At 43.7% G+C, this 52,247-nt stretch overlaps 1 protein-coding gene across 6 annotated transcripts; it reads right to left on the reverse strand.

The window, feature by feature from the left end:
* Positions 1-1,382: 1,382 nt before the first annotated feature.
* Positions 1,383-46,111, reverse strand: LOC118922103 (procathepsin L-like). Of its 6 annotated transcripts, XR_008996457.1 has the most exons (6): positions 45,873-46,111; positions 45,574-45,699; positions 19,857-19,979; positions 18,162-18,283; positions 10,250-10,391; positions 1,383-9,841 (listed from the first exon to the last, which is right to left on the reverse strand). XR_008996457.1 is itself a non-coding variant. In XM_057498470.1 (3 exons), the coding sequence occupies exons 1-3, from the start codon at positions 20,503-20,505 to the stop codon at positions 19,672-19,674; spliced, it is 333 nt and encodes a 110-aa protein (XP_057354453.1). In that variant the 5' UTR covers positions 20,506-20,522; the 3' UTR covers positions 19,515-19,671. The 6 variants fall into 6 exon arrangements, 1 of the variants encoding a protein (XP_057354453.1); XR_008996460.1 differs by lacking the exon at positions 45,574-45,699 and having other exon boundaries at positions 1,383-9,356; positions 45,873-46,107; XR_008996458.1 differs by lacking the exon at positions 45,574-45,699 and having other exon boundaries at positions 1,383-9,612; positions 45,873-46,105.
* Positions 46,112-52,247: the final 6,136 nt, after the last annotated feature.

A 52,247-nucleotide genomic window follows, 5' to 3' on the forward strand; every position in this document is an offset into this window, starting at 1 on the left:
GGGGTGGGGAAATTGGTAAGGGCCTGGCAACACCTGTTTTGAGTTTTTTTAAACCTACCAATAAGAATAAGACATGTAAAGGAAAGCTATAACGAGCTTAGGCACCTCGGGGGAAGACTGTGAACCCTGTAGTACTCAGCCAATGAGGAACCAGGGGAGGGACTCGCGCACTAGGAGATAAATTATTAGCACCAAACTCCCCAGGTGTGCCTGCCCACCAGACACCCGATCTTGCAAGGTTGTCATTAAAGCCTCGCTCCGCTGTTCTTTGTCTCTGTGTCCACTTATTGAATCTGGACCAGTGAGTGTGTTTCTCACAGTTTCAATCTATTTCATGGATTCATCTTTTAACAATCTGAAATTTCGTGACCAGTGCTAATGAGGCGATGAGCATGATAAAAACCTGCCATTCCTTTTCCACCAAAAACATGTCCTCGCCTGAAACCCCTCCTTTCTTTTGTTAATAACTTCACATCCCATCGTCCTTCCTAAAAAACCTTCTATTTTGTACAACTCCTCAGAGCTCCCCTCTACTTGCAAGATGGGGTGCTGCCCAATTAATGAACCACTTAATAAAGCCAATTAGATCTTCACATTTACTTGAATTTTTTTTAGTCTTAGGTAATTTATATTCTCTCTTTTGTAATTATCATAGTCTTCCATGCTTTGTTGATAGGTTGATTTTGATCATGGAATCTCAAATGAATCTACAGCATGTTTGTTTGCTTTTTAACCACAGGTGCAGGTGGCATGATTCAATTTTGATGAAAACAAGTCACGTGTGAATATACCTAAGCTTCCAAAAATCCAGGTTCTGAGAAGATAATTATGTATGTCCTTTCCATTAATTGTTTGGAATCATGTCATTTTAAAATAACATACCATCAATTCTAAAATACACTTCTGAAAAGGGATACAACTTACAATAGATATCATTTCAAATTCATAAAAATATGGTAGTTTTCCTCAGATTTTAGTACATAAAAGGTACATTATTTCTTACTCGCCAGAATTACCTTTATTTTGAATTATTAAAAAGAAATATAACACATCTCTCATCACATCACCAAGAAAACCTAATTCTTCTTATTCTCCTTGATAAAAGATTAATTCGGGACAGATAGCTTGCTAGGCTGGCTGCCAGCTGTCAGCATTAATTCCTTGGAAGTTCCAACTTGGATCTAATGACTGTCTCTTTCATTGTTTTTTTTTTTTCCTTTATTTTTTTCACTCTGTGTGATACTTTATTTTCCTGTATACTTAAATGTCTCAAGAAGGTTTCAATTCCTTTAGTGCTGCATTGATATTTTAGTTAACTTTATAGTTGTAAAATGATTTATCCTGTTTTGTAACATCCTGATGAAATGATGAAACGTCAGATCATCCTTTAAAGAAAAATTTATTTTGATTGACATCTGGATTTTCAACAGCAATATTGGAGATAAGAATACAAGGCAATGACATGTTTAAAAAAATTGAAACAAGTTTTAAGTCTTTACATTCAGCCGAGGTCTTTTAAACATTAGGACATGCAAAAACATGTTATCAGAAAATAAGGCCTCCAAAGTATTATCTCACAGAAATCTGTTGAGAATTTCTTACAAGAAATATTCCAATAGGAAAAAAATAAACTTAAGAATATGCTATTACGTTTGTGGACATAAGGACTGATGTAAGTGTTGTTTATTGTATAACAAAAAAATACATGAAAATGTAGCATATCCAAAATAACCCAGAAGTACAGCTTCAGGAAATATCCCCTTGAAATAAGGGCCATGATGATGGAAAAAGCAAAATCAGAGGAGGTGAGAATGCTTGCTTGGTTTGCTGAGATGATGCTAAACTTGACACATGTAAGAAACTGAGGAGGAAATTCACATAATAATAATATAAAACCATTACAATGCTAAAAATCTCCAAATTCAAACAGAAAAATACTTGATCTATAAAATGGAAGATGCAAAAGGTGCAGAAAAAAAGAATAAAGTATGGGAAATAAAGCATCAAATAAGGTGATAGAAATAAATCATAATAGAACAAGTTAAAGTGAAAGATGGCTGGGTAAGATTTTTAAGTGGCATAAAAAAGTAGATAAAATATACTGAAAATAGAGTTATGGAAAAAATAAAAGAGGTCAAATATGGATAGAAAAAAGACCTAAGTCCAAATTTTGATAAAAGATTAAATTCAGGATGAGAACAGCATCAAGGAGGAAATGATATACAGGCCACAGAAGCAATAGTAGGTGCAGAATGTGCTTAAGAATGTGCACATTCATGACAATAAAACCAAATAAACTCGAATGCCATTCCCACCAGACCTGTAGAAAGACATTACGACCACTTTGCTGGGGATACACATTAAGTCCACATGGAGCATCAAGACACGTTCACCACGTGAATCCTGACTTACTGCCGCAGAGAGGACGTACGATGGTATCATAAGCGAATACATAGATGACTCGAAGCTCCCTCTCTCTGTGGTTCAGGCTGGCCTTGAGGTTCCAGTGGTATGGAGGGGAGGGGAAGGGGAAGCAAGGCTCACGCAGAAAAAACTATGCACCCTAGGGATGACTGATGAGACTGCTCTAGACCTGACTCAGCCCCAAGGTTTGACACCTAGTCTCATCCCCTACCCTGCAGACCTTAAGGGTCAGTGCTTACCCAGTACCCTTAGCTCACTCTCACCCATTCCTGGTTTCTGGGTGCAGCACATGTGCGTGTCTGAATGTCTGTGCCCTCCCAGGATTCACAGGTTGGAATCCTAACTCCTCAAGATGTTAAGATGTGGGACCATAGGCAGGTGATTCTCAGCCCTTATTCAGGGGATGAGGGCCTTATAAAAGAGGCTCCAGGAGGTCCCTAACCCCCTCCCACAGGGAACACAATGAGAAGCCTCTGGGAGGAGGCTATCACTCTGGGAGGAGGACCAGGAAGAGGGCCATCACTAGACGTGGCCATACCGGCGCCTTGATCTTGGACTTTCCTGCCTCCAGAGCTGTGAGAAGTACATTTCTGTTGTTTTTAATCTATCCGGTCTGTGGCATGTTGTGATGGCAGCCCCACTGGGCTAAGACAACATGCTTCAAACTTATACAGAAAGTGAGGACTATCTTTTGGCGGAAGCGCACAAATCTAAATAAATGTAAAATAAATTTAAGTTCTGTGCCTTGGTTTATACGAGGCATAAACATTATGTGGGGAAGGTGAACAGAGAAATCCTGAGCAAAAATCCTTGGGAAATAGCTAAAATTCCTGGCTCAACTTAATAATTTCAAGGTTTATGAAATTGGTGGGCCTCTAGTCAAGATCTCTAAAGGACCATGGGAACCAGATAATGTCAGGATGAATGGAAAAATCGTCTCTCTGGCAAGGTGAATAGGGTTGGAAAGAAGGACCCAGAAGGCCCAGGAAGGTGCAGAGCCCCGTGGGGCTGGGCAGTGGGGGAGGGGCTGTGGTCCCGCCTGCTCCTCCTCTGTCCCATCCCCCACACTCAGGAGCCCTTTGTGGCCAGGCCACCCTTTGTGATGCGGGCCTGCTGTGCTGTGCCCAAGCACAGGCCCAGAGGTCAGTTGAGTAAGGGCAGCAGTAAGATTCAAACTATGGAAGAGGATACTGTGGGACCCCTGCTTCCATTTTGTGTCCGCCATCTTGAATAGCTGTGTCCCCTACATGACCCCCTGCCTCCATTATGGCCCGACTTCGGTGTGGGATGGCCCCGAGAGGGATCTTTTGCCCTCTCTGTGATTCAGGCGGTTCAAGACAGAGTCATGGACCCAGGGCCCGGAGGCCACCCTGACCAGGCCCCCTACATACTCACCTGGCAGTACCTTGTTAAAACTACCCTCGCTGGCTAAAACCTTTACTCTTTCCACCCATTCCCACGGCACCTACCCCCCCGGGGCCGCCACCCCCAGCAGTCCAAGCCATGATAACAACCACCTCGGACAAGAAGCCGGCAGGCTCCAAGATCCTCTCAGAGTCGGCCCCCTATCCTAGTGCTCTTGATTTGGAGGCCGAGGTGCCCCCAGCTGAGCCGGGAGCAGGCGCCGCGGCCCCTGCTCTGCCAAAGGCCCGCAGCTCGGAGGAGCTGCCCCGCTGCAGCCGCCCGCCTGCTCCCTCCAGCACCTGCGCCACAGCCTCCGCCACATCCTCCGCCGCGGCTCGGCCAGGGAGCTGCCCACTGCCGGGGCCGCGGGGGAGGCGCCGGACCGGCCCGGAGTCACCTGACCTGGAGGCTGGCATGGGAGCCGCCGCCCGAGGCCCTCAAGGAGGTGATGCTGCGCTACAGCCTGGCCGACGAGGCCTCCATGGACAGCGGTGCGCGCTGTCAGCGGGGCTGCTGGCACTGCGGGGCGTCCGGGGCCCCGAGGGCACGGCCCACATGCTGGAGCTCTTCGACCCGCCCAAGAGTTCAAAGCCCAAGTTACAAGCAGCCTGCTCTAGCATCCAGGAGGTCTGGTGATGCACACGCCTCGAGATGCCCGACAACTTGTACACCTTTGTGCTGAAAGTGAAGGATCGGACAGACATCATCTTTGAGGTGGGAGATGAGCAGCAGCTGAATTCATGGATGGCTGAGCTCCAGGAATATACAGGCCAAGGGCTGGAGAGCACAGACCCATAGTGGGACAAGAATGCCCACTCAGACACAAAAGAAAAGGGGGGAATGTGGGACCACTGACTCCATTTTGTGTCTGCCATCTTGAATACCTGTGTCCCCTACAACATGACCCCTGCCTCCATTTTGTGTCCGCCATCTTGAATAGCTGTGTCCCCTACATGACCCCTGCCTCCATTTTGTGTCTTCCATTTTGAATAACTATGTCCCTCCATCTTGGGTAAGGAGTTTCCCGCTCAAGCCAAGCCCATTCCCGCGGAAACCTTGCCCAGCAACCCTCCTCAGCCAATCAGCTAAGGTCACAATAAACCACCCCCCTTGGAAAGCCCCTACCTGTTTTTTGCTACAGTATAAAAGCAAAAAGGGAACTTTGTTCAGGGTCTCAGACCGAGTCTTGTGTTTTGACGGGCCACTGACACCCTAGTTCAAACTAGCAATAAAGACCTGTTTTGCTCTTACATCTCGCGACTGAGGCTGGTAACTGCGGCTCCACACGGGGGACTCAAGGAAACGGGGCACAACAATACTCTTCTAGAATATGTTTCAACTACTCAGCTGAGATGCAGCTCCACTCTCTGGGTTATTAACATCACCAATGTGTTAAACTTCCCTCAGGAGCCTCTCTAAGGTGGCCCTGCCCTATCCCCCACAAAGGGTGGTTCTGGGGGTGGCTGTGAGGGTCACAGAGGTTAAGGGATGTAGAAGTACCTTGGAAATGCTAAAGCGTTCCCCTTCATGAGTCTTGCTATTGCCGTCAGGGATCCTGCGGCCTTGGACACTGAGGCTTCGGCTCCAGACTCTAAGCTCGGAAAGTCTTGCCTAAAGCAACATGGCCCTCAGGCTCCTAAAAGACCCCTAGGTCCCTGCCTTCCCCACCATGACCATGTCTTCCACTTTCCAGGTTACAGACGTTGCCTGCGAAAACTGGAGGTGACAAGCAGCCTGATGTCACATCTAGAGATGTAATGAAGCTTAGCCTTCCCTCTCGGGTCCTTCCTCCCAGAGCCTGTAATGGGATTCCAGGGCTGCAGCGGCCTGGGGCTGACTTGGGAGAGGCAGCCACGGGGACAGGTGTGGGTACAGTCCTGGGGGGTGGGACAGCAGGAGCACCAGGAAGTCAGTGTGGGGGCTGTGAAGGGTCAGGGGACCCAGAAGCCCACCCCTGCTCGGCCGCCTTGGCCCTCCTGGCCATGTCACATCTGCTGCTGGCTGCAGCTTGTCGCCCCTGTCTTCAGCCACCTGAGCAGGATCCCCAACAAGGGCTGCTCTCATCATATATGTCAAGACCCCCCTGGTGAGGTATGCAAAGCACAGACTACTGGAGCCCATCAGCCACACAGGGAGCTTGTAGGCAGTGTTTCTCCTGCCATGTCCCCTTCAGCTTCCCAGACCCCCCTGCTGAAACAACCTCTGCCCCTGGCCTCCACTGCTTCACCAGGCCCACCGGCCTCCGCACTTTCTGTTCATGCACACCCCTCCCTGAGTGTCTCCCAACCACCAGAGCTCTTCCCTCCCCTGGACAGCCTTTCACCCCAGCCACTTGCTTCTTCCCCTTCACCCCCATGTCCCTGATTTAGAATCCCACCCTCCACCTCTGACAGACTCCTGTGCCTCCCCCGCCGCACCAGACTCCACTGCGACTCTTCCTCAGTGTGACCCAGTGGCACTCCACTGGGCCGTCCCATGAAGCCCATCTCTGCACAAGGCTTCGGCAGCTTCTCCCGCTCTAGTCATCTTGGGCCTTGGTCTGTCCATTGTGGACCTGTCCTGGTGGGATACAGCTGCCAAAGCCTGGAGCCTCTCCACCTCCTCAAAGTATGGGTCCCAAGCAGTGGCCTCATTCTGGGGAGACCCAGGCATACAGGTAGTGGCTGGTACCCCCTCTTTCTAAGCTGTGATGGCCAGAATCCCTAGGAAATAGAAATTACAAAGAGAGTCAAGATCAAGATTTGTAAGGAGAAAGAAAAGGACAGATCACGTCCGAAACAAATGGGTTCAGCCTACAACCTGAATTTTTAGGGGAGCTCATTGAAACCACTGGGTGCTGAGCAGGACACCACAAACCCCCAACTCTCCTGCAGTGCAAAAGGCAAACCAGAACAGCTGCCTGGTCCTCAGCAGCCCTCAGATCCCAAAGTCTTGGAGGACCACCTACAGCAGACATATGACCAGCTTTTCTGGGGTCTCCCTGCCCTACATAGCGAATCCCTTGGGGCCACTGCCTGCATCTCTCTGAGAGCCCTTCAGCACTACAGTCTACATATTTTTATTCAATGTAATCTCAAATTATTACCCAGTTCAAATGCAGGCTAAAATTTCTCCACCGTCTTTCCAGTCCCAGCCTCTGTCCCAACTGGAGTTCCAATATCAACCACTGACTCCAAGCATGCCTCAATTAGAGCCACCAGTTCTGTCTGGTTCATGTCCGTAGGCCAGCCTATCTCCAATCCCCTCTCCCAAACCTACCACCTTGTGCACACCAGATTAGGACCTGTGGAGTACCTTGCCCTACTTTCCAGATAAGCCACAATCTCTCATCCCAACTGAGGTTCATCATCTACAATGGCCCACATTGCAGAACCAAATAGAAAGTCAGCGGGCTCTATCCTCTGGGGTCAAAAGGCCTCCGGAAGTCTGTAGTGTCCGTACTTCCACCCATCCTGAGGACAGCAGGGTCGTTGCTATGCTTACTGAAAAATGGCCCAACAGCCCTGAGATCCAGAAGAAACTGGAGCAACACCTCCAAGAGCGGTTCATTCGCCACCAGTGGGAGCTGCCTGGCAAGATCCAGGAGAGTGTGGAACTAAAGCGGCTCCAGGGTGAGTTACCAGGCACTAGTCAGGCACGCGCAAGCACGGACCCTCACGGCCCATCACATACGCAGGTGAAAGCAGCAAGAATGCCGAGAAGGAGGGACTGCGGCTCGGGCAAGACCTGGGCACGGACCCGACAGGCTTCATGGGGCGGGTCCCAGAAGATCTCTCCAGTGGCTCAGAAAGCCCCCTAGTGAGGTTGCAAGGGGTGAGCTCAGAGGAGTCAGAAAGTGATTTGAGGCTCCCAAGGAGTGACTCGGGATGTGATTTACTGGGGGAATTAGACAAGAGTGTAGAAAACACCCTGAAAAGCCATGTAAGAAGGACGCTGGGGAAGACCGGTGAAGGTCGGAGCTCAGTGAGTATGCACGCATCCGGCTTGCTGTCAGGTGAGCTTTTCCCATGTTCGACAGTTACCAAGAAACCAGAAATCGAGGACTCTTAAAGGGCTGGAAACCCCGTGTAAACAGCTGCCACAGGACTCCCTTCCTTGAGCTAGGCCCTCAACAGATGCTAGAAGCACATACCACAAGGCTCCGGGTGAAGCACAGGTGGCGTGTACTCCTTAAGGTCCTTAAGGCCATAACTGTATTTAAACTGAAAAAGGCTCAACCCTTGCCCATTCTGCAGTCAACCTTACCCCCCACCCCAGGCACCTGTGTGTCTGGCATCCTCCTGATAGTTGTTTACTGACTTTGCGGGAATACCTCTTCAGGCCTTTCCAGGAGAGATGGTGGAAATAAAGGAGTCAGCTTTCACCACAGCGAGGCCCCCCCTCGCCCCCTCACATGTGTGTGCAGAAAAGGTCTGGGGAGGGATCCCATCGGGTGATGACCAGATACCCCAAATCCTGTCCGATTGGACAGGAGGGCCGGCCACCTTTTCAGCGCCGCACACTGAACGTCATGGGCAGAACCTGGCAGAATGGGAGTACGGAGCAGGCCCGGAGGGGCGGCCTGGAGCTGAGTTCCTGTTCAGCAATGGCCAGGGATGAGCTGAGAAAGGACAGTGGGGGTTGGGCCTCACAAGACTCCTGCAGTAAGGTAACAACGCTGGAGGTAAACTCAAGATCCCAGTCTTTGAGGGCCGAACAGCCTAGGGAGGCCAAGGAGTTCCCAGCTCTTCAGCCACCCACAGTCTCAGAGTCATTTTGGAAACAAAATGTCAGAAGTTAAATGTGCATACAGGGATTTCAGAAGCTCCAGGGACCAGCGAAAGTTCCCCACTCCATAGAAAGTCTGTTTTCCTGTACCCAGGAGAACTGTATCCCCAAATGGAGGCTGTTAGTGAGGTTAAGACCAAAGTGAAGGTAGTCAAAGAACCATCCTCAAGATTGTCCCACACACATGCCTCTCATCCAAGACAACTTGGCTTATTAGGTGCCCCAGTGCCATCCTGAGAGGGCCTATGGGAGAGCACAAACAGGGATCTGGAGCACTGGGCCCATATTGGAGAACAAGGACGCTGAGGCTCAGGTGCTAATGAGAGAGATCGGACAGATTGTAAAGGAGAAAGTGGCAGTTCTCCGAGGACATCACACCGCAAAGTTAAATAAACAGGAACAGAAATTCCAAGCCCCAGTACGTGGGTGTTACCACTCTCACGGGCAGCCTGGCTACTCAGAGCCAGGGAAAATGAGTCATGCACCCTGTGGCCAGCCAGCCACCCAGCAGGGCCAGACTTGTCCTGTCTAGGAAAGGCAAGTCAGACACCAAGAGTCCTTGGAAAGTGTCAGATCCAACAACGAGCAGCTGGACCTGAGGAGCTCCGTGTCCTGGTCCCAAAAGAAGACTGTGCCTTCTCCAGTCAGTCGCTGCCAGGGAGGACCAGCCATGCCACGCATCCCAGGCGAAAAGCCACACTGCCCACGGCACTGTCTTCTTTGCAGAGGTGTCTAGTCTGGGCAACCACAAAGTGCTCCAACTTTTCTTCGTTCATGTTTCCCAGAAAAATTCAGTACATGTAGAGAAAACTTTTTCTCATTAGCACATCCAACATATTTAACGCTCCCCAATAAACATGTTTTTTTCCCTCATAAAAAGGTAGTGTATTGGCTTCTGTCTGTGCTGCGCTCACAATGTGCTTTGTCTTCCAGAAGGGAGGGCGGGGAGGGAGGGAAGTGAGGCACTGCAGGACCGCCCCTTACCCAGGTCTCTTCCTTGCACCTGTTTTCATAGCACTGTCATTACACAAACAACAAAAAACTGAAAATGAGGAAAGTAACCTATGGAGGTCTCACTACCCCCCAGGGTCTATTTCTCCGCATTTTGTTTGCTTCCATGCCACTTGGAACTCCAGGCAGCTGTGGAGGGCAGGTGTGCAGAGGCATTACAAAGCTGGGCATTCCTCTCAGGTTCCAGGAAGCATCAGAGCCAAGACAGTGGAAGTCTGGGATGGGGTGCTGGGTCCTGAGGTCAGAAGCAGGAGAAATCTTGCACCTGGGTCTCTTGGTGGGGAACAGATGACACCTGCCCTCCAGTGCCCCTTTTCTCTCTGATGAAGGCTGGATTGGGAGGGGTCCTGTGAACCCGACCTAGTGCGCCTCAATGAAATGGACATGTACCCACCCCACCTGTCTTTCCCACACTGTGGAGCAGCATCAGCCAGGATGGCACCGGCAGCTGATGCATGGCGGGGGGTGATGAGTGGAGCATCAGGAAGGCTGCAGGGCCGTGGTCACCCCTGTCCCAAATGAACGAACGGCCGTGCTCAGGGGTCACCTACCTACCCGTTAGTCCTAGAAGAGTTCTCGAATGAATTAAAGTGGGGCTTGAGTGTGTGTGGGGTAAAATTGCAGTATTTCAAGAATCCCTCACCTGGCCTTGGTCTCTTTACATGCACCGCTGCAGCTTCTCGCAGACTCTGGGGCTAAGGCGTGGAGAGAGGCTGTTCTCTTCTCCTGTTGCGTAACTGGTCTGGCACCTGTCAGTTGCCAGGGATCCGTCCGCAGAGCTTCTCCTGAAAGGGGAGGGTGGAGAGGTGAGTGCACAGTGACCGCCCAGAGGAGGAGAGCGAGAGCGGCAGCCCGAGGGGACAAACGGAGCCGGGCCTCACTGTGAACAATGAGCGGGTTTCTCCCATTGATGGTGAGAGTCTAGCCTTCCTGTCACACTGGGTCATTCGTCCCAGCCCAGACTGCTTCCCCCTGGAGCTACAGCATGTAGTAGTTATCTGACAGCTGTACACTGTGAATCTCTGGGAGAGAAGATTTGAAAAGGTTGGATTTGAGGAAGGAGATGCCCATGAATGTGCAGAGAACACGGCGCCCCCTGGGGTCCCACTGCCATCTGCTGACCTAGAGGGAAGGAAAAGTTAAGACCTCAGTGGCTCATCTTGGCCCCACCCTCGGGTATCCACCCTGCTCCAGCTCTGAAATCACAGGCCTAGTGAAGCCACCATTAGGTCAAAGGCAGGGCCATACTTCAAGGAGGAAAGCTAATCAGAGCAAGTTAATCCCTTCACAGTGTATTCTAAGCTTGTCCATCAATTCTTGAATTCTCTTCATTCCAGAAAGGATGAGTTACACATAGGTGGGGGAACCAGGACTGAGAAACTCAGGATGGGACCCTTGTCTGTGACCTTCACTAAATGCACGGCACAGGGGCTATTCCCAAGGGAAAGGTGGGGACTTACAAAGCTGGGAGACCAGCCTACAGTTACAGTTACCTAGGCGGCTTGCCTGGCTCCCAGTCCTTGCTAATTCCAGCAGGACAGGCCATCAGATGGGATTTGTCACATGGTAGGGTGGGGGCAGGGGGCAGAAGTGACCTGACCAAAATGGGGTGTGTTGGGGGTGCAGGCCAAGAGGGGCCCTCTGCTCTCTGCCTCCAGCGCAGCTTCCCTCTCTGGCCTCACCGTATGGGAAAGCAGCGGGATGCGGAGCAGTTGCTCTACACGGATCCTGTGCTTTGTGCCACCCAGGGGGTGCCCAGGGGGCCAGGCTGCTCCCAGGTGTTCTCAGGGTTGAGACCTGCTCCAGGGATGCCTGGTCCAGATGACAGCAAGAATGGGCCCCATCTCGCAGGCCTGTCAGGACCCCAACACTTGGTTCTGGGAGCAGGTGGGGAGAGGCCGAGGGGGCACAGGCTGCTCCAGCCTTGGTGTCTCCCAGGAGCCAGGGACTACAGGCCCCGATTTCTGAGCAGCCTCCAGGGGACCCCAGCAGGGGACTGGATCTGGGGTACAGAGGTGGGGGCAGTTTGAGACCCAGGGCAGAGCACCCCTGGTTGGGGGCTCAGCAGAGGGTCACAGAGCAGGGGCCCTGGGTCTAGGGGCTGCGGGCCCCTCTCAGTGGCACCCCCAGGCGAATTCCGGGATGTGAAGGCGCTGCACATGCACCCAGGAGGGAGACATACCACAGATGGCGATGGTGACAGAGCAGCAACAGGAAGACGAAGCCCCTCTGCCCTCTCTGCTCAGGCTTACACACCATGCAGGTTGGCCACCAGTGGAGAGGCGGGATGCACCCAGGGACCACGCAGACCACTCAGAGACAGTTCTCCACAGAGACCTCTCACACAGACGCCTTCCACGGAGGCCACGTTTCTCCCAGATACCTTAAACCTCACACAGGGCCCTCATGGTGCAACACGGACCCTTAGAAACCTCATGCAGCTTTTCCACAGAGATTTCCCACAGAGATCTGTCTGCAAACCTCTCAAAGCCTTCTCAGAAGGCCTTCACTTAGACCTCATCCAGACAGCTCCCCCAAAGACCTCACGTGGCTTCACAGAAACCTCATTCAGGGGCAAAGCACGGAGAACTCGCACTATCCCACAGAATCTCAGCACACGGTTCTCACAGAGAATTGCGTCCATTCTTTGGGACCCACTGCCAAGACCTGCTTCAGAAATGGGGACCTCCCCAGCAAACTGCAGATCCCTGACATGCTCCAACGTCAGCACGACCTTCAGCATAGCTGTCTGCTTGGGGAGCAGAGAGCAGAAATTGGGAATTTCTGTTCTTCTGTAATGTCATATTGCATCTGAACAGAACTGCAGATTCCACGTGTAGATTTGCAAAATGAATTGTTCCACAGGTCTTCATTCACTTGCAAAGCACAACTTTTCAACACAACTAAAACACTCGGTCTCCAATGAGATAAAATCTTACTTGTCCAGTTTTAGTTATCCTGCCAAATGGTAACACTGTCACATTTTTCATTTTGTTGGGAGAACGCCTGAGACACATTTATTATATTAGTTATTAATGTAAAATTGTTTACATGGGAAGCTTTAAAAAGATGCACAGCAAATGGACTGTAAGAATGAAATGAACCAGGAAAGAAACATCTGAACTCGCACTGGCCTCCCAGAGGCTACGTGACTATCACATTGTTCAGCTCAGAACACCTGGAATCAGACTTGTGGGGTTTATTTTGTAACAAGTGAACAATCGTGAGGATTTTTCATGAATAAGACAAGTTCCTGGTAATATACCTACTGTATCATCTGGCAAAATTATACTTGTTATTATTCTTTAAAATGTAGTCATGAGTGCAAATGACACTACTATCCATGTTTCCAGGATATCACACAGTCCTAATGCTCAACTAACATACTTAAACTGGCAGGCTGATAAGAAGGGTTCATTTTTTAATCACTCTATGAAATGCATGTTTTCTAACAAAAGCAGTCATCAGTTTTATATTATTACAGGGCTAATAAGGACACACTGTTTTAAAATAGTTTTGAAATATTACAAAACATATCAGCTAATATATGCTTGACATATTCATATGGCCTAATAAAGAGTATGTTAAGAAAGTTACTTTTTAACAAATGGGTTTTTTAATGCAATCTTATCTTCAAGATAGAATCCTTCCTGTTTGTTTGGGCTTGCTTGTTAATTGCCCAGGTTGCAAATCACTTGACTAGGGCTGGAGGAAAAAAGCAGCACCTGGATAAAGTCAGAAAAATAAACTGGGCCCCATAGCAGGCCAAAGCAAATCCCATAATGGGTTACCTTTCTTTGTTTTTCCAGAGGCCCTCACCCTACTCTGTCTAAGCCCATGCTCCCTGTCTTCAAGTCTGTTAAAAAAAAAAAAAAAAAAAAAGTAAAATGGTGGTTACCAGGGAAGTGGAAGGATAAGACTGATATTGTTTAAAGGTGCAAGCCTGCCACAAGCAGTAAATAAACCAGAGCTAATGAACAGTATAATGAATATAGACAATATAATCTTGTAATGGGATAAATTCCCTTACAGCAGCAATCATATTGCAACATACACATCTATCGAAGTGTCATGTTGTATGCCTTAAATTTACACAATATTATGTGTCTAAATTAAATTTTTTAAATACATAACTTGTGATAGAAGTTTTGAGGCATGTGGTAGGAGCATAGCCTCTGGAGGGAAGGCACTGAGGTCAGCCACGTAGGCGGACACCAAGTGGACACCAAGGCCTGGGTGAGCTTCCCTGTTTTGTCAGTGCACCACGCATGTGGTCGTCAGCATGCTGGGGGAAGTAACACTGTCCTGAGGCCAAGGGTGTGGGCAACCAGAAGCTCCGAATTTGGTCCTTTGTGGACTCGGCCCTCAGTGCTTTTTACCTTCTCATTTTAATCTTCCAATGATTTTTAAAGACCTGTTGGTTTTAATTCTTTGCTCGTGATAAACTAACTGAGTAGAACAGCTCTCAGTGAGTCTGTTAATCCGTTTGGTGAATTATCAAACCTGAGCGTGGTATTGGGAACCCTTCAAGCTGGGGATTGGTGTTGGCAGGGAGGGTGGCCTTGGGAATAGTGCCCTCTAGTTTTGCAATGGTTGTTCTCTTTGGCCCATTTATCCTATTACATTGTCTGTCTTAATTAAAAATTGGTTTGTAATATGTTTTTATTATATGTGTTGCATATATCTTTCCCCAATTTATTTTATTCCTTTTTACTGTCTGTTGAGGAAAAGAAGATTTTGATTTGATTGAATGTCTCAATCTTTTCCATTATGATCTTTGCTTTCTTTACAATCTTGTTTAAGAATTCCTTTCCTACTCCAATTTCACAAACCATCCTCCTGTAGGAAATAAAAGTATAATGTTTTGTTTTCATACTTAGGCCTTAAATTCTTGTTGTGTTTATGTGTCTGGTCTGAGTTAGGAATCTCTATCAAAGAGAATTAGATTTGGCTAAAAATAATAGTGATTTGGAAATCACTGGCTTACAAGTATCACATTAATGTATTTCTCTTTTCCTATGGTATTCAAATATCCCAGCATCATTTATTTGTTAGTACTCTGTCCTTTCTCCAGTTATCTGTAGCATGGACTTGATCTATATCAAGTGTCTATATATGTATATGCCTGTTTCTGGGCTTTCTGTTCTATTCCAATCCTCTATGTATATGTCCTGCCAATTCCACACCATCTTAATCGCTGTGGTTTTGTTCTGCATTTTGATATCTCATAGAAAAGCTACTTCTTGCCTCTTGTTCTTCAGGAATATCTTAGCTTTCCTTGGCTTTTGCTCTTCTATATAAATTTGAGAACCAGTCTTTCAAGGTCCATGAAAAACTGTAAGGATTCTGTTAGAAATCTGTAGATTAATTTGGGAACAACTAACATTCTTAAGATAGTCTTCTTCTCCATTTATTAGGTCTTTCAAAAGTGTATTTAATAAAGTTACATAAGTTTCTTATAAAGGTTTAACACAAGTTAGATTTATTTCTGGATCCCTTGTCATTTTTGTTGCTCTTATAAGTTAGGCAGTATTTATTTAGATTTATTTATTAAGAATACAAAGAGCTGCAATTGAATTTTGAATGCTGATATCATATCCAGCCACTTCTTACTAATTCTAAGAATTTTAAAAATTGAAATGTAGTTTATATGCATTATTATATTGGTTTCAGATGAATAAGTGATTCATCAATTATATACATTTCTAAATGCCCACCATAATAAGTGTAGTTACCATTTGTCATCATAGAAATTTATTACATATTATGAGTTATATTCCTTATGCTATACTTCCATCCTATGACCAAATTATTTTACAATTTGAAGTTTTTGCCTCTTTATCCCCTTTACCTATTTCACAGGTCCCTGATCTCCCATGTTAACCAGCTGTCCATTCTCTACGTCTTCTTTGGAAAAAACGTCTGTTCAGGTCCTCTGCCTACTTTTTAATCAGATTATTTGTTTTTTCCGGTGTTGAGTCGTAGGAGTTCTTTATATATTTTGGATATTAGTCCCCTATCAGATATATTGTTTGCAAATAAATTCTCCCATACAGCAGGCTGCCTTTTCATTTTGTTGATGATTTCCTTGGCGGTGCAGAAGATTTTTAGTTGGATGTAATCCCTTATTTTTGCTTTCATTTCCCATGCCTGGGGAGACATAGCAAGGAAAACAATTCTAATATTAATGTTCAAGAGTTTACCGCCTGTGTTTTCTTCAAGGAATTCTATGGTTTCAGGTCTAAGGCTAAGAATTTGTCTCTAGGTTCTCTTCGGTTTTGTATGCAGACAGTCACGGCCTATGTGACGAGTGAGGATCCCTCCTTCCCTTGCGGTGCTCATGCCTGTACTGGGGCGATGCGGGACTGGCCAGAGATCTGGTGCGCCGGTGAGCGCTGGGGGGGCGGCAGTCGTCACGCTCCTCTTGTCACATGGGTCGTCACATTGTTCTATTAAGTGTGATATTCTTGTGGATTTTTGTCAGCTAGCTTTTATCAGATTAAGGAAATTCCCTCTTATTACTAGATGGCTTAAGGCTTTTTCTCTTAAGTATAAACAGATGCTAAATTTTATCATGTGCTTTTTCTGTTTGAAATAACTATATAATTATTTTCCTCTCCTTTACACGTTTAATGTGGTGGTTATATTTTTACTGTAAAACCAAATTTACATTTCTGGGATAAACCTTACTTTACTGTGTAAATAAATTTTTTATATGTCATTTGATTCCATTTACCAATATTCACTTTAGGAATTTTGCATTTGTTCATGGGAGAGTCCAAACTAAAACAAAGTAAGATTAGCCTCATTTTCCATTCTGAGACAGTTTGTGTAAGACTGGAAATATTTCTTTCTTGAAAATTTAGTAGAATTCCTTTGTAAAGCCTCTTGATCTGCTGTTTTCTTGATGGGAAGAATCTGATGATTCAATTTTCAAATGGTTATAAGGTTATTTTGGTATTCTATTTCTTTTTAAGACTTTTTTAAAGGTACTTTTAAAATGAAATATATTCATTTCTCTAATTTTCAAATTTATTGGCATAAATTTGTTTAGAATGTTTTTATATTTTAATCTCTACATGTATGCAGTTATGTCCCTTTTTATTTCTAATATTTGTACTTATTGTCTTTTCTCTTTTATCAGATTTCCCACAGGCTTGTCTACTTTATTATGATGTTTTGCCCTGTTGAATCTTTCTGTTATTTCTTTGTCTTCTATTTAACCAATTGCCACTTTTTTTATTTCCTTTCATTTTTATTAGCTTTTTAAACTTCTTGAACACTTAGTTCATTAACTTTTAGCACTTTTTTCTTTTCTAATATGAGTTTAACAGTTTAAGTTTACATGAAAACACTAATTTTGAAGAATTCCTCAAATATTGTCATTATTCAATTCTGACTAATTCTTAACATCTATCACAGTTTCTATTTTGTCCCACGCGTTTTCAGTGTTTTTTTGTTTTAATATCTATGAAGGGCTTTGTTTTGTTGTTAATGATTTCTAAAAAGTTGCCTTGTCTGTATTACATGGTCTGTATGAACTTGAGTCTTTGAAGTTCACTGAGATATACTTTAAGGGATAATATGTGGTTAATGTTTCATGTGTTCTTGAGGATGGGTTTTTTTTATAAGCCAAAAGTAGTTCAATAAAGCAAAGTACACACTCAGGGAGAGAGCATGGGTGTACTCCAGAGGTGAGCAGTCAAGAAGGGTTTTAAAATTGACTTATATTTGTTCATTAAATCAAGCTTATTAGTACACTGTTCAACTATTCTTCATCCTTAATTACTGTTTTATTTATTTTATTTGCTTCACCCATCAATGAATATAGCCGGTAAGGTGACTATATAATTTAGGATCTAAACCAGAACATTTAAGAGTTAAAAAAAAAAAGCACAAAAATGATTATGTAAGTTCTTGAAATACTGACAATTGTTTCAGTGTTAAGGGATGTATAAAATCACTTTATTCAAAAGCTATTTAGAAAAATAAAATTCTTTCTAAAAATGTTTAAACTTTTTGTATTATCTGAACTTTAAAAAAAAAATATATATATATATACACACACACACACACACATATATATATATATATATGTAAGCAGAATAATTATACTCAGCATGTATTTATATACTTCAGTCTATTTCAAGGGGCATCTGTCTCTAATGTCATGTCATTGGTCTTTTTCTAAGAACAAATTTTTTCAAAATGTTTTTTTTATTTTAAATTTTTAAATAAAATTCCCTGTGGCCTTCTCTGAAGTTGCCTTTGATAGTTCCCTGACTTGGACTTGCAGACCTCTTCATTGGATTCTTCTTTCTAGTTCTCATTTCCAGTGGAGAATAGTCTGTCTCTGAAGCACCTGGATCAGGACAAATTTTGCTAACTGGAGGGTAGTTTCAATTCCGATTTTTTCATATTAAAAAGAAATATTTCAGCCCTAACATTCTCAGATTGTCTTGCCTCCACTCAGAGTACCTTCTTCAACATACAATTTTTATAAGCTGAAACTCATCAAATAAATTCTCCATTTATAATTCTTTTGAATGACTCACCAAATTTTGATGCTGCAAAGCCATGGACCATTGTATTCCTTTGTTTTTCTGTTTCATTCTTCTTTGATGCAGAATTCACGTTTACCCAATTAAAAACAGGAGCTCCATCATAAGTTGGAAAACTATAAAGCAGAGTTACAGAACTTTCAAAATTAACTTTTATCCTATTTGAGCTTCAATCAACTTATGTTGCTTAGTTTCATTCTTAAGACCCAGATTTCAATGTCTTCCCATTTGTCAGGTTTGTTTTCAATTACCTGATTTGCTAAAAGCTTCAAAAGTGAAAGTGTTTTGGCAGACTGTTCATTGAGTAAATTTATTAAGAACTTCCAACTTACTAAACAAAATAAATCAAAACATACAGGATCCATTTACCAAAAAAAAAATTTCCCTATCAGTGAGGACAATGCAGGTTGTTACAGAGCAGTTCTTCAGCTCCTAGGACATCTGCTCAGTGGAGGACAATGAGGAAGTGCAGCCTGTCATGCTCACTTTTTGAGAAATAATTCAACACCAGCTTATCAGATATTCTGTTGTTTGGTTATTCTGTGTACATATATTAAGACTTTAAATTCTTTTTAATTTTGTAAAAACTACCATGAGATAGCATTTCACACTCATTAGGATGGCTATTATTTAAAAAACAAAAACAAAAAACAAAAAAACCCAGAAATGAGTGTTGCTTAAGATGTGGAGAAATTAGAACCCTATGCATTGCTGATGGGAATGTAAAATGGTGCAGCTGCTGTGAAAACCAGCATGGTAGTCCCTCAAAACGTTACATTTAGAATGCCCATATGTATGGCCCTGCATGTATGGCCCTGAACGCTACTTCTGCGTATGTAAGAATTGCATAAAAGAATTAAAAGCAGATACTCAAACAGATATTTGTGCACCAATATTGATAGCAATGTTATTCACAATAGCAAAAAGGTAGAAAGAACCCAAATGTCCATTCAGAGATGAGTGGGTAAACAATATGAGGTCCATGCATACAGTGGAATATTATTCAGCCTTAAAAAGGAATGAAGTTCTGATACATAACATGGATGAGCCTCAAGTCCTTTATTCTAAGTAAGCCGGACATAAAAGGATCAATAGTGTATTATTTCCCATATATGAGATTCCTAGTCATCAAATTGAGAGATTAGCTGCCACTTCACTTATTATAGCTGTGCATGAAAAGTTGGAATTGCAAATGAGTGAAATTCATTTAAAAGAACTGATCTAAATGAAAAATCATCACAGAATGATGTGTCATTGTACCTTCTGCAACTGTCTGAAACAGTCTCCCTACAGTAACCGTTCACTTTGGAGCAGACGTTGCTTCTTTGGAAAGCTCGTCTTCCAGTTTTCACATCAGTTACCACTTTGTCATTCCCCCCACCCCCCATGGGAGGTGGTAACCTAAATTTTTTATGCTCTAGGTCATCATCAATCTTGAGAAACAAAAACATTTGTTTAAATTAAACATGCACTTCCATTTTATGAAAATTGTTGTCCCAGTGGTTCACTGCAGAAGCCTTACAACATATTTCCCCTTTTTCTGTCTCAGGTTTTTAAAGCCATTCATTACTTGCCTGAATTCTTCATTGGTCTTTAAAAGTAAAATAAAATGTTGAAAAAGCAAGGTTATTTCGTTAAAGTACTGAGAAGAAGAAGCACCTAACATACAGCCACCCATGCCACACTCACCATGTCTCCAAAGGCATTCATTGTCATTGTGAAGCTGGGATTCCCTGAGCTGTATTCCCGACTGTGCTGTTCAATCATTTTCAGGTTCTTCTCCCACACTGCTCTCCTCCATCCTTCTTCATTCTACAGGCAAATACATAACCAATTAGCTTTATTTCTACTTAAAACTCAACCCATCCTCACCAAGTGGATTTTCAGGCACAATGGAAGAGAAACCGTGGCCAGGATGGCCTCATACTTCTGGGAGCTGATCTCCAGTGTCTACACAACGGGACACTGCTGTGGTACAGCTGCTGTGGAAACCAGCATGGCAGTCCCTCAAAACGTTACATTTAGAATGCCCGTATGTACGGCCCTGAACTCCACTTCTGCGTATGTAAGAATTGTTCCACATTCTGCTCGGTAATGTGTGCCATGGTTACTGCCTTGGTGAGAGGCCCTCAAGAAGCTCCTCTCTGCTATAAACTCCCAACAGTACCGACCACTCTCGGCAGGGTCCCTCTGCACAGTTTCAGATGTTACCAACCGTGCTATAGAGTTTCTTGTGTGTTGCCCTCCACTGGGACCACTGTGCATCTAAGCTTTGATCAAGTTGTGCAACAGCCGAGGCGATTCCCAAGCACAGGACAGTCAGGAGTGAAGGATGCATGTTTCAAAAACCGAAGAAAGGAAATGAAATGAGTTATCTGATTAGACCAATCCTTCTAAGACACCCTACGTTCTCCCGAGATGCTAGAGTAAAAACATTTAAACTACCGTCCCAAATATTTAGGAAAGGTCTGTGGAAGGCAAGGATGTGGGTTGTGAAGAAACAGGCCAAGGACTTACCAAATAGCAGAGAGATCTGATTCGACATCAAAATGAAAAATGAGCTGACAAGTGCTCTAGGAATTGACAGACTTCACTGTAATAGTGCAATGATAATTAAGGTTTTGATAAAGGTCACAGGGTAATTTATGGGTCAGAATCTTAGGAAACCAGGGAACTCCTGGTCCAGGTTATTTACTGTAGGTACTGAAACGACCCAGCAAGTTATTTATCGGGACACCTGCTCCCCAGGAGGGCAGGGATCTCCAGGAGTTGGGCAGTCAGCCACCTTCCACCTTTCTTCTCATTAATGTAAAGAAGGGGGACCCAGTTAGCAATATGCCTTTGGAGCTACAGTTCTTGAATTGAAACCTTTCTGAAAAGGCTTCCCAGAGGAAGCCTCTGCCACCAACACCCGGATCACTCCCCCAAAGCGGGAGAGCAGTCGCTGGGCAGGAGAGGAGTTCACAGAACCCACCCCCGAGTAAGGCCAGGCTCTCCCGGGGCCCAGAGAACCAGCCTGGCCGCTGGCATGCCCTCCCGCTCCCCGCCCTCCTCTTCCAGAGGATGTTGATGGCGGCTCAGGGACAGCTGGGCCCGCAGTCCCGGGTGCGGGGTTCAGGCTGCCACGTCCAGCCAGTCCCCCTCCTTGGGCCTGGCTAGGGCACCGCCAAGGACTGTTGTGTTGGGTTCCCGCACCGCCTCCCCCACCCCCCGCTGCCCACCTCAAGGCTGGCAGGGCTCCAGGCTGTGCCGACCCAGCCTCGCCAACTGCTGGAGGGCAGACGCTCTCATTCCCAGGGTCGTGCCCGCCCCCTCGCCGGTGTCCCTGGATGGGTCCCCTCCTCCATTCCCTTTCCCCAGAGCGCTGCGACCCTAGTCCGGGACGCTTACGTGCGCACGCGCACTTCAGATAACGAAAACCTCCAACGGTAGGGAGCCTCTGGTTCTGATCCAGTTGCTCCTGACTCTGCCTTTAAGGCCCGAGTCTGCCGGCCGGCCCGTGCGGGGACTGGCTGAGCCAGCCTGTGGGCGGGACCTCGGCCCACGTAAATCCCGGTGCATGGCAAGGCTTGGTTCCAGCTAGTTCCAGACTGGTCGGGCTGCCTCGGTGGACCCGGGGAGGCCAGCGGGGACCCGGACATCGCCGAGGAGGGTCCCGCACCTCCCTGGGGTCCCTGATGCAGCTATCATCCGGTATGCGCGCTGGGTGATGGTTAAGGGAGAGGATTAAGCGAGGCCCCCAGGGGTTTTCGGCGTCACCCCGAGTCCTCCAGGCCCTGAGTTTTTTGCTTAAGGTCCCGGGAGCGCTGAGACCAGCGCGATCTGGTCTAGCGATTTCTGTTCGTCCTCAGGAAAGGCGGGCGGGGGAGGAGTGCAGAGCCCCCAGCAGAGGTGCTCTTGCTGTTTTGGAATGGGGTGCGGCGGGTCGTGGAGTAATGTGGGGTGGAGAGACCTCCCCTCAACTGGGGCCGTGACACAGCCCAAATCCTGGGAAGGAAAGGGGCCGGGCTGGGTGGCATCAGGGAAGGGGCGGCACCTTGGGATGCTCCTTTCCTGTCTCCCCAGTCAGGGAGTCTTCATCCCTCAAGCCTTTCTCCAACCCACAGAAACGAGTTATTTACAGGAAATTTTGACGTAAATTAATTAAAAATTTCATTTTATGGCTGAAGTAGAATTCCTTACCTCACAATCACAACTAGGGGCCTTAAGTGCTCACGCAGTTTATAAAAGTATATTTGTTACATATGGCTGGAGTTCTGTTTCACTTGTTTTTAAAAAATAAATTAATAATTGTGGTCATCAACAGCGTCATTCACAGGTGAGGTAACGAAGACCTCCTATAGAAGAACCACTTGCCATACATAACAAGGGAGACAATTCAAAGACAGCCAGGGTGAGGAAAAGCTTTATAAGAAAAAAGGGAAGAGATTCACCCTTTAAACTCAAAATCAGGTGGGGCGGAAGATGGCGGCGTGAGTAGAGCAGCGGAAATCTCCTCCCAAAACAACATATATCTATGAAAATATAACAAAGACAACCCTTCCTAGAATAAAGACCAGAGGACACAGGACAATATCCAGACCACATCCGCACCTGAGAGAACCCAGCGCCTCGCGAAGGGGGTAAGATACAAGCCCCGGCCCCGCGGGAGCCGAGCGCCCCTCCCCCCAGCTCCCGGCGGGAGAAGAGCAGGCAGAGCGGGAGGGAGACGGAGCCCAGGGCTGCCGAACACCCAGCCCCAGCCATCCGGGCCAGAGTGCAGGGCCCTCGATACTGGGAAAACAGGGCAGCAAGAACAGTGAGCAGGCACTGGAGGCTGGGCGACAGAGGACATAAGAAAAGCGCGCGACCATTTTTTTTTTTTTTTGCTTTTTTGCTGCTTTGTTTTGGCGAGCGCTGTTTGGAAGTCTTAAAGGGACAGGGACCCCAATATTAGGGAAACAGGGCAGAAAGACCGGTGAGCAGAGGCGTGAGGCTGGCACCGGAGAATAAAGAAAAACGAACGACCACCTTTTTTTTTTTAATTAAAAATTTTTTTTTTTTTTAAATTAAAAAAATTTTTTTTCTTGTTTTTTTTTGTGGTCGTTGTTATCTTTTGGCGGGTGCTTTTTGGAAGTCTTAAAGGGGCAGGGCGGGCCACTTAATCCAGAGGTAGGGAATCCGGGACCTCTGGGGACCCTAACCCCTGGGCTGCAGGGAGCAGGGAGGCCCCTTACGGAGATAAATAGCCTCCCAGCAGCTCCTGCTCCAACGCGACTCCACCATTTTGGAGTAGCTGCCCGAGCCAGGCCACGCCCACAGCAACAGCGGAGATTAACTCCATAGCAGCCGGGCAGGAAGCAGAAACCCTGTCTGCGCGCAGCTGCGCAGCACAAGCCACTAGAGGCCGCTGTTCTCCCAGGAGAGGAGGGCCACAAACCAACAAGAAAGGAAGTCCTTCCAGCCGTCACTCGTCCCAGTTCTGCAGACTATTCCTATCACCATGAAAAGGCAAAGCTACAGGCAGACAAAGATCACAGAGACAACACCAGAGAAGGAGACAGACCTAACCAGTCTTCCTGACAAAGAATTCAAAATAAGAATCATAAACATGCTGACAGAGATGCAGAGAAATACGCAAGAAAAATGGGATGAAGTCCGGAAAGAGATCACAGATGCCAGAAAGGAGATCGCAGAAATGAAACAAACTCTGGAAGGGTTTATAAGCAGAATGGATAGAATGCAAGAGGCCATTGATGGAATTGAAATCAGAGAACAGGAACGCATGGAAGCTGACATAGAGAGAGACAAAAGGATCTCCAGGAATGAAACAATATTAAGAGAACTGTGTGACCAATCCAAAAGGAGCAATATCCGTATTATAGGGGTCCCAGAAGAAGAAGAGAGAGGCAAAGAGATGGAAAGTATCTTAGAAGAAATAATTGCTGAAAACTTCCCCACACTGGGGGAGGAAGTAATCAAACAGACCACGGAAATACACAGAACCCCCAACAGAAAGGATCCAAGAAGGGCAACACCAAGACACATAATAATTAAAATGGCAAAGATCAAGGACAAGGAAAGAGTGTTAAAGGCAGCTAGAGAGAAAAAGGTCACCTATAAAGGGAAACCCATCAGGCTAACGTCAGATTTCTCAACAGAAACCCTACAGGCCAGAAGAGAATGGCATGATATATTTAATACAATGAAACAGAAGGGCCTTGAACCAAGGATACTGTATCCAGCACGACTATCATTCAAATATGACGGTGGGATTAAACAATTCCCAGACAAACAAAAGCTGAGGGAATTTGCTTTCCACAAACCACCTCTACAGAACATCTTACAGGGACTGCTCTAGATGGGAGCACTCCTAGAAAGAGCACAGCACAAAACACCCAACATATGAAGAATCGAGGAGGAGGAACAAGAAGGGAGAGAAGAAAAGAATCTCCAGACAGTGTATATAACAGCTCAATAAGCGAGCTAAGTTAGGCAGTAAGATACTAAAGAGGCTAACCTTGAACCTTTGGTAACCACGAATTTAAAACCTGCAATGGCAATAAGTACATATCTTTCAATAGTCACCCTAAATGTTAATGGGTTGAATGCACCAATCAAAAGACACAGAGTAACAGAATGGATAAAAAAGCAAGACCCATCTATATGCTGCTTACAAGAAACTCACCTCAAACCCAAAGACATGTACAGACTAAAAGTCAAGGGATGGAAAAACATATTTCAAGCAAACAACAGTGAGAAGAAAGCAGGGGTTGCAGTACTAATATCAGACAAAATAGACTTCAAAACAAAGAAAGTAACAAGAGATAAAGAAGGACACTACATAATGATAAAGGGCTCAGTCAAACAAGAGGATATAACCATTCTAAATATATATGCACCCAACACAGGAGCACCAGCATATGTGAAACAAATACTAACAGAACTAAAGGGGGATATAGACTGCAATGCATTCATTCTAGGAGACTTCAACACACCACTCACCCCAAAGGATAGATCCACTGGGCAGAAAATAAGTAAGGACACGGAAGCACTGAACAACAAAGTAGAGCAGATGGACCTAATAGACATCTATAGAACTCTACATCCAAAAGCAGCGGGATATACATTCTTCTCAAGTGCACATGGAACATTCTCCAGAATAGACCACATACTAGGCCACAAAAAGAGCCTCAGAAAATTCCAAAAGATTGAAATCCTACCAACCAACTTTTCAGACCACAAAGGCATAAAACTAGAAATAAACTGTACAAAGAAAGCAAAGAGGCTCACGAACACATGGAGACTTAACAACACGCTCCTAAATAATCAATGGATCAATGACCAAATCAAAATGGAGATCCAGCAATATATGGAAACAAATGACAACAACAACACTAAGCCCCAACTTCTGTGGGACACAGCAAAAGCAGTCTTAAGAGGAAAGTATATAGCAATCCAAGCATATTTAAAAAAGGAAGAACAATCCCAAATGAATGGTCTAATGTCACAATTATCGAAACTGGAAAAAGAAGAACAGATGAGGCCTAAGGTCAGCAGAAGGAGGGACATAATAAAGATCAGAGAAGAAATAAATAAAATTGAGAAGAATAAAACAATAGCAAAAATCAATGAAACCAAGAGCTGGTTCTTCGAGAAAATAAACAAAATAGATAAGCCTCTAGCCAGACTTATTAAGAAGAAAAGAGAGTCAACACAAATCAACAGTATCAGAAACGAGAAAGGAAAAATCACGACGGACCCCACGGAAATGCAAAGAATTATTGGAGAATACTATGAAAACCTATATGCTAACAAGCTGGGAAACCTAGGAGAAATGGACAACTTCCTAGAAAAATATAACCTTCCAAGATTGACCCAGGAAGAAACAGAAAATCTAAACAGACCAATTACCAGCAACGAAATTGAAGAGGTAATCAAAAAACTACCAAAGAACAAAACCCCCGGGCCAGATGGATTTACCTCGGAATTTTATCAGACATACAGGGAAGACATAATACCCATTCTCCTTAAAGTCTTCCAAAAAATAGAGGAGGAGGGGATACTCCCAAACTCATTCTATGAAGCTAACATCACCCTAATACCAAAACCAGGCAAAGACCCCACCAAAAAAGAAAACTACAGACCAATATCCCTGATGAACGTAGATGCAAAAATACTCAACAAAATATTAGCAAACCGAATTCAAAAATACATCAAAAGGATCATACACCATGACCAAGTGGGATTCATTCCAGGGATGCAAGGATGGTACAACATTCGAAAGTCCATCAACATCATCCACCACATCAACAAAAAGAAAGACAAAAACCACATGATCATCTCCATAGATGCTGAAAAAGCATTTGACAAAGTTCAACATCCATTCATGTTAAAAACTCTCAGCAAAATGGGAATAGAGGGCAAGTACCTCAACATAATAAAGGCCATCTATGATAAACCCACAGCCAACATTATATTGAACAGCGAGAAGCTGAAAGCATTTCCTCTGAGATCGGGAACTAGACAGGGATGCCCACTCTCTCCACTGTTATTTAACATAGTACTGGAGGTCCTAGCCACGGCAATCAGACAAAATAAAGAAATACAAGGAATCCAGATTGGTAAAGAAGAAGTTAAACTGTCACTATTTGCAGATGACATGATACTGTACATAAAAAACCCTAAAGACTCCACCCCAAAACTACTAGAACTGATATCGGAATACAGCAAAGTTGCAGGATACAAAATCAACACACAGAAATCTGTGGCTTTCCTATATACTAACAATGAACCAACAGAGAGAGAAATCAGGAAAACAACTCCATTCACAATTGCATCAAAAAAAATAAAATACCTAGGAATAAACCTAACCAAAGAAGTGAAAGACTTATACTCTGAAAACTACAAGTCACTCTTAAGAGAAATTAAAGGGGACACTAACAGATGGAAACTCATCCCATGCTCGTGGCTAGGAAGAATTAATATCGTTAAAATGGCCATCCTGCCCAAAGCAATATACAGATTTGATGCAATCCCTATGAAACTACCAGCAACATTCTTCAATGAACTGGAACAAATAATTCAAAAATTCATATGGAAACACCAAAGACCCCGAATAGCCAAAGCAATCCTGAGAAAGAAGAATAAAGTAGGGGGGATCTCACTCCCCAACTTCAAGCTCTACTATAAAGCCATAGTAATCAAGACAATTTGGTACTGGCACAAGAGCAGAGCCACAGACCAATGGAACAGACTAGAGAATCCAGACATTAACCCAGACATATATGGTCAATTAATATTTGATAAAGGAGCCATGGACATACAATGGCAAAATGACAGTCTCTTCAACAGATGGTGCTGGCAAAACTGGACAGCTACATGTAGGAGAATGAAACTGGACCATTGTCTAACCCCATATACAAAAGTAAACTCAAAATGGATCAAAGACCTGAATGTAAGCCATGAAACCATTAAACTCCTGGAAGAAAACATAGGCGAAAACCTCTTAGACATAAACATGAGTGACCTCTTCTTGAACATATCTCCCCGGGCAAGGAAAACAACAGCAAAAATGAGTAAGTGGGACTATATTAAGCTGAAAAGCTTCTGTACAGCAAAAGACACCATCAATAGAACAAGAAGGATCCCTACAGTATGGGAGAATATATTTGAAAATGACACATCCGATAAAGGCTTGACGTCCAGAATATATAAGGAGCTCTCACGCCTCAACAAACAAAAAACAAATAACCCAATTAAAAAATGGGCAGAGGAACTGAACAGACAGTTCTCCAAAAAAGAAATACAGATGGCCAACAGACACATGAAAAGATGCTCCACATCGCTAATTATCAGAGAAATGCAAATTAAAACTACAATGAGGTATCACCTCACACCAGTAAGGATGGCTGCCATCCAAAAGACAAACAACAACAAATGTTGGCGAGGCTGTGGAGAAAGGGGAACCCTCCTACACTGCTGGTAGGAATGTAAGTTAGTTCAACCATTGTGGAAAGCAGTATGGAGGTACATCAAAATGCTCAAAACAGACTTACCATTTGACCCAGGAATTCCACTCCTAGGAATTTACCCTAAGAATGCAGCAATCAAGTTTGAGAAAGACAGATGCACCCCTATGTTTATTGCAGCACTATTTACAATAGCCAAGAATTGGAAGCAACCTAAATGTCCATCAATAGATGAATGGATAAAGAAGATGTGGTACATATACACAATGGAATACTACTCAGCTATAAGAAAAGGGCAAATCCAATCATTTGCAGCAACATGGATGGAGCTGGAGGGTATTATGCTCAGTGAAACAAGCCAAGCGGAGAAAGAGAAATACCAAATGATTTCACTTATCTGTGGAATATAAGAACAAAGGAAAAACTGAAGGAACAAAACAGCAGCAGAATCACAGAACTCAAGAATGGACTAACAGGTACCAAAGGGAAAGGGACTGGGGAGGATGGGTGGGTAGGGAGGGATAAGGGGGGGAGAAGTAGGGGGGTATTAAGATTAACATGCATGGGGGGGGTAGGAGAAAAGGGAGGGCTGTACAACACAGAGAAGGCAAGTAGTGATTCTACAACATTTTGCTATGCTGATGGACAGTGACTGTAAAGGGGTTTATAGGGGAGACCTGGTATAGGGGAGAGCCTAGTAAACATAATATTCGTCATGTAAGTGTAGATTAGTGATAGCAAAAAAAAAAAAAAAAAAAAAAAAAAAAAGGGCAGTTCCTGTGTGGTAACCTCCAACGAGATCTACACAAGGGTATAAAGGGCATATAAAAGTGTAGGCAAAGGGTCTGTTTGTGTTTATACAGAGGATCAAAGCCTAATTGGGCTACCCCGAAAATGAACTAAGATACGATATGAAAAAGAACTTCCAACATCTGCACCCTCTGGAAGACTCATGCCAGAAGATGATCATCAAAAAACCCCAACAAAGATCCACGCACTGCTACAGCTGTAGATGCACTCATCCCACCAGTTCCTGGACCTGCCATGGGAATGAGGAAGGAGATATCTAAGCTGGCCTGTGCATACAGTAAAACAACAAAATTGGACTGGATCTATACTGTTGGAACTCAACCAAGAATTTGGAGAAGTGCAAATTGTAGCGCTCCAAAGTCTTACAACTACAAACTATTTATTGTTAAAAGAACATATGGCATGTGAACAGTCCCCAGGAATGGGTTGTTTTAATTTGTCTGATTTCTCTCAGACTGTTCAAGTTCATTTGGACAATATCCACCATATCATAGATAAGTTTTCACAAATGCCTAAGGTGCCTAACTGGTTTTCTTGGTTTCACTGCAGATGGCTGGTAATTACAGATATGCTTTGGTTATGTAACTATACTCCTATTATGTTAAGGTGTGTGTGCAATTTAAGTAGTAGCTTAAAACCTATACATGCTGAAGTTACTCTACAAGAAGATATATCAAAGAAATAATCAATCTTCCCATGTTTTCTTCCGCCTGCTACTTCTATAGCTTTTCTTCTTCCTTCCTAATTACAACCCTTAAATAGAATTCGTGCCTCATATCAAATTTACTGAGTATCATAATTCTTCCAAGTGGTAAAGATACCTCAAGACAAATGCTGGGCATAGAAGCCACAGGGCATAAATATGCAAAGAAGTAAAAAGCTAACTTTTTCAAACAATAAGGCTTCTCTCTCACTTACCAACTTCACATTTCCCTGTATGGCCCCGGAAGATGACTGGTTAGCCAGAGACGGGTAAGATTCCTCAAGGGAGGAACAACCTAAGACAGGCACAGTCGCAGGGGGGCCATCAGGTGAGAAATTGGGGATCAACAGAGGTGAGGCTTAGAACCTCACCCCCCCGTTCTGAGAGAAATCTTCTGCATACGTGGATGTTTTATTGCCCTGGTCTAGCTTGGATTAACACATAGTCTACAGGCACACACCTGATCATCTACATTTGCTCTCTTACAACACTAAACTATATTTTCTACCTTTATCTTGTATCTACCTACCACTTCAGCATTTTATTAAAAATAATAATAATAAAGAGAGAAATGTGGTATCCACATATAAATTAAGTATAAAAATCAAATGAGTATTCATATTTGAACTGACTGTTTATAGTTCATAATGCATGAGCAAAACCGAAAGTTTCTGTGATGACTGCCCTTGTACTGTTCACTATGTAAGAATTTGTTCTCCATGTAAGAACTTGTTTGTTATGCCTCAGAAGATTGGAGACTGACGAAAATTAGGCTTGGGATGGATTAATGATTGTGCATTGAGCATTGACTCCCCTATACAGAATTTTATTGTTGTTAACAACCATTTGATCAATAAATATGAGAGATGCCCTCACAAAAAAAAAAAAAAAAAAAAAAAAAAAAGAAGGACAGACTTCCAATGGTAAAATAAATTAGTAACCGGGAGGTAATGTATAGCATAAGGAATATAGTCAAGATATTGTAACAGCCTGGTAGGGTGATAGCTGGAACCTAGAATTATGTATATAAATGTTCTACCACTGTGTTGTACACTTGAAACTCATGTAATGTAATACTGTGTGTCAACTACCCTTCAATAAAAAATAATTATTAAAAAAAAAAAAAAAAAAAAAAAAAGAAAAAAGGGAAGCTTCTGTTAGGCCACGTAGAGGTTAAGCCACATAGAGGCAGAAGTAAGTTGGTAGCCCGTTCACGGAGGCACTGTTCTGAGGTGGGTCCGCAGAGATTTCTTTTGTGGGGCAGAGTTCTGATGTCACATAAAGTCTGGCCATTGTCCTTTTGTTTATTCAGTCTGCCACAAGAAGTCTAAATTACTCTAACATGTGGGTTTTTGCACTTGCCCTTGGGCCACAGCGCAGGAAGGAAAAACCTGCTACCACATTAACACCGCACCTTAGGCAATAATAGCCTGACAAAAGGCAGTGTGGCAGGTGAATGGCATCCCCTTTGTTTCTTGGAATGTGATACAAACAGTTGAGGAAAAAAATGGACTCTATAAGCAAATTTGCTCAAAACCTACAATTAAATCAAGAAGTACCTAACTTTAGGAGAGAGAGAGGAGAAAACCAGTTAGCAAGAGAGGGGAAGATACTACTGTTCCGATTCATGACATCGACTTATACATAATCTGTTAAGTAATGCATTTGAGAAATGTGTTACTGCTAACCACTGCATTCCTCTCTTTCTATTCCCATTTCTTTGCAAAATAACTTAGACGAGTGCTAATTATTTAAATGGTCAGATTTAATAGCTCTGCCATTGATAAATGCTGTTGGCAGAACTTCCCAATTCCTGTTTAAAATGCAGTCTCTGTGAAATTGTACTCCTGTGTGCATCTGTCTAGATTTCTTTTGCTCACTAGTAAAACAGGATAAATTCATTACCACATCTGGAAGTTTTAAACTGTAGGGGAATGAATAAATCCTGTGTGGTGGTGTCGAGACCCTGAGGCCACTGTACACCTCTTCCCAATATAACAGCCTCCTCCAGTTTGTTGAATTCCAAGAGTTACCCTTAGAAAACATTCTCCAGACAACTGCCCAATTGTACAGTGATTTATTACCATTTATAATGTCATGGAAAAGAGCTTGTTTATAATTAGGTGTTCATATGAAGCCACTTATTTTGAAATAACATTTTTCTGAGCTGCTGTAACCTTGCTTTTCCTAATGGGTTAAACAGTCTGCCAATTTAAGTACGTCAATCACCAAGAATTAATTAAACCCTTACTTTGTGCTCACTATCCTCTCCTGGGTAGTTTGTGCATTTACTTAGACACATTCTACTTTTACCTTTACTAACAGCTTTCTGAAGCTCAGCCTTTCCATTTAAAAATGAGGTTAACTACAGTAATCTTGATTTTACAGCCTATGAGCAGAGCCATGACCAATATATTTAAATGAGATCACGGCAAAGCATTTGGTGCAGTAAATAACAAAGGAGTTGACCTTGTGGGACTTTTTTCCCCACCCACCCTTAAAAGTATAATCCATGAAATCTTTTGGATGCCAGAGGAGATAACCTCATAGAACTTGAAAAACAAACTCTGAAAAACAGTCTTTTCATGAAACAAGGTGTAATAGTTTGCTATAGCTGCTTCCCACAAACTTGGTGGCTTAAAACCACCAGAATTTATTCTCTCTCAGTTACGGTGGTCGGAAATCCAAAGTCAGTGTTACTTGGGCTGAAAACCAGGTGACAGGGCTGTGCTCCCTCTGGAGGCCCTGGGGGAGAACCTGCCCCTCTCCTCTCCCAACTGCTGGGGGTTCCAGGCGCTCCTGGTTTGATCTGCGCCTGCATCATTCCAATCACGGCCTCCCTGGCCACATTGCACCTCCTCTTCTGTCCGTGTCAAATTTCCCTCCACCTCTGTCTTATAACTTGTGTTTGCTTTTAGGGCCCACCCAGACAATCCAGGGTAGTCTCTCCATCTCATAATCCTTAATTTAATCAACTTTGCAGCATCTTTGCTATAGAAGATCACGTTTATATGTTCCAGGAATTAAAACCTGGTATCGTCAGGGGCCATTATTTAGCATACTACGCATGGCATAGGTAAAAATCAGTTTCTTGACAAGGCTGATCAAAATTCTGTGGTTTAACATTAACATTATCTTTAGGCTGGCTGAAGCAGGACAGCTAGGCCCTGAAATCTATGTGAACTTCCCATCTGTAACTTCTTTGCTCATGTCCCTAACTACAGCCAAGTGTTCCTGCCTTGACTCGCTTGTTACTGCAATGTTTGACACAGTTTTTAAAGTTTCAAGACTCCCACACGGCAGTTTTCATTACCCTCCACCAACACACACACACTCTTTCCACAGCCACCTATTCCATGGTCTCTGCACATAAAAGCGTTGCTCACCCCACTCCTTCCCTGAGACATTTCCAATCTAGGCTTTGAGCATCTCTTATTGCAACTGTCCCTATTACCAAAGTCTTCCCTTACTAATGTAGGTTCTTACATTTTCCCCCAACACCCCAGGTCATGATGATAAATGGTCAAGAAGACATTTGTGCTGTTAAGAGAGTCAGTCAGCTTGCAGACATATATGTATGTGGGACAGGGGGTCGTTCCAAGGAAAAGTATCCCCATCTGTGAGTACTCGGTGCTCCTGGAGATCAAAGCATTATTAGAAAGGATTCCTGTGATGATGGCGATGGTGATGGTGGTGGTGATGATGGCGATGATGGCAATGACATTAACAGCTAAATAACCCGTCAGTGTCCTGAGCACGAAACATGCTCCTCACTCACTCTCTGTTGTGACCTGCTGAGGTGTACTGGGAATTTACAAAAAACACAGACAACAAAAACAGACAGACAATGGTTGCAGCAGCCCCGATGTGGCGCAGCTCCTTTATTTTTATACTGCCTTTCTCGGACCTCAGCCAAGTGCTATACTCATCTTTCCCTCTCAGGGGGGACAGGACAGAACATCTTGTGGATTTTCTTAGAATCTGCCTAGCAAGCGGGGGCGGTGTTTTCACACATCCCCAAGGTCTCCCTGTTTTCAGCGTGAGGCGTCTTGGCTCGTTTTCAAGGACAAGGTATGCTTTTGTGGGCAGATAACTTCCAAGGAATGCACCAGTTGTTCTCAAGCTGGTCCTTCCCCATTCTGCGTTCAGACATGGGGGAAGACAAAGGCCGTCCCCTTCACTCTCCACAACACCCCTGTGACCGTGGTTCTCACCCTTGAGCATCAGAATCACCTGCAGGGCTTGAGAAAACAGACTGCTGACATCCATCCTCTGAGTTTCTGATTCAGTGAGTCTGGGATGGGCTTCCTGAATTTGCTTTTCTAACAAGTTCTCCACTGTTGCTGACACTCTGGGACACCCACTTTGAGAACCAGTGCCCTAGGAGATGAATGCTATTGTATGCCATAACACAGATGAGGCTGTGCATGGCAGTGGGTATACAGAATCAGGTGCTGCCAGGTTCCTCTGTAAAGTGAAGCCCTAACATAAATGTGGGGCAGGACAGCAGGGCTTAGAAAGGAAGCCAATCTCTGGGGACTTGGTCCTCATCCCTCCCAGCCACCTTCACTTACTTGGCAAACTGGACTCTGGGTGCCAGAGGGACCAAGAGAAGTGAAATGTGGGCCCTGAGGCCACTGTGAGATAAAGCACAGACTCTCCCCAGGGCCAGGCTCCCCACTTCAATGCTGGTTCACCTGGTATCTTGCTGAAAGAAGATGTGAGCCACAGGGAAGGTGTGCTGCCTGCCCCAGGCAAGGCCTCAGCATCTTCCTGCCCCACCAGCTTCCAGAAGGGCGTTTTCCCTGTGTCCCCTGGGTGTTTCTTTGACCACTTCTCAGAGGCAAAACTTCTGCACCTTATCTGTCATAACTAAAGGTCAGACTGAGCATCAATCTCAGCCCAGCTCCAATGACAATACCTCAATGCCAACCTCAGGTATTATAGAAAGGAGGCTCATTCATTTACCAATTCTAAAGACACATATAAAACATTCCTTAAAAAAATTTGAGACCACAAAAAAGAAACAGACTCAGGCCTATCTCAGGAAAGAAGAACAATCCCATGTGAGCAGTCTAAACTCACAATTAACAAAACTAGAAAAGGAAGAACAAATGAGTCCCAAAGTCAGTACAAGGGGGGACATAATAAAGATTAGAGCAGAAATAAATAAAATCGAGAATAAAACAAGAGAAAGAATCAATGAAAGCAGGAGCTGGTTGTTTGAGAAAATAAACAAAATAGATAAACCTCTAGCCACACTTACCAAGAAAAAAAGAGTCTACACACAAACAGAATCAGAAATGAGAACGGAAAAACCACCATGGACACCATTGAAATACAAAGAATTATTACAGAATACCATGAAAAATTACATGGCAACAAATTCGATAACCTAGAAGAAAAGGACAACTTTCTAGAAAAATAACCTTCCAAAGCAGACTCAGGAAGAAACAGAAAATCTGAATAGACCAATTACCAGCAAGGAAATTGAATTGGTAATCAAAAAACTACCTAAGAACAAAAATCATGGGCCAGAAGGTTTCACTGCTGAATTTTATCACATTTAGTGAAGACCTAATACCCATCCTCCTTAAAGTTTCCAAAGGGAAGAAGAGGAGAGAATACTCCCAAACTCATTCTATGAGGCCAACATCACTGTAATACCAAAACCAGGCAAAGACACCACAAAAAAAGAAAATTGCAGACCAATATCCCTGACGAACATAGGTGCAAAATTACTCAACAAAATATTAGCAAACCGAACTCAAAAATACATCAAAAAGATCATCCATCATGATTAAGTGGGTTTCATCCCAGGGATGCAAGGATGGTACAACATTCAAAAATACATCAACATCATCCACCACATCAACAAAAAGGACAAACACCACATGATTACCTCCATAGATGCTGAAAAAGCATTTGACAAAATTCAACATCCATTCATGATAAAAACTCTCAACAAAATGGGTATAGAGGGCAAGTACCTCAACATAATAAAGGCCATATATGACAAACCCACAAGCATCATAATACTTAATAGCAAGAAGCTGAAAGCTTTTCACCTAAGATCGGGAACAATACAGGGATGCCCACACTCCCCACTGTTACTCAACATAGTACTGGAGGTCCTAGCTGCGGCAATCAGACAACACAAAGAAATACAAGGTATCCAGACTGGTAAAGAAGAAGTCAAACTGTCACTATTTGCAGATGACATAATATTGTACATAAAAAAACCCTAAAGACTCCACTCCAAAACTACTAGAACTAATATCTGAATTCACCAAAGTTGCGGGATACAAAATTAATACACAGAAATCTGTTGCTTTCCTATACACTAACGATGAGCTAACAGAAAGAGAAATCAGGAAAACAATTGCATTCACAATTGCATCAAAAAGAATAAAATACCTAGGAATAAACCTAAGCAAGGAAATGACAGACCTATACCGTGAAGACAACAAGACACTCTTAAGAGAAATTAAAGAGGACACTAACAAATGGAAATTCATCCCATGCTCTTGGCTAGGAAGAATTAATATTGTCAAATTGGCCATTCTGCCTAAAACAATCTACAGATTCAATGCAATCCCTATCAAAATACCAAAAGGATTCTTCACCAAACTGGAACAAATAGTTCTAAAATTCGTATGGAACCACAAAAGACCCTGAATAGCCAAAGCAATCCTGAGAAGGAAGAATAAAGCAGTGGGGATCTTGCTTCTCAACTTCAAGCTCTACTACAAAGCCACAGTAATCAAGACAATTTGGCACTGGCACAAGAACAGATCCACAGACCAGTGGAACAGAATAGAGAGTCCAGACATTAACCCAAACATATATGGTCAATTAATATACGATAAAGGAGCCTTGGATATACAATGGGGAAATGACAGCCTCTTGAACAGCTGGTGTTGGCAAAACTGGACAGCTACATGTAAGAGAATGACACTGGATCATTGTCTAACCCCATACAAAAAAGTAAATTCAAAATGGATCAAAGACCTGAATGTAAGTCACGAAACCATCTTAGAAAAAAACATAGGCAAGAAAAAATATCTTGGACATAAACATGAGCAACTTCTTCATGAACATGTCTCCCTGAGCAAGGGAAACAGAGCAAAAATGAACAATTGGGACTATATCAAGCTGAAAAGCTTCTGTACAGCAAAGGGCATCATCAGTAGAACAAAAAGACATCCTACAGTATGGGAGAATATATTCATGAATGACATATCCAATAAGGGAATGACATCCAAAATATATAGAGCTCACGCACCTCAACAAACAAAAAGCAAATAACCCTATTAACAAATGGGCAGAGGAGCTGAACAGACAGTTCTCCAAAGGAGAAATTCATGGCCAACAGACACATGAAAAGATGCTCCACATTGCTAATCATCAGAGAAATGCAAATTAAAACCACAATGAGATATCACCTCACACCAGTAAGGATGGCCACCATCCAAAAGACAAACGACAAGCATTGGCGAGGATGTAGAGAAAGGGAAACCCTCCTACACTGCTGTTGGGAATGTAAATTAGTTCAACCATTGTGGAAAGTAGTGTGGAGGTTCCTCAAAAAACTCAAAATAGAAATACCATTTGACCCGGGAATTCCACTCCTAGGAATTTACCCTAAGAATCCAGCACCCCAGTTTGAAAAAGACATATGCACCCCTACATTGATCACAGCACTATTCACAATAGCCAAGAAATGGAAGCAACCTAAGTGTCCATCAATAGATGAATGGATAGAGATGTGGTACATATACACAATGGAATATTATTCAGCCATAAGAAGAAAACAAATCGTACCATTTGCAACAACATGGATGGAGCTAGAAGGTATTATGCTCAGTGAAATAAGCCAGGTGGGAAAAGACAAGTATCAAATGATTTCACTCATCTGTGGAGTATAAGAACAAATTAAAAAACTGAAGGAACAAAACAACAGCAGACTCACAGAATCCAAGAATGGACTAACAGTCACTAAAGGGAAAGGGACTGGGGAGGATTGGTGGGAAGGGAGGGACAAGGGGGGAAAAGGGTATTATGATTAGCAGACATAATGGGGGGGCACGGGCAGGGCTGTACAACACAGAGAAGATAAGTAGTGATTCTGTAGCATCTTACTACACTGATGGACAGTGATTGTAATGGGGTATGCAGTGGGGACTTGATGATGGGAGGAGTCTAGTAACCATTATGTTGCTCATGTAGGTGTAATGATAAAAAAAACAAAGAAGAAATAATACTGTGAAATGTCATATTGCATGATGGGTGTGGTCTTGTCACGCCCCTCCAAAATTAGTTTTATATTGTAGTAAAATATACATGGCATTTACCACTTTAACCATTTTAAAGTGTACAGTTAGATGGTGCTAAGTACATTCATGTTGTGTGACAGTCATCAACATCCATCTCCAGAACTCTTTTCATCCTGCAAAGTAAAACTCTATGGCTATTGAAGAAAACCCCATTGTTCTCCCCACAGTCCCTGGCCATCACCATTCTAGTTTCTGTGTTTATGAATTTGATTACTTCAAGTACCTCATATAAGTGGAATCATAGAGTATCTGTCTTTTTATGACTGGTTTATTTCATTCAGCCTAATGCCCTCAAGTTTTATCCATGTTGTAGAATGTTTCAGAATTTCCTTCCTCTATTTTTTTTAAACTGTGGCGAAAAAAAACACATAATACAAAATGTATCATTTTAAGCATTTTAAAGTATACATTTCGGTAGCATTAGTATATTCACATTGTTGTGCAACAAGTCTGCAGAACTTTTTCCTCTTGTAAACCTGAAACTCTGTTGAACAATAGCTCCCCATTTCCCCCCCAGCCACTGGCCACCAATATTCTACTTCTCTGTTTCTGTGAGTTTGACTGCCTTTGGTACCTCCTATAAATGTAATCATATAGTATTTGTCTTTTTGTGATTAGTTTAGTTCACTTAGCATAATGTCCTCAAAGTTTATTCATGTTGTATGTAACAGAATTTCTTTCTTTTTTAAGAATGCATAAAATCCCATTGTATGTATATGTCACATTTTCTTTAAACATTCGTCCATCAAAGGCCACTTGAATTGCTTCGTCCTCTTGGCCTTTGTGAATAATGCTGTAATAAATATGGGTGTGTAAATATCTCTTCTTTTGGGTGTGCACCCACAAGTGGGTTTGCTGGATCATATGGTATTTCTATTTTTAATATTTTGAGGGGCTGCCATACTGTTTTCTATAGTGACTGTGCTATTTTACATTCCTACCAACAGTGCACAAAGGTTCCAATTTCTCTGCATCCTTGGTGTCACTGCTTTTTGGTAATAGTAGTCCTAGTGGGTGTGAGGTGGCATCTCACTGTGGTGTTGATTTGCATTTCTATGATTACTGATATTGGACGTCTTCTCATGTGTTTATTGACCATTTGTACATCTTCTATGGAAATACGCCAATTCTTTTGCCCATTTAAAAATTGTTTTTGTTTCTGTTGAGTTTTAGAAGTTCTCTATATATTAATTCCTTATCATATATGTGATTTACAAATCTTTTCTCTCAGTTGGTGGGTTGTAACTTTATTTGACATTGTCAAATACAATGTCATGAAAATTTTGCTCTATGCTTTCTTCTATGAATTTTAATAGTTTATGTTTTAGTCTTTGATTCATTTGAACTAATTCTTCTTGTATGGTATCATATAAGGACCCAAGTTAATTCCTTTGCATGTGGATATCTAGTTTTCTCACACCATTTGTTGTTCTTTCCCCATTAAATGGTCTTGGTTACCCTTGTGAAAGATGATTTGAACATATAAGTGAGGGTTTATGTCTGGGTTCTCTATTGTATTCCATTGGTCTATATGTCTGTCTTTATGTCAACATCACACTGTTTTGATTATTGGAGATTTGTAGTAAGTTTGAATTCAGTAAGTGTGAGACCTCCAAATCTGTTCTTTTTCAAGATTGTTTTGGCAACTTGCAGTTCCTCGAGATTTCATATGAACCTTAGGAGGGGTTTTTCTATTTCTGCCAAAAAGAAAAAAAAAATTGCCAGTGGGAATTTGAGACAGATTGCATTGACTCTGCAGAACTGTTTGGGCTGTATCAACATCTTAACAATATTAGGTCTTCCAATTCATGAACATGGGATGTCTTTCCATTTATTTATATCTTCCTTAATTTCTTTTGTCAATTAGTTGTAGTTTTCACTGTACAAGTCTTTCATATCCCTGGTCAATTCCCAAGTATTTCATCTTACTAATGCTATTACAAATAGAATTATTTTTAAATGTCTTTTTAATATTTTTCATTGTTGTGTATAAAAACATAACTGATTTTTGTGTGTAGATTTTGTATACTGCTACTTTGTTCCATTCATTTGTCAGTTCTAAGAGTTTTTCTTTCTGAGTCCCCTCACAAAAGACAGCACTCACTTGGATTGATGTCTTTTATTGTGTTTGTTAAAAAAAAAAAAAAACTTATAACCTTGTGTAGGTGCCATGATGGGTCCTGCTCAGAGTAGCTGTGGCAGGGGTGTCTGTATCCCCCCAAAGCACAGATGCCCCAGAACTGGCAGGTGCAGGGTGTATGCAGAATAGACCAACAGTGAGTGCAAGCAATAGAAGAGGTGTCAGGGTCCATGGAAGCTTTCTTGGGCAGAAAGAATCCACATCCTAGTAAACATTTGACCTCATCCTGAGGAGGTCAGGTCACAGGATCTCCAGAATACAGAGCAAGCGCTCAGCAGAGAACCTGGAGTTCCATCCTAGAGTGTGAAGGGGTGATCAGCAAGGAGTAGGAATGGTACCTGTGTTGGGGCAGGCTGAGAACAGTGTGAAAATGAAACTAAGACCTAAGCCTCAGCTCCTGGTTTTGAGAGTGGGGGCCCTTACCACACACATTCTAGGATGTTAAATGTTGGCATGAAGTGCTGTTTTTCCTGAGTAGCCACTGTAAACTAAATGATGCATCATTCACTAACATTTAATACCAGGTATTCCTCATAACAAAACCTGTGATCTAGGTAGTATTACCCTTATTTTATAGCTAAATGAGCTGTCATTCAAAAGGGTTAGGGAACCTGTCCAAGGATATACCAAGAATGGCAGAGCTACGGTTGGATGTGAACCCAGGCCTTTCTGGCCCCAAGGTCATGTCCTGTCAGGGTTGCCATAATAATGCCCATAGTGGGTCCTGCATACATTCAAATTAAATTGATTAAAATATAATTACATCACTAGGACATAATCAGTCATGGTCAAACCTTCTGCTAGAGTACAAAGCAGACAGAGTCCACCTGCCTGCTAAATAAGAGATAGGCACCTAGCTGTGAGGTTCCCCCCCACCCCCCAAAACCCCCAACCACCCCAGCCCAGCAGAAAAAGTGTCTGGCAGCTTTGGTAAGTGAGTCCAAGAAGTAACAGCAGTGCGAGTTGTGGCAGGAACCATGACAGAGATTAATTTAGGCACCACAGGTAAGTCAGCCGGAAGCAGCAAGGCTGACTGCTGAGCCACAGCTCTGAGTGTAGGAGGGCACTGGCCAGAGTCTCCAGAGGGAGCTGCCCACTTTGGGGAAGACCTGGGCACAAAGCACGCCACAAAACTCAAGGTCTAGCCATAAGTATACAGCAGAGTCCTTCTATAGACGTGTGTTAAGAGGAAAGCACAGGGTCTCAGAATTAGGTCACTAGAGGACCTGGATACATGATCAGGACAGGACCAGGCAAATAAGTGCCTATGTAGGCTGGATCCTTCTCTGAACAAGGCTGGGATAGGACTTGGGGACACCAGGTTGCAGAAACTCGATATGATCATGAGAGGCCCATGGTGTGAAGAGAAGGGAGACAGCTGCTGAATGAAGAACAACCGATTCAGCCTCCACTTTAATTGTAGAATTCCATCCAAAGCATAACTTGAAACTAACATTCAGGCATCAAATGACCAGAGAAGCCAGGGCAAAGCACAATTTCATTCAGTGTGCCCTTGCAAGTGTGGTAATGCAAGAGTCCAGAATAGACAAAACACTCCTAAAAAAAGGACAGAAATTGGAGGACTCACACTATCCAAATCACATTTTACTACAATGCTCCAGTCATCAAATAGTATGGCCCTGACATAAAGAGAGACATGTAGATAAATGGAATAGAACTCAAAGTCAGAAGTTCTATGTTTATGACCACTTAGTTTTCAGTAAGGATGCTAACACAATTCTGTGGTTAATGGATAGTCTTTTCATGAAATAGTGCTGGGACACTCGATAGCCACAAGCAAAAGAATGAAGGTTACTATCTTAACACACACTGTGTACAAAAACTAACTCAAAATGGATCACAGACACAAATTAAGAGCTAAAACCCTTAAAACTCTTAGGAGAAAACAGGTATAAATCTTTGTGACATTGGGACTAGGCAACAGTTTCTTAGATATGATCCAAAAACACTGCAACAAAAGAAACAAACAGATACACTGGACTACATCAAAATCAAAAACCTAGGTTCTTCCAAATACACCACTAAGAAAGAAAACACAACCCACAGAATAGGAGAAAATACTTGCAAATCATGTACCTCACAAGGGACTTGTATCTGGAATAAGTAAAGAACTCTTGCAATTCAACAATAAAAAGATAACCCAGTTAAGAAATGGACAAGAGAACTGAAAAGACATTTCTCTAGTAAAGATACACACATGACCAATAAGTATATGAAAAGATATTCGACATCATTAACCATTCCAGAAATCCAAATCAAAACTACAGTGAGTTACCATTTCACATGCACCAGGATGTCTACAATCAAAAACACTATCACAAATACAGGTCAGGATGTTAAGTCACTGAAGTCCTCAACACCTTGCTGGTGGGAACAAAAAATGCTAAAGCCACTTAGGGAAAGTTTGGTAGTTGCTCAAAATGTTAAATCACAGAATTACCGTATGACCCAGCAATCCCTCTACTAAGTGGAAATGCAAAGAGATGTCCACAAGAATTTACACAGGAATGTTCTAAGCAGCACTGTTCGCAGTATCCAAAAAGTGGAAACAACCCAAAATGTACATCAATAATGAAGAGAGAAACAAAATGTGGAATATCCATACAATGGAATGATTCGGCCCTAAAAAGAAATGAAGTACCGATACATGCTACAACATAGATTATATCTTGAAAACATCATGCTAAGTGAAGGAAGTCACAAATGCCACTATATGATTTCTTTATATGAAATGTCCACAGTATACAAATCTATTAAGAAAGTAGAAAAATAGGTCTTATTTTGAGCGGAGGCAGTGTGAGAATGGGGAGTCACTGCTAAAGAGAACAGGGTTTCTTTTTTGGAGTGATAAAAATGCTCTAAAATTGGATTGTGGTGATGGTTGCACAACTTTGCAAAAATGCTAAAAACTGTACATTTTTATTTTTATGGTATGTGAATTATAACTCAATAAAGATTTTAAAATAAATATATCTATCTCAATACATACATCTTTATCAAGATATAATTCACTGCCATAAAATATATGAAAATTTATTTTTAAAACATGAGGATAAAAACATGAAAGAAATCAACCTGTCCAAAAAGAAAGGCGAGCAGATGTAGAAAGACCAGCTAGCAGGCCTCTACAACAGTCCACTTTAGACATGATGCTGGCTTAGACAAGAGTGGTGTTGGTAAAGAAAATGAAGAAGAGTAAAGCAATTCCAGAGACACTCAGGAAGACTTAATCATCTGGATGCGAATGCTGAGAAGCAGCAGGTATCAAGGAGATTTGCACTACGCATTTGCTTGTGTGTTCTATTTCTGCCTGGTCTTCTGACCTGGTTCACAAAGATGATCTTTGCAGTGGGTCACAATTATGAGTAGAATCTTACCAGACTTGGGAAAAGGTTGGTAGGAAAGGGAGAGGTGCGACTGCAGGTATAGATGGACAGACTGTGAAGGCCTGCCAGCTGTGAAGGGAGGCTTACAGGAAACAGGGAGCCACTAGGTTTTCCACAGAGCAGGGAAGTCAGTCTAGGCCTTGAAAAAAGGTAACCCCAGCACCTGCGTGAAGATTAAAGTGGGAAGGATAATGATCAGAGACCAGCTGACCTATAAAGGAGGCCACTCATTCACCGTAGGACACCAGGAAAAACCTTTAAACCATGCCCAGGACTGCTGCCATGAAACTCCAACTAGGCTGGGTAACACTGCAAGAAATAACCACTAAATAAACTTCAGTGATTACATAACTAAATCACTTTGTTGCCTCCACAACAAATTACAAATATGGAACCCAGGTAACGGATGAGGGCTGATGTGTTCTGCACTCACGTACATCCACCAGCCTAATGAGGCCTAGAGAGCAGAGTGCAGTTTGGGGCTCCTCTGACCCGGGAGAGTTCTCATCTTCTTGGCAGGCTGCTGAGAGCACTAAAGTTTGGACTCGCCTGTGTGAGAAGCAAAGGCTCAGGGAGACTCCTCCACCTGCAGTATCCTTGACCTCATGTTTTTCTTTGCACTGCTTACTGCTGGTTCCGTAATAAAGCAAAGCACATTCATAATGTTAGCCAAGCCTCAGCTGCCATTCTTGATGATCCTCAGAGGAAGCTGGGTCAATTTCCTTAAGAAATGAGGATGTCCTAATAGCTGATTTTTACATTTCAGGTAACTGAACACATCTGAATTTAATTAAATTGTTTTGTATGCTCTGATTTCTTCTCTTTCCATTTGGATCCTAACTTAAGGACTTTTCAGATTTTATGAAAATTTTCTTTCAACCTGCACTTAGATCATAAGGACAACAAAACTGACTTTGTGCACATTACCAACTGTACTTGCGTTCCCTTTGTATCTAATGTACTGTTGATACACCTAATATAATTGAAATCCCAGCAAGACCAAGCTTAGCCAAGAGGATGGCATTCACATCTCTAATCACCCCAGTGCCCACCTGCTTTCTGCCTGCATTTCTCACTATTCTGCCCGTCATGCCGCACTACAGCTACACTTGCCTTATGTTATTTTCCAAAAACACTACACATGTTCACATCCCATGCCTTTGACCATGCTCTGGCCTGTCTAAAATAAACAAGTTAACAAACGAAATAACATACTCTGGAGTACCCACTATGATCTAAATACTTAGAGAACAATTTATATTAACATTCTCATCTAATCGTCACAGCAACCATACAACGTTGGTGATATTTTTCCTATTTTACACATGGGAAAGTGAGGCAGAACTAGTTTTAAAACCCTCACTGATGTCAAATTCCAGTGCCTAAGTAAGCAGTGCCTTGGAACCCGTTTCATCTGGCGAAACCCTAACCTGACCCTCAGAATCTCCTTTCCTCTTCCAATCGTCCCAAATATAAATGATCACGTGCCCCTTGAAGCTATTACAGCCCTGTGCTCTCAACGAAGCTTTAAAGTTGGCATAGCCTTTTGATGACCATTATATGCTTCACTATATTCACAGCTGTTTAAGGATAGCAATCGTGACCTAACTCATTTCGCACTTTGTCTAACAGATAATGGGTGCTCAGTTAACTGCACGTCAAACTTAAATGACTGGTCTAACGGCAAAATGTTATTCCTCCTGTCAGGATCCCTTTAGCTTTTCCCAACGCAGCAAGTGAAAAGGAATGAACGTCGATGATCTTTCCTAAAGGGCAAGCACCCTCCCTCCTTCCCAGTTTTTTCTCCGGTATTGTGTTGCTAATACATTGGTCTCCTCCCAATGTAGGTTGCTCAAAGGCAAGATCAATATCATCCACAATAATACCTTCAGATCTCAGCGCGGAAACTTAAGAGGCAAAAAAGGTTCAAAAATTTTAACTTACTAAAGTGCATTCCCCCTGCAGCTTCTAAAACTCTCTCCCTGATACGAGTTGACAGAAAACAATTACAAAGCAAGAACAAAACCTGGAAGCAAACATCACACAGGCAGTTGACTGACCTTGGCCGTGTAGAGATGAGGGCGTAAAGTGCATTTCAGTCCCCGGCGCTGAGGGAGGCCGCTCTGACAGGCAGGCGGGCTGCTCCTTACAGCTTTAGGCACAGGAAGCGCTACACGGGCGCGAAGCTGGGGTGGGGGAGGGGAACGGCGTTCACCGGGCAGTCCGGCGGGACACTGACGGCAGCCCGGACACTGGATCTAGCGACCCCTTCCTAGGACCGGCGGCCGCCAGCGCTGCGCCCCTCACCTCGGTTCTCCTCCTCCAGGTACCGCACCCGCAGCTCGCCTTCCGTCCTCACCTCAGACTGTAGCTCCTCCGCGGAGCCGCGCCCTCGGCCGCGGGCACCCAGCCCTGGGACCACATCACAGGAGGACTCTTCCCGGAGCCCGGCAGCCTCCACCAGGGGCCGAGCCGCGCACAGCAAGCGGCCACCAAGAGAGCGCGGCCCACCTGAAAGTGACCCAAGGTCCAAGGCGCACGCGGCGCATTGCTGCCGCCGCCGCCGCCGCCATGTTGTCTGTTTAACGGTGTGAGCCTGCGGCTATTGTCCCGCCCCCACCACGAGAGCGAGCCACAGCGCGCACGCCCAGCCCCGCCCTCCGAGACTCGCTGTCGCTCCAGGTCCCGCCCCGTAGCCGCCCGGCCCCGCCCCAGCAGCGCGCGCCGGGTCCCGCCCCGTCCGCCGCGTCCAGGCCTTGTGGCTTGAGCTCCAGCTTCCCAGGCAGGCTCCAGCGGCCCTTACCTGGCACGGTATCTGTAGGCTGTCCAGCAAAGGCAGGAGAAAGCAGTCCTCCAAGTCTGTGGGAGGGCTTAGGTTCTGCAAGCATCCCCACAGGGAGGCGCCTTCCCTTACTCGCGGCTGTGGCTTGTGGGTCCAGTGTTAGCTGCAAAGCTGAACCAGAATGTGAGGTATCAGGTTGGACTGACAGTAGCACCTCTGCGTGGGACCCCGCTTTCCTCTCGTACAGAGGCGCCACGGGTTATCCGCTAAGATGTCTACGAACGTACGGGTGCTTAACTGGACGGAGTTCAACAAGAGGACAACAGCCAATAAAAGGTCCTCAGCCCTCCAGCTCAAGCAGGTGGGATGGCCCTTCGCAGACAAGCGTCCCAGAAAGGCGCCAGCATCCTGCCAAAGGGGCTCCTGGGCCAAACCATATGCTGAGGTGTGTATGCTCTTCCCTCATCCAGAAACCAGGAGTATCAGCTTAAGGTGCTCATCAGAGCATGTTGTCTGGAATTTTCTCCTACCTAGCTTTTATCAAATTTCAACCAAGAAAAGTGTGTCTAGCAATATTGTTTGGAAATATACTGCTATGAGCACACTCCCACTGCTTCATAAATTTCTGCTATTGTACACTAACTACATTTTTCAGTCCGAAGTCCATTTTATAGGGTTGATAAGTGTGTAAAGAACTTGACCCCAGGAAATGGGAAGAGACTTGATAATATTAACTACTGTATAAACTTCCTTCTTAGTCTGTTCCAGACATTAAGATTTGTTATTTAATGGTCGGAGAACTTGGTAGGTGGTATTATTACCCCCACTTTGCAGATGAGGACAGTGAAATTAAGTTACTTACCAAACTGCAGCAGTTAAGTCCTGAGCAGGAATTTAAACCCTGATATATCTGACTCCAGTCCCCATGTTCCTAATCGCTGTTTTGCACAGACTTTCAATAAACCTAAGGTCCAATAAATTTAATTCCCTTTGGTTCCTTTCTACTTTTCAGTAAAAGATGTGAGCCAGGAACAAAGAGTGTAAGCCAGGAACAATGAGTATCAATTTGGGAAAGGAAGTTAAGGCTGTTGTTGGGGGTACTCTGTTACTACCACTGTTTACAGGATTTGGGACTCTGGCCTCTGGCCAGCTCTCTGGCTAGAAGGAAAGCCTGCCTCTGATGTGGCCCAATGGCTACACCCGCGTTTGTGGGCTGTAGCCCTTCGGTGGGGCTTGTCATTGACCTTTGAAGAAGTCAGCAGAGCCCAGAAGAAGTGCCTTGTGTGCTCTAAGAGGGACTTACACTTAATCCCTCAGCAACATGGGACAATAGTAAGGGGGCCAGTACCCCTTGTCAGGTGGCAAATACACTATATTGGGCTTCTGCCCATATCAGAAGGATATCGGTATGCCATGACTTGTGTGGACATGGCTACTGGACTATTGGTTGCTTTTCCTGCATGTTGTGCAGATCAGCAAACCACCAAGAGAGGCCTGGAGCTTCTCTTTGCAGCCTATGGCCAGATGGAGGTGATTGAGAGTGATCAAGGCACCCACTTTACTGTACATGCGTTACAAGAATGGGTGTGGCAATTAGGAATAAAGTGGAAATTTCAGGTACCATATAATCCTACCAGGGCAGGCATGATAGAGAGGTCCAATGCTTTGTTGAAATCTGGCCTGAAGTCAGACAGCAATAGCCTACAGGCTTGATCAGTCCGCCTGTGGACAGTGCTGTGGCATTTGAATGAGAAGCCACGGAAAGGAGCTCTGAGCCCTGTGGATATGCTCACATACCTTGGTGCCTCTCTTATACAATTGTATGTCCAAACCAAAGAAGTTACTGAAGCCAAGATATAGCCAGGGGAGCAACATCCTGCTGCCAGCCCCTGCTGCATTAAGCTCTGGAGACACTGTTGAATGGACCACTGTTGAATGGACCACAGTGTCCCGGGACATTTTGACACATGGAGCAGCGATGGCTGGCCCTTCTGGCACCTTGGAGGAAAGGCCTGGAAGCTGGCCTCCTGTGTATTCCTGGAATAACAACTGAGTGATCCCCGGAGGTCACAGTAGTGTACGCAAAACATCCAGGAGGTAAGAGCATCTTGCGGGGAAGTTTTATCTTTATGGCCAGTGCATGTACCTCCCATAGCCCTATATATTGACCCATCTATAACTCCCACCAGGAGGGGAGTGAAAGTGTGGTATACTAGACCAGGACAAGATCCCATTCCTGCCACTGTTTTATCACAAGACCACTCACTCTCTTGCAGGTATCCTACCTGATGGACAAGATTTGCCTATGCTGGTGTCATGAAAACATGTATCTTATTGCCCTTAAGGTTATTTTCTCCTACAGTCCTTGTGGCCTGGATACGCTCCCTGCTGCAGCTCCTGCATGATGATTGCTCTGAACCCTCAGCTACTGCCTGCCTATGGAATGGACCAGCTATGGACTTAATCTGCATGAGACTTTGAACCTAGCTGAATCCTCCGGCTTGAGGATTGTCATGATTTTATTGCTGTCGCTATTGTTATGTCATTAGACTGGTCACAGTGCTCCAGTTTTCTTGCCCAGGGACTATTGCAGAAGAAGGGGAACAGATTGTAAGGTGAGATTTCTGGAAGGGTGGCCTATGGGTAAAATTGTAATATTTCCAGAATTTCTCTCCTGTCTTTGGTGCATTTGCACATCCTCAAGGGTGGAGAGAAGTTCATCTCCATGTCAGTGGGTAATAACCTGGGCAACTGAGGGCATGTCTGAACCTGAGAGGTTAAGGGGAGGGGCTTGCTTTCTCACTCACTTCTTCTGGAGAGGGGTGAGAGATGGCACTGGACTGCAGTTTGTAAGCAATAAATGGATTTTAAACTTTATTTCTCCCTTTGACTGATTTCGGTTTTCAGAGGTATTCTGCCCTGGGATTTCCTCTCCCCAGACTTACACCTAGTTACAGAAATCCACCCACACAACTACGACAAACTGTTAGTATAGAAAGTGCTCTGAAGAATGAAGAGCTTCTCTGCCACCAGTACCACACACTGGGAAACTCTCTTCTGCATCACTTCCTGTCATGGGAGATGTACAGACAGCTTCATTCACAGACAGTTGGTAAAGGGTGGGAGACTTGCCTGCGTGTTCCTGCCCAGCAGCAATGAGCTCCCGGTGGCTGGACAGTCTCCACAACCGGGAGAGAATTCTCCTCTCCGGGCGGCCGGCCTTCCCAGGCTCAGGCTGAGGGGAGCGGAGGGTGTGGGGCTGTGCTTCTGACACCTGCCCTGCCCAGGCATGGAGCCCATGGGAGCCCTGCCACCCTGCCATCTGCGACCGGCCTACCCCGGCTCCTTCAGGAAGTCTAATGGTCTACAATACACCTTTGGAATTCAGTGCGGTTGTTTTATATGTAACATTTTTTGAAAGTCACTCTTTTCATTGAACAGTGGGGTAGACACAACATTGCTAGATACTCGTCTTTTGCAAGCACTAAAAATATCTAATTATTATGTGAGGAAGAAGTAAAGCACAGTCTTTAAAAACTAGGCTAACTCCACTCTGTAGGTAGGTGAATGGAGGAAAATTGACTAATGCCTCTACTATCATGTAGAAAATATGGACACCCTAGAAAATTAATCTTTTTTGATTATACTACCAGACCTTGTATGTAGCTGTATCTCTTCACTGAGCAGCAACTCGGATCAGAAAAAAATGGACCATCTTTGATGGGGTTCAGAAACAAAAAAGCTTTGGGGAGAAAGATGTGATTCTCAGTGTCTAGAGGGGAAAACCCATACCCAGAGGCGATCTCTCGGGATAGAGCCCCCTGGGCGTTCCAGCAAAAGTCAGTGTCCACCAGGATTCCTTCCTTTTATCAGAAGATATGAATCACTGTAAGAAGCAAACAAATTGGAACCAAGCCAAAGGAGGCAGGATGGAAAGGGTAAGACCTGTAAGTCCGGGGACAGGAAATCCTGGGGCAAAATACCTCTAAAAACTGAAATCAGTCAAAGGGAAGAACAAAGTTTAAAACCCATTTACTGCTTACAAACTGCAGTCCAGTGTGTCTCTCTCCCCTTCTCCAGAAGAAGCAAGCAAGCAAGCCCCTCCCCTTAACCTCTCAGGTCCAGACATGCCCTCAGTTGCCCAGGTGATTACCCACTGACATGGAGATGAACTTCTCTCCACCCCTGAGGTTATGCAAATGCATCAAAGCCAAGCGATATATTCTAGAAATGTTACAATTTTACCCACAGACCCAGTCCTAGAGCTGTGGTTTGTGCCCAGGGTTCACCTGTGACTGACACCTTCGCTTGATCATTTCTATTATATGAGTTAGAGCAGGTTTGGTTTGTGTCTCTTCCATTTACATCCAAAAGAATACTGGCTCTGTTCACCAAATGTGTGTCTGAAAACTCAGACCTTTATATGGTGACCTGCTATTTTAATTTTTCAGTAATATAAATTTCAGTTTCAAGAAAAGGAGACAGACTTGAATAGCTTTCTTTCTCCCAAAAATTATTCTAGGATTTAAAGTAAGGAAGAAACTAAATAGATTAAGTACACTGGGTTTATATTATCAGACTTAGTATTAGACTATCAGTCTCAGTTTATCTAGTTCCTTAACATGTACAGTTAGATCTCTTATTTGAGATCTTTGTTTTCTTAATGTATGTGTTTATGAACTTCCCTCTTAGAACTGCTTTTGCTGTATCTCATAAATTTTCATATGTTGTGTATCCATTTAAATTTCCTCCAAGGTACTTTTAAATTCTCTTTTGATTTTTTTTAACCACTAGTTCAGAAGCATTGTTTTATTTTCAAATATTTGTACACTTTCCAGTATTCTTGTACTTGATTTGTAATTTCATACCAATCTTGTCACAGAGACCCTTGTTTGGTTCTTTTAAAGAACTCCAAAAGTTTGGGATTCCTCAATATTTACTTCATGATATTAGTAAAAATATAAATACATTGGACTCACTAGGTTATTGTCAGAATCATTAGATTATCACCCATTCATTTTAAGTAAATATTCACTAAAGGGCTTTCACAAGCCAGAAATTGGACTTGTTGGTGCGAATTCAAAAATGAACACAGAGCTCTTCACCTCGTGTAGTTTTAATTTGAGTGATGATTACACTAAAGTGACCTCTGTAACAGTGCTCCATCTCCCTCCCTCCTGTATCCTGGCTGAGTGCTGGTGGTTGTGCTCTTTTATAGTGAAGCTACACTGGATCCCTGTGATAGCATCATTCCTTGATTATGCATAAGAACAAGTATATGGTGAGAAGTTCCTTTGTCGTGCTCCCTGTGAACTGTCCTTGGCAATGGAAGGATGGAAGATTGTTCCCTTACGCTGGAGACATATGTGAGCATTTTTGTCAAGGTGGTTTACTCTTGTACCTTACCCATAAAGGTGACATGTAGTCATCAGGGGGCACTAATTTAACTCTATGGAAATATAAAAGGAGTATTAATAAAATGGGAAGTTAAAATATATTTTGATTTTATAGTGCCCATATTTTCATTTTATTCCTAAATTGTTTGACAAGGGAAAGACATCAGAGATTATACTTCATTCAGAAGAACCCTAGAGACAAATGTTCACACACTCAGAATGCACAGGTGGAAACATCCCTGACAGTGTCCCAGGCAGCAAGGTCAAGACCTGGAGAAGAACAGGAAATGATGTAGAACAAAAGATTGGAACAGACAGCATTTCTGTTAATGGAAAATGTTAATGGGAGAGTCCTTGAGGGTGAATCTTTGAAAGCATTGAATTTCCATAATCATAAAAAATAATAATTGGGTCATGAAGCAAAATCAGAAATGACAAAAATGAATAAATAGGGTAAAGAAATACTGTTTTAACTGGCATACATTTCAGAAGATTACCAATGACCCTTGGAGAAGGTAGGGTCTGCTGGCCTTGAATTCCCCTGAGCCAGAGCTGC

Source organism: Manis pentadactyla, chromosome 3 (assembly GCF_030020395.1).
Source record: "Manis pentadactyla isolate mManPen7 chromosome 3, mManPen7.hap1, whole genome shotgun sequence".
Lineage (NCBI taxonomy): Eukaryota > Metazoa > Chordata > Mammalia > Pholidota > Manidae > Manis > Manis pentadactyla.

Excerpts from the sequence above, each read along its gene's own strand:
- LOC118922103 (XM_057498470.1), bottom strand. The coding sequence starts at position 20,505 with ATGCATCCTTCACTCCTGACTGTCCTGTGCTTGGGAATCGCCTCGGCT. Across the intron at positions 19,980-20,382 it reads ACAAGAAACTCTATAGCACG|AATGAAGAAGGATGGAGGAG; the intron begins GTTGGTAACATC and ends ATTTGCCTGTAG. Across the intron at positions 19,759-19,856 it reads TGAATGCCTTTGGAGACATG|ACCAATGAAGAATTCAGGCA; the intron begins GTGAGTGTGGCA and ends TTACTTTTAAAG.